This window comes from Nuphar pumila, chromosome 2 (assembly GCF_984573655.1).
Source record: "Nuphar pumila chromosome 2, dmNupPumi1.hap1.1, whole genome shotgun sequence".
In the NCBI taxonomy this organism is placed as follows: Eukaryota; Viridiplantae; Streptophyta; class Magnoliopsida; order Nymphaeales; family Nymphaeaceae; genus Nuphar; species Nuphar pumila.
In genome coordinates, this window is record NC_143250.1 from 56,644,044 (window position 1) to 56,716,132 (window position 72,089).

At 38.1% G+C, this 72,089-nt stretch overlaps 1 protein-coding gene and 1 non-coding gene across 2 annotated transcripts; one reads left to right on the forward strand and one right to left on the reverse strand.

Annotated features, from left to right (window-relative positions):
• Positions 1–27,902: 27,902 nt before the first annotated feature.
• On the reverse strand, positions 27,903–55,854 carry LOC149845510 (uncharacterized). The gene is made up of 3 exons (XM_089988232.1): positions 55,775–55,854; positions 49,623–52,309; positions 27,903–28,037 (listed from the first exon to the last, which is right to left on the reverse strand). Exons 2-3 carry the CDS (start codon positions 51,516–51,518, stop codon positions 27,903–27,905), a joined length of 2,031 nt encoding a protein of 676 aa, XP_089844358.1. The 5' UTR covers positions 51,519–52,309; positions 55,775–55,854.
• On the forward strand, positions 50,923–51,025 carry LOC149845511 (small nucleolar RNA R71). The gene has a single exon (XR_016430706.1). It is a non-coding gene; the product is annotated as a small nucleolar RNA R71 (small nucleolar RNA).
• Positions 55,855–72,089: the final 16,235 nt, after the last annotated feature.

Consider the following 72,089-nt stretch of genomic DNA (forward strand, 5'->3'; position numbering starts at 1 on the left):
TCCTAAAATACTAAAATCGATTAAGACAACATCTATTATACTTAGAACAACTGAAAAATGCAGATGCATCACAGAAATATTTTTGAACACACGCACACACCCAAAAAGACCTAAAAACTCTCAACGTTGGATTGAAACTATTATTTAAATAACCCACACACCTAAACAATCTACATGCTGGTTTATGCATGACAAAAGCTATACTAAGGCTGACGAAAATACAGAAAAACACCCAACACATTACACACGCACATGATAGGTTTTAGCTAGAAGAGAAGATAGAAGAAGACCTACCTCAAGGGCCGATCCGAAGACTGGGGGGATGAAGAGAAGAGCGGTCTTTGCTTGGCTTCGCACCGTTCGGGACCTCGTTGATGTTGGAAATACGCCATGGTACCATGTCCTACAGTTGCAACACGTTGGAAATCCACCGAAGATGAAATGTGAATCGATTCTCGATCGGGGGGCGTAGAAGACCGGATGGAGGTAGGGCCGACCCTTCTCGTTGGAGTGTTTCGCACTTCCACCCGAGAAAAGTGTTTCCCACCTCTGCTGCACCTGCAAAACACAGCAACAATGGAGATTAAACAACATGGAAGATAAAGAAATGAAAAGAATTGAAAGGGAGACAAGGTAGAAGGCTTGGATCTCAAGCTTTTCGCCATGTCTTCAATGGAGATGGAAGGAGGTGGAAGATGAGAAGGGAGCTGCAGTTAGAATCGTGCCCCTAGGGCAAGAAAACCAAAGTAAAGACAGGGCTGGAATGGGCGCACCCCTCCTTTTGACGTTTTGGCTTCTTTTGGCCATTTTACAAAAAGAGTGTTAAAATAAAAATATTTAATGGGCGCCTCATGTAGGAGGGGGTTTTTAGAAAATGTTTTTACAAAACTTAAGTGGGCTGGAGCTGGGTTGATTCCATGTGTTTTGACCCAAATCTAGGATCCAAATGGGTGTCTGGATCCAAATCTCTCAAATCGGATCCGATATTTGACCCGCTACACTATAAATGCCATAATTCCTTCATTTTAACTCCGATTTTGATGAAATTCGAACCAGTGCTCCCTAACATTATTATGCACCTAAGTGTATGCTTTAAACCTATAGATGATGCATTTATGCAGTGAAATTGTATTAATAAAACGTGATATTTATGCATCATCACCTTTAATTAGGAGAACGTCTTTGATAAGAGGTCTATCAATATTACCAATACCAATTATCAAACCTTTGTTGTTATATCCAAATGTGACCGTTCCTCCTTCTTTATGATGAAGAACAACAAAAAGGTCTGGATGTCCTGTCATGTGCTTTGAACATCCACTGTCTAGTATCCATCTGTTCTTCTTCTTTGGAGCCTGCAAAACATTAAGTAAAACTTCTTTTTTGGTACCCAGTCGGGTCCCTTTTTGTTAGATCTTGGAACCCAAATCCATTTTGATTTAGGTTTGTCAACAGCTTTAAAGGAGTTTAAGGAATTAAAATTATAGTACTCCTTTTTAGGTTCAGAAGAACTTTTCACAAAAGTGGTCTTTTGATTCATACAAGAAGGCTTGTTGAAATGAGAGTAGCTGATGTCTTTTTGTAATCGTTGTAATTTTGAAAAGATTTTTAAATGAAAAACATGTGAAAACCAGACATCAAATAATAAAAACCGGTTCTCACTAGTGGATGAGACCGGGTCGAACTCAGGGAACGGGAATATATCGTATTCAAGTACACAAATCTAAACTAATCTTTATTGCCGAATTATTTGAAATGTAAATTATTCAAGAAAAGTAAAAACAACTAACTATTACAACAAATGAATACCCTTCGCAGAGGGCGTAAAGTGCAATATTTACAAACCCACTTAAATTCCTAAATCTAAACTAAAAAGTAAAAAGACTTTATTCTTCGTACTTCGTGTCACGTAATCGCTTCCGCTCCAGTCTGTGCTATCCTGCACAATTCAAATGAACACGAGCAGTGCCAGAGATAGAAGTAGAATTATACTAAAAAAATACTAATTACATGCTAGAAATATGAAAGAAATCTAACTAATTGATTACAGGTACTTAACTAACAGTTTACTTAACAAGAAAAATCAAAACATCAGAATGTAAAAATAACAAGAACTTGAATATGAAAACTAAACTGTATTGAAAAACAAGAGTTGAATTGGTTAAAAACATTAAATGAAAAACATGACATGAATGTTAACAACAGGAAAAACTTAACTGAACAAACCAGAAATTAAAAAGACTACAGAATTAAGCAAACACAAAATACATGAACAAGTAAGTAAAAGAAATGGAAACAAAATAAGAATTTATGCGTGGAATGAAAGCAACACAACATTACTAAATTGAAAACATGAACATTTGTAATTGAAAACAGAAATAGAAAACATTGACAGCAATCAAGAAATAAACTGAAAAACAGATTTATGCTAAAGAAAAAAAAATCAAATCAAAACAACTAATGAATCAAAGTAAAAATAAAAATCAGAAAGGCAAAGATCAAAACATTCAGAATTACTAACTACACACAGAAAATCAGAATTACGAAGTGAAAGAAAATGAAAAGACAAGAAACTAATGAATCCGTAATTCATACACACACAGAAAACAAAAGAAAAAAATAAAAAATAAAATCAGTAATTCAGAAAATCAAAACAGGGAACTAACGAACTATCAAACAGAAAAGATTATAGTAAACAAAATTACAAATGAATCAATCGAATAGACAACTAAAAAAAAATTAGAAACAACAAGGATCGATAGTTTTTTTTTTATTTCTTTCTTTCAGTTTTTTTTTCTTTCTTTTTATATCCGTTTTACAGAAACATCAAGAACGTAAAGAAGAAGCTGCAGAAGAAGAAGAAACTGAAGAAGAAATCAAAATCGGAAGAAGAAAAACAATTGGAAGAAGAAAATGCTGAAGATCGGAGGAAGAAAAAGAAGAAGAAGAAGAAGAGGAAGAGATCGGAAGAAGAAGTGGAAAAAGAAGAAGCTGCAGAAGAAGAAACGGATGAAGAAATAGAAATGAAAAAGAAGAGGAAGTTCTGAAGAAGAAGAAGAAGAAGAAGAAGAAGAAGAAGAAGAAGTAGAAGAAGAAAAGGAAAACTCAGCACTCACCGCACCGTGAACCTGAGGGAAGAAGCTGTTGGCGACCTCCACCACCGCCGCCGTCGCCGGACTGAATATCTCCACCGCCGGATTGAAGAAGAAGATAAGGAGGAAGAAGAAATAGAGGAAGAAGAAGGGGTAAAGGGGAATCCGGCAATGGAGAATTGGGAAGAGAGAAAAAAACAGAGGGGGAAAGGGAAGGTTTGGGCGTGAATGGAGGAGGCGCCTTCCGCTCCCTGTTTTTGGGGTTTTTAAAAGTAACGAACCGGCTGGAACCGGTTTGAAACAAATGCAAACCGGTTCAAGCCGGTTTGTTTATTTATTTATTTTTAAAAGCAAACCGGGTGAACCGGTTTGTGTTTATTTTTGCAATTTTCAAAAATCAAAAACTATATAAAATTTTCAAAGATTTAAAAACAAAACTTATTTATGAAGAACTAAAAAAAAATATTCTAAATTTTTTTTCTCTTTTTTAAAAAAAACAAACACTTAAAATGAAAAAATATTTTTCTATATTATTATTTTTTTATTTCATTTTTAATTGCAAACTAAAACTAAACTACTATGAATATAACAAAAACTAAAATATGTATAAAAATGTAAAAATAAAACTATTTTTCATGCATTTTCTATTTTTAAATCATTTTAGCACATTTACTCAAAAACTAACATAAAATTGGGTTTTTGAAACATTATTTCATAAAATCATGCATATTTAAATGTTAATAAACCCTGAATTATATGCATGATCAAATACCCCCATGCTTATGTTTTGCTAGTCCTCGAGCAAACTAGAAAAATGCAAGAAATCAAACTATCACCTAACTCACTTTCGTAGGAATCACGGTTGCATTTAGCTCATGCAACAAGCCCTTTCAACCCCTGGGTTACCCCAGTGGACGAGTAAGGTCTCGTGAGGGTTTGCAGTGATGCTACCCACAAACATCTCTGTCATGTATGCATAATATTACACATTCTCACAAGCAGTAGATAATCAAAGACTTTATTTTCACAAATATTTCCTATTATTTCAAAATCGAAATATAATTAGTCTTTTATGCACTACCACAGAAAAAGAATTTCTTTCACTTTTCTAAATATCATAATTATTTATGTTTTATTCTTAGAAAATCCAATAAAAACATATTATTATTTACTTATCCTCACTCATATGTTTTCTGCACAGGTTTTCTCAATCACACTTCTAAGCATTGAACTTTTCTTTCTTTTTAAGCTCTTTTCTCGATTTTTTCATTTTTTCACGCTTTTTCTTTTTGCGCACTTATTCTTCTCTTATAGCTTGCGTGTGGTCTGCTTTTATGCCTTGTGCAATGTCAATATCTTCTATACTTTTTCAATACATACCAAAAGATATCAACTAAGACATAAAAGTGACTTCCTTCATTCACCTTTATAACATGAGAGTCAAATATTTCAACTTGTATCTGTTCTCAGTTACTTAGGATCACAAAGTTTTCCACTCTCCTTTTCGAAATGGAATTAAAAGTTTCAACTTACATCTAAGTTCCATCTACTAAGGATTGTGGAATTATCCAAACAACCTAACACATGCTATATTTTTTTTCTTTTGAGCTCATTTTTTCATTTGCTTAGTTTTTCAAAAATAGAACTGTGCATATTCATATTTATGATTCAAAATAAATTCTAACATGTATCTATCATCATTTCTTTGAAATCCACATAAACAACCATAATTTTTAGATCTATGTCAGAAATTTTTTTTTCGTGGGGCTTAAAAAATCCTCTAAAAACATTAGATTTGAAATAACATTCATATAAGTTCAAACTCTTTCTTTAAAAATCTACTTTTCATGAGAAATGTGTAAACATGTGCAAGAACGTAAACAGAAATATCAAGGTGTGCATTCTACACCCTCCCCCATGCTTGAATGACACTGTCCCAGTGGCACTCCCCCATGCTTATATGAAACTAAGTGAATGCACATGAGAGAAATAAATGAGGAAAAAGAGTAGAATGACCTAAGATGAATTAAAAATACATGTTCTATGAATGTAATAAATGCAATGTATACATGCAAAACACAAAACTCATGAATGAAACAAAAAGAACCTGAAAAACTCATGAAAAAGTACAAGCAAAATAAAATCTATAAATTCTAAGCAAATCTAATAATATACAAGATATGGGTTGCCTCCCATAAAGCGCTAAGTTTCACGTCCCCAGCCAGACGGATCCCTAGAAAAATCTTTCATCGTCCATGAGATCAATGGACATGAAGTCAGACTCAACCGGGCTCTATGAAGAAAAGAGTGTCATCTGTGACACTACGCACTGTGTTTCCATCCCGTCTACCTCTAACTGTAGTATCAGAACTCTCTTGACGTGAAGAACGGAGATTAGTCTCATCTGAGAGACTGGTCAAGAATCGAGAGTCTAGGACCGACCGAGTATCAATGAATACTACTTCAGACAAATGGTAAATATGATCTGGCTTGACTTGGTCAAGCACCTTCTGCATCTGTACCTCTTGCTTACTAAAAATTGGTGATCCTAAAGGCTGAGAAAATGGGGCTTTATATGATGAAAATGTATGCTGTGAGTAAGGACCCTTCTGTTGAGGTATCATGGAGATCGACTCGTCAGTAGAAATGATATGGGGTTCATGAGTCGATTCCTGAGTAGGGTGACATGCCTTCCCATACTGAAGAGATGTAACAGATTTGACTTGCTCATGATGTGAAGTAGTGGGTTGCAAGTCAAATAACATGGAATCCTCTCCCTTGGATGTGACAACAGACTGACTATGAAGGTTCCCCTGACTTTGTCTACTCAATGTCTGAGCTAACTGTCCCATTTGAGTTTCTAGCTTGGCTATTGACTGCGTATGGGAACAAAGAGTGGCCTTGATATCAGAAAAGGCTTCTAACATCTTCTCTTGAAATGATGAACTTGGAATGGGCTCCTGAGGAGAAGGTAGACAATACTGAGAATGAACCTGTGGAAATATAGGATGCGAGTAACCTTGTGAAGGGTTACTGGGTCTATACTATGTCTGGGAGGGCTGATGGGATGGGGAAATAGACTGGTTTCGCCAACCTGGGTTATATGATGATGTAAATGAATCAGACATGGGTTTAGCAAAACCTTGGGCAGCATTCACCTGCTCCTGAACGAATTCAGGATATAATGGCGCTGCCGGACAATCCGCAACACAGTGTGCAGGGCTAGCACATATCTCGCACACTCTTTCTATTGGATTTCTCGAAGAATTGGCTAGGAATTGATCTAACTTCCTAGTCAATTGGTCAACCTTGGTACGCAATTCTAACTCGGACCCAAATTCGGAAATCCCAACTTTCCTAGGACCACTAGACAGAGATGTAGTCCTATCGAGCCGTGAAGACAAGGTATGATGCATCGTGTTTTCACTCAAGGTCTCAAATAGAGACCACGCCTCATCTTCACTCTTCAGCATAAAAGTGCCCCCACAAGACGAATCAACCATTTGACGATGCTTTTCAGTAAGCCCGTCATAAAAATACTGCACCAACTGCCAACGAGGCACCTGATGATGGGGACACTTGCGGAGAAGATCTTTCAATCTCTCCCAAGACTCGTGAAATTGTTCTCCCTCAATTTGAGAAAAACTGGTTATAGCTTTACGAAACTGGTTCGTCTTACCAATTGAGAAATATTTTTTTAAAAATTCTCTTTGCAATCCTTCCCAAGTAGTAATACGAACCGTCTCAAGAGATTTTAACCAGTGCTTGGCTTTATCTTTGAGAGAGAACGGAAACAAAGTTAACCTCATAGCGTCATCTCCAAAATTATTGATTCGCACAGTCGAGCAAATCTCAAGGAATTCGTCGAGATGACGATATGGGTCTTCATTGCTAAGGCCATAAAACGAAGGTAACATTTGAATCACACTGACCTTAATCTCAAAATGGCTCGTTCCTACATCAGGTCTTGTGATGAAGGAGGTGGGAGTATACGTATTTGGCATGAAGTACTCCCTCAAAGGACGGATCAATTGATGATCGTCAGCCATTGCGTACACCTTGGAGTAGACCGGTGTAGCACACGTCCTAACTTTGGGTTTTCTACCTAACTAACGCACTAAGCGGCCAAACCACGCAAACCACAAAGCGAGTGAACTAAAAACAACAAAAACTAAACAAACACCACGCAGTTACACATAACAGAGATTATGCATGAGAAATATAAAATCTATGTGTGCGGTACCAATCGTACACAGTCACCTCTAAGGGGGTCCTAGTAGGTGGGCTGTGCGGAAAAATAAGCTCTTCTCTAAGATATGCACATACGTGGTTCTAAACCTAAATGCACACACAAACACTAGGCAATAAAGTGAATACTAATATTACGCCGTTCCCCGGCAACGGCGCCAAAAATTTGATGTCTTTTTGTAATCGTTGTAATTTTGAAAAGATTTTTAAATGAAAAACATGTGAAAACCAGACATCAAATAATAAAAACCGGTTCTCACTAGTGGATGAGACCGGGTCGAACTCAGGGAACGGGAATATATCGTATTCAAGTACACAAATTTAAACTAATCTTTATTGCCGAATTATTTGAAATGTAAAATATTCAAGAAAAGTAAAAACAACTAACTATTACAACAAATGAATACCCTCCGCAGAGGGCGTAAAGTGCAATATTTACAAACCCACTTAAATTCCTAAATCTAAACTAAAAAGTAAAAAGACTTTATTCTTCGTACTTCGTGTCACGTAATCGCTTCCGCTCCAGTCTGTGCTATCCTGCACAATTCAAATGAACACGAGCAGTGCCAGAGATAGAAGTAGAATTATACTAAAAAAATACTAATTACATGCTAGAAATATGAAAGAAATCTAACTAATTGATTACAGGTACTTAACTAACAGTTTACTTAACAAGAAAAATCAAAACATCAGAATGTAAAAATAACAAGAACTTGAATATGAAAACTAAACTGTATTGAAAAACAGGAGTTGAATTGGTTAAAAACATTAAATGAAAAACATGACATGAATGTTAACAACAGGAAAAACTTAACTGAACAAACCAGAAATTAAAAAGACTACAGAATTAAGCAAACACAAAATACATGAACAAGTAAGTAAAAGAAATGGAAACAAAATAAGAATTTATGCGTGGAATGAAAGCAACACAACATTACTAAATTGAAAACATGAACATTTGTAATTGAAAACAGAAATAGAAAACATTGACAGCAATCAAGAAATAAACTGAAAAACAGATTTATGCTAAAGAAAAAAAAATCAAATCAAAACAACTAATGAATCAAAGTAAAAATAAAAATCAGAAAGGCAAAGATCAAAACATTCAGAATTACTAACTACACACAGAAAATCAGAATTACGAAGTGAAAGAAAATGAAAAGACAAGAAACTAATGAATCCGTAATTCATACACACACAGAAAACAAAAGAAAAAAATAAAAAATAAAATCAGTAATTCAGAAAATCAAAACAGGGAACTAACGAACTATCAAACAGAAAAGATTATAGTAAACAAAATTACAAATGAATCAATCGAATAGACAACTAAAAAAAAATTAGAAACAACAAGGATCGATAGTTTTTTTTTTATTTCTTTCTTTCAGTTTTTTTTTCTTTCTTTTTATATCCGTTTTACAGAAACATCAAGAACGTAAAGAAGAAGCTGCAGAAGAAGAAGAAACTGAAGAAGAAATCAAAATCGGAAGAAGAAAAACAATTGGAAGAAGAAAATGCTGAAGATCGGAGGAAGAAAAAGAAGAAGAAGAAGAAGAGGAAGAGATCGGAAGAAGAAGTGGAAAAAGAAGAAGCTGCAGAAGAAGAAACGGATGAAGAAATAGAAATGAAAAAGAAGAGGAAGTTCTGAAGAAGAAGAAGAAGAAGAAGAAGAAGAAGAAGAAGAAGAAGAAGTAGAAGAAGAAAAGGAAAACTCAGCACTCACCGCACCGTGAACCTGAGGGAAGAAGCTGTTGGCGACCTCCACCACCGCCGCCGTCGCCGGACTGAATATCTCCACCGCCGGATTGAAGAAGAAGATAAGGAGGAAGAAGAAATAGAGGAAGAAGAAGGGGTAAAGGGGAATCCGGCAATGGAGAATTGGGAAGAGAGAAAAAAACAGAGGGGGAAAGGGAAGGTTTGGGCGTGAATGGAGGAGGCGCCTTCCGCTCCCTGTTTTTGGGGTTTTTAAAAGTAACGAACCGGCTGGAACCGGTTTGAAACAAATGCAAACCGGTTCAAGCCGGTTTGTTTATTTATTTATTTTTAAAAGCAAACCGGGTGAACCGGTTTGTGTTTATTTTTGCAATTTTCAAAAATCAAAAACTATATAAAATTTTCAAAGATTTAAAAACAAAACTTATTTATGAAGAACTAAAAAAAAATATTCTAAATTTTTTTTCTCTTTTTTAAAAAAAACAAACACTTAAAATGAAAAAATATTTTTCTATATTATTATTTTTTTATTTCATTTTTAATTGCAAACTAAAACTAAACTACTATGAATATAACAAAAACTAAAATATGTATAAAAATGTAAAAATAAAACTATTTTTCATGCATTTTCTATTTTTAAATCATTTTAGCACATTTACTCAAAAACTAACATAAAATTGGGTTTTTGAAACATTATTTCATAAAATCATGCATATTTAAATGTTAATAAACCCTGAATTATATGCATGATCAGTAGCCAATACCATTCTTGTAGAAAGAGACTTTTTGAGAGGCTAGGAGTTTATCCAAGTTCTCTTTTCCTTTAGTAAACTTGAAAACCGTTTTCATAAGGTTCTCAGTTTTACTTTTTAATTCTGAAATTTCTACTTGCAGATTTTTAGTCTTGGAGCTAGTAGAAGAGATTTCAGAAGTAATAAGAAGATTTTTCTTTTGTAACTCAGAATTTTTAATACTGAGTTTTTCATTTTTCAGAATGAGCTCTAGATTCTCAGATTTCAAATGTCTATTTTTGAGAATCGTTTTCCTTGATTCTTCAAAAAGTTCTTGAAAAGCATTTTGAAGTTCTTCAAAGGAGAAATCAAGGGATTCACTTACAGAGCTTTCTGCCATGAAGCACATGTTGGCGGTTTCTGCTTCATCATCATTTGACTCTTCACTTGTGGATGGTTCTGAATCATCCCATTGAGCATGCAGAGCCTTTTTCTTGAAGAACCTTTTCTTTGGTTCCTCAGTCTTGGATTTTCTTTTGAGAAGAGGACAGTCACATCTCAAGTGACCTGGCTTATTACACTGGTAGCACATAGAATCTTCCTTTGGGTCTTTTCTTTATTTGTGCTTATTTGGAAGCTGGTTCCTTCTCATAAAGCGCTGGAATTTTCTGGTGAGTAGCGCAATCTCAGTTTCTTTTTCTGAGTCCTCATCCTCAGATAGGGCTGGGAAGGCTAGAGTTTTCTTTAAAGGTTGTTTCTCTTCCCTTCTTTTCTTCATGTGGACTTCATAGGCCATAAGATTGCCTATTAAATCGTCCAGGGTAAGCTTGGACAAATCTTGAGCTTCTTCAATAGCAATAGTCTTTTTCTCCCAATCAGTTGTGAGAGATCTCAAGATTTTCTTCACCTTTTCTGTCTGAGAGTGGGTTACACCCAGAGATTTCAGATCGTTGGTGATATTGGTGAATCTGGTGAACATCTCTGTGATGGGTTCATCTTTGTTCATTTTGAACAACTTATATTTTCTGACAAGAGATGAGATTTTAGCTTCTTTCACTTTGTTGGTTCCTTCATGAATAACCTCCAAAGAATGCCAAATATCATATGCAGATTCACATATAGATATTCTATTGAATTCATTCTGATCAATGGCACAATATAAGACATTCATAGCCTTTGCATTTAGATTTGCCATTTTCTTTTCTTCATCAGACCATAAGCTATAGTCTGTGGATGGAGATGTGTATGGATGCTCAACAATTTTCCATACAGCAAAATCTATGGACTTGAGAAATATAGCCATTCTGCACTTCCAGTATCCATAGTTGGAGCCATTGAAGAAAGGAGGACGAGATGCGTGTTGACCTTCAATATCACGAGCATAGGAGGTAGATGCCATTTGTGCTGGAAGACTTGTTATGTCGAAACCAACAAACCTGCTTTGATACCAAATGAAATTCCACTAGAGGGGGGGTGAATAGGGAATTACTAAACAGATCGATAAATCAAAAATATGATGCAATAAAGGCACAACACATAAACACAAAATATATACTGGTTCGGTCAAAACCCTGACCTACATCCAGTCCCCAAGCAAACCACTTGAGCTTTCCACTATAACATCTGAGTCACAGGATAAATAGTACAACACCCTCTTCCTCAGAGGTCTTCTTCTCTCAACAGAGAAGGGGCACACCCTCTTCCACAGAGGTCTTCTTCTCTCAACAGAGAAGGACAACACCCTCTTTCACAGAGGTCTTCTTCTCTCAACAGAGAAGGGCAACACCCTCTTTCTCAGAGGCCTACTTCTTTCAACAAAGAAGGAATACAGTGAATAACAGAAAGTTACAATACTTCCTATAAAACCTTCAGAATGATATGAATGCACGAATGAAGGATTCTCAGAATGTTCTGTTCTTTTCACTCAGAAGATACTCTTTGTCAAAGAGCTATTCTTGACTTTTTCAAAAACGGGTCCCTCTTATTTGGGGCGATTTTCCTTTTTCTCTCTCTCTCTCCTCTCAAGCTTCCTCACTCCAGCCGTGTGCTTCCTCTTGGCGTGAAGAGCTGCAGCACCTTCCTCATTAGCTAAGGTGAAGACTCACCTCACTTGTTATGGTTTCATTATGAAGAGGAAACCGTTGGAAACTTTGCACCTTGGCATGCAAAAATCCAAACGGTGGATTAGGTGATATAGCTATTGTTCCGATCTTAAATCACCATGGATTAGCAGGATTTCTTGCCGCATGTATTTGAAAGCTTTTCTCTTTTTGTTTTCGTTCAATCACCGTTTTATTTGAAATCATTTCCTTGCATGTTGTTGTTTACCATATTAGTTTAACACTGTCTTAGTTGTTATGTGATTCTTCTATGCTGAAGTTCATGGCTTTCTCCACCTTCTTCTTTCTATTTTCTATTTTTTTTTTCTTTTTGGTATGGTGGGCCGAGCTGGGCTCGTCCAACACACACCCAGGCCGGTTAGCTGTCCCTTGTATTTGGGAACACTAGGCGGCGTGTTCCAGACATCAGCATTTATATTTTTTTCTGTGTGGTTATTGTTATTCTTGTTCTGTGTTTTTCTCTTGCGGTGCTGGGCTTAGACCAGTCCCAAAATGCTGGGACTGCAGCCATGTTGTCGAGCGTTGGTCACAGTGTGACCAGCTCATTTTCGGCGTAGGAAGGTCAGGCGGTTGTGTTAGCCTCTTGTATGTCTTTTCCTTTTTCTTTGTTCGGTCTTCTTTGGAACCAGGACTGGAGCAGCTGGGGCGGTTTTGGTGTGCCCAGCACACCCTCCTTGTTGCTGTGAACCGAGCCCTTGAGCTCTGGTTCACGCTGACAAGGGTGGCTCGGTCTGGTCCAGCGGACCAGACCCCCATGGTCTATCCTTTTGCTCCATGAATGGATCTGGCGCCACTTGGGTGGCCCGCGCATGCAAGTAGGGATTTGGCCTCTAGCTTCTTCTTCCCTCAGCGTTATCGTTCCGCCTAAACCCTTCGGTTCAGGTCTGAACCAAGGTTTAGACCTGATGGTTTGTCAGCCTGGGCGTGGCACAAGGTGCCAGCCGTCCAACCCCTTTCGTGGGAGCCGGATGGAGCCTAGTGGTGCCGAGCACCCAGTCCCTTTTCATTCGGCCATTTTGGGTTGCATGTATGTCCGAACCGAATGGTTCAGACCTGTGCATGTATGGGGAACCAGGCCGGCACCGGGTGCTAGCCATGGTTCTGTTTTTGGACAGGTCGAGTGCCAGCCGCATGGTGCTGGGCACCTGGGTCCCTCGTGCTGATCCCCTTCGGGTCCGGGTCTGAACCAGAGAGAGAAGGGTTCAGACCCACTGCTGGCCAACCACAGCCCGGTCTCATAGACCAGACCGACTGGGCCCAGTTTTTGGGCTCAACCCGCAGGCTTAGCCACGGTTGTCTTTGCCGGGGCTGGAAACAGCCCAACCAAAACCCTTGACAGGTAGGGTCCGGTTCCTGAGTCGGTCCAGACCTCGATGGTAGGTCCGACAGTCTGGTCTGTAGGACCAGACCACCCTTAGCTAGAGCTTGTTAGCACAAGTGCGGGTGGACTTTCGTTTCGCCACACTCGCGGCCCCGCTACACCATTATTTATGGCTGATAGCAGGTTACCCTATCAACACTAGCTCGCACCTACTTCGAGTCGAACCCGATTAGGTTCAAACCAGCCTTTGTATTGCCCTGCACCCTCCTCGCACTTCGGTTAGGTTCGGCATGAGTGCATGCCTTGGGATGCACCGGGTTCGAGTAAGCTTTTCATATATATATATATGTAAATGGGATTGTATATATATATGTATATACGTATACATATAGGTATGTGCCTCGCCGAGTATGTTTGAAAGGGTTGATATATATATGTACACATGAATATATGTAAGGGTATTAAAACTTATGACTCTCGTGTCCTGTTCAAGCATTTTCTCAGATGATTCCATACTCCGAGCTCAGTATGAATTCCATAGCATTATCCTACGTTCGTTTTGGACAAACGGTTTGTTTAGGGTCCGCGGGCGCGGCACCCCGAACCGTGGTAATGCCAATGTTATTCCCATTAGATGGGTTAAATTCAGAAATCATCTTCGACACGTAAGTGTGTCGTACTGCGTAAGGAAAATCCTTATACCTTGATTTATGTGCAACTACTTAGTTAAGTATACAGACGAACACTATTGCAAATCCACATACTTGGAAACTACGTTGAATTACAAGCATTGTTTCATTGTCTTTGTTTCGGGTCCGCAGGCGCGGCACCCCACACCGTGGGAATAGCTAATGTTGTTCCCATAAGTCGGGTATATCCCAGATTTTCACCATAAACATGTAAGTGTGTCAACCACGTATGACAGCATAGTGAATGCAATATTCACACTGAAGTATGCAAGTTAATCATTTCATATTATGCAACTGCATCTGTTGTTTATGCTTGTGCAAAAGATAGAAACATACACTTCGCACTTGGCACATCCTGACACTATTATTGAGTAGTGCGTACCTTGAAAAGGTACATTGCTTGAGGCATTAGTAAGTGCACCACGTGCACTTACTACAAGAAAGAAAAGAATAAAGATAGGGTATGAATAATGAAATGACTTGTTATGGGCTCAGTTGGAGTCCTTGGGCAATGACCCTTGCTTAAAAAGATGGACTCTTGTGTGATATACCCAAAACATAAATAAATCAATAAGGTATTTCGACTGCTTTCACGAGCAGTGTGCTCCGTTGGCCGCGTGAGGCTGAGCACGTGAATGGGCAAGCCAAGTCCTCATTTTGCGTACCCTGCGGGGACCACGAGGCAAATTCCTCGTGAGAGGTGTGTTGAACATGAGCCTTAAGAAAGATAAACCTGCTTCGCCCCATTCACAAAATGGTTCACCTCGGGAGAGGGTGGATGGTACAACCCTGAGTGACTTGTCGTTACTACGACACGTGTTTGACAGGAGCTGTAGCGCCCTTTGGCCTCCAGTCACTCAGAGTCAGGGAGGTCGAGGTTGCCTTTTTAGGACCTCACTACTGCAGTAGTATGGATTGTAATCCTTGCCTATGCGAGTGTTTTCTCCTAGCTGTGTGCTGCTCGCATAAGGTCGACTCGGTCTGTAGCTTCCCCGGTTACCACACTAGAATTTAAATAACAGACGCCGGGTGCATGTCTCATAGAATGCGAGGTTCCTTTGCGTACCCGAAGGAGTAATCAGAAGAACTTAAGAACTAACCAAACAACTGACTTAAAGTAATTGTTGCTTTACTTGTGTTGTAGACTTACTTTAGTTGTTACAGTCATTTCAGTTTGTTACCTTAGTTACTTGCTGCTCAGTTCGCTTATACTTCAGTTCGTTGCTTCAGATACTTGTTTTCCTGTTGACTAGTACTTGTCACTTCACACTTACCAGACACAGGCACTTACACTTGTCAGCTTGTTTCCTGCTTTCCTGTGTACTTGATATATATACACATTGCTTGTGGTTGTTTCTTCACCACCTTGAAAAAGGATTGACCCCATTTTATGGGGATGTAGGTGACGAACAGGCTTAGTGCGGATGCAATGATACACGATGGAGGCTCTGAGGACCCACACACTTGACCTGCAGATCTTGTACCTGGTGGTTTTGGGGTTTTCGGTTGTTGTTGGGATGTATCCCCTATTTTGTACCTTTTGTACTTATAAGTTGTAAACTCTTTAAAACTGTTGGGGTGTTTCCCCCTTTTTACTTCATAGTTACACTTTTGGTTGCACTTATTTGTGGCGGCCGCCCAGACTTGCGGCTTTGTTGTTTTCCCACGTTTTCTTCCGCTAGTTTCCTACTTAAACCTTTCAAAAAAAAAAAATTCCATAGAAATCCCAAGTTTTTCCAAGGTCGAGGTTTGGAGCGCCACAGCGATTGGTATCAGAGCAATGTTTAAGTGTGTGGTCAGAGCTTCATCATGCATCATCCATCGCACTGTAAGTATAAGATTAGCTTCTTCTTCTTCTTGTTTTCCTTCTTTCCTTCCTTTACTTCCTGCTTTTAGATGGTTTGTGTTGTGGTTCTGTGTATATCATAGATGTCGACGAACCTGACCTACGGCAAGATTTTGGAGGCTCTCCAAAACCTAACTCGAGGCGAAGAGGCCCTGAGTGGAGCTGTGCGACATTTGGCACGTAATGTGCATATGTTGGCACCCCCGTGTGCAAGGTGTTTGGGAGATCATGTGGGACAGATCTGTCCCCGTGAGTTTTCTGAGTGCCCCTACTGTAGCCTTCGTGGACATGTCGAAGAGGAATGCCAGACGAAGCAGAGGGATGAGCTCTGGAAGAGCAATGCGGAAGATATCCAGGATGTTTCTTCAGTCTCTGGACCTTTGGTTCTGGAAGTGAATAGCCAGGACGGAGAAAAGCGAGGAGCGATCAATTCTCCTTAATATTCTCCCGAGTCCTACCCCTATGGTGTTTCTTCGGAGTACGTGCCGCCGATTTTGGGAGAAGTCCAGGAGATCTCTGACACGCCACTGAGGGAAGTTGTTTCTCCTCCACGTGTTAGGCCGAGGCGCTGTGGTAGTCGGAAGGACTACAGGGACTTCTACACCAGCAAGTCGTGATATTGCGATGTAATGATTAGTTGTTAGAAACACTGAGTCAGTGTTTCATTTTTGCTTTTGTCGTGCTTAAATTGTTGGCAGCACTTGTTTAATCCTATCTTAATGAAGGGTGCTTCTGTAATGTTTCGGTTTTCCTTGTTAAGGAAATGGAAATTTTCCTATCTCTGTGTATTTGCTGGTTGCTTATGTATAGAATGTTGCGTATTTAGATGGCGTGGAGCACCAGGTGTGACGACCTGATGGAGACTCTGAACAACCTTACAGAGGTTGTAGGACGACAAGCGGAGACCATGAGTAACATGGGCGAACACATCCAACAGACCGCCCAGGGACAGAGAGCACCTGCCCAGGTTCCTGTTGCGACAGTCCCATATAAGCAATTTATGAGCTTGAACCCTCCCTCGTTTGATGAAAAGTCATCGCCGGAAGCGGCCGAGGATTGGATCAGAGAAATTGAACGTATCTTCCGAGTGTTACAAGTTGGTGATGATCAAAAAGTAGATTTTGGGACATATCGTCTCAGGAAGGACGCGGAAAGGTGGTGGGCAGCTACCTGGGAGATAAAATTCGACAACCAGCCAGTTGATTGGGAGCAATTTGTGGAAGCGTTCTACGCAGCCTATTTTCCAGCTCACGAGAGGAGCCGAAAAATGCAGGAGTTTCTCGACCTCCAACAGGGTAGTTCTTCTCTCTCGGATTATGTCACGCGTTTTCGAAGCCTAGAGAGGTTTTGTCTGCACTTATACACGACAGAAAAGGAGCGAGCTCTTAAATTTGCTCGAGGTCTGAAGCCAGTCTTAAGGACGAAGGTGTACACGCGTGCGCCTATGACGGTCGATGAGGCTCTAGAGACGGCCTCCTTGCTTGAACATGATTGGATAGAATCGCAGAAGACCCCCGCACCACGTCAGCAACAGCAGAATCCTGGCCAAAGGAGTTGGCCAAGGAAAAGACAATTCCAGAGGAATCAAGATGGAAGGAAGTTCCATCCTCAGACAAAGAAGCAGCGTAACAACAACAGCAGCAACACCCGCCAGAATCAGTATCAGAACCGTAGGCCCCAGTACCAACAACGCCAGCAGCCGCAGCAGAAGCAGCTTACCGCAGCTAGTTGTCCAAAATGTATTACAGATCATCCAGGGCGACCCTGCCCGCGAGACACCGGCGGATGCTTATATTGTGGAAAGATGGGTCATTATATCAGGGATTGTAGAAAGAAGCATGCAGACGACCAGCGCAGGAATACGCCGGGTACTTCTCAGTCGACACCGCAACGACAGCCAGCGACGCAGCAGCAGCAACAGCAGTCATATCCACCCAAGACAACAACCCAGAAGGTCATTGTCAGTCGAGCAAGTGACCAAGGCAGAGTTGGTCCAAGGTACGATTTTGATATCCGGACATGAAGCACTTACGTTGTTTGATTGTGGTGCTACTCATTCGTTCATAGCAACTAGATTCGTTCGTACCTTACCTTTGGCAGTCGAGTCTTTGAACTTTCCGTTGGAGGTTCGCACTCCAACTGGAGAGCAATCTTTTTGTGACTCGTATGTTCTGAACATCGAGGTGTCAGTGGCAGGACAGAACTTGTCAGCTGACGTTATCCTGTTAGACATGACAGAGTACGATATCATTCTGGGCATGGATTGGCTTTTTGAGTGTCATGCTCAAGTCTTCTGTCGGGAAGGCAAGATCGTTCTTTCTCAGCCTGATCGTCCTGTTCTGGAGATCAAGCTTCCTCGACCTTTGCGCGATAGTCGCATGATTTCTTCTTTCAAGGCTCAGAAATATCTGCGAAACGGGGGTACTGCATTCTTAGTCAGCATTGCCCCAATTGAACCCGAGATGGTTTTGATCGAAGACTTGGACGTAGTCTGAGATTTTTACGATATGTTTCCGGAGGAACTACCTGTGTTACCTCCGAGGCGTGAGATCGAATTCAGTATCGAGTTGTTGCCTGGAACGACACCAATCTCCAAGGCACCATATCGTATGGCTCCGGCAGAGCTTGAAGAGTTAAAGCGTCAGTTGGAAGAACTCCTTGATCAAGGTTTTATTCGACCTAGTGCTTCACCGTGGGGAGCACTAGTGCTGTTCGTACGGAAGAAGGATGGATCCCTGAGGTTGTGCATCGATTATCGAATGCTCAACCAGGCGACAATTAAGAACAAGTATCCGTTGCCGAGGATCGAAGATCTTTTCGATCAGTTACAGAAGGCGAAGGTCTTCTCAAAGATAGATCTTAGATCGGGTTACCATCAGCTTCGTATCCGAGAGGATGATATTGCGAAAACAGCTTTCCGGACGAGATATGGGTTGTATGAGTTTATGGTGATGCCTTTTGGCCTCACGAATGCTCCAGCAGCATTCATGGATTTGATGAACCGGATTTTTCGTCCATATGTGGACTCGTTCGTGATAGTATTTATCGATGACATCTTGATCTATTCGGAGAGTCTGGAGCAACATCAAGACCATTTGCGGATTGTGTTGAGTACTCTTCGCGAGCATCAGTTGTTCGCCAAATTCTCTAAGTGTGAGTTTTGGCTCGAGCGCGTCATGTTTCTTGGCCATGTGATATCGAGGGACGGAGTATTCGTCGATCCAGCGAAAGTAGAAGCAGTTTTAGGCTGGAAACAACCTAAGAATGTGTCTGAGATTCGTAGCTTTCTTGGATTGGCCGGTTATTATCGACGTTTTATCCAAGACTTTTCAAGGATCGCTTTACCTTTGATGAAGTTGTTGCGTAAAGGTATTAAGTTCGTGTGGAACAGTGCCTGTGAGGACAGTTTCCAGATCCTGAAGTTGATGTTGACTACCTCGCCGGTATTGGCTTTACCCTCAGGCAGAGGTAGCTTTGTGGTGTACACAAACGCCTCTGGTACCGGTTTAGGTTGCGTGCTTATGCAGCATGGCCGAGTTATTGCCTATGCCTCCAGATAGTTGAAGACTCACGAGCGAAATTATCCGACGCACGATTTAGAACTGGCAGCAGTCGTGTTCGCTTTGAAATCATGGCGACACTACCTATATGGGGAATCATTGAGGTCTTTTCCGACCATAAGAGCCTCAAATATATGTTCTCTCAGAAGGAGTTGAATATGAGGCAGCGACGATGGCTTGAGTTCATCAAGGACTATGATTTCACGTTGTTGTATCATCCTGGTAAGGCAAACGTTGTGGCAGATGCGCTTAGCCGCAAAGCGGGTGGCGTTCTGGCTAGTCTTGTGTGGAGCCAGAAGCTTATCGAAGATTTTGTTGCATGGAAACCTTTTTCTGTTGGTGGTGGTTCGATCAGGTTGTCTGGTCTGACCATTCGATCTGCGTTTTTGCCAAAGATCGTAGAGGCTCAGAAGCTTGACGACCAGTATGGTAAGTTTCTAGCCTTGGCTGAGCAAGCAGATTCTCCTTTCAGAGTGTCTAGTGATGACAGCGTGCATATGAGAGATCGCCTTTGGGTTCCGAGCAACCCTGAGGTGAAGAGAGAAATTCTTGACGAAGCTCATATGTCAAGATATACGATTCATCCCGGAGGAACAAAGATGTTCAAGGACTTACAGCGGAAATATTGGTGGAGTGGTATGAAGCGCGAGATAGCGGCTTACGTTGCGAGATGCTTGATGTGTCAGCAAGTTAAAGCGAAACATCAACGTCCCGGTGGTACCTTGCAGAGGATTGAGATTCCTCAGTGGAAATGGGAGAATGTTACAATGGATTTTGTGGTAGGATTGCCACTGTCTAGGCGTAAACACGATGCGATATGGGTAGTCGTGGACAGACTCACCAAGTCTGCCCATTTCCTGCCAATCAGGATCAGTCAGTCTCTTGAGAGCCTAACTGACTTGTACATTAGAGAGATTGTTCGGCTTCATGGTGTGCCGAGGTCTATTATTTCCGATCGTGATCCCCAATTCACGTCGCGACTGTGGGGTCAGTTGCAATCTGCTTTGGGGATGAAATTGAAGTTTAGCACAGCCTTTCATCCTCAGACGGATGGACAGTCCGAGCGAACGATTCAAACGTTGGAAGATATGTTGCGAGCTTGTATGCTTGATTGGAAGGGTAAATGGGATTCACACCTATGTTTAGTAGAGTTTGCGTATAACAACAGTTACCACGCTAGTATCGGGATGGCCCCGTATGAAGCGTTGTATGGTAGACCTTGTCGGTCGCCATCTTATTGGGATGACATCAGCGATAGAGCGAGCGAATCGCCGATTGTTCTTCAGCACTACACGCAGCAAGTGCAGAAGATTCGTGAACGTTTGAAGGCAGCGCAAGATAGACAGAAGAGTTACGCCGATAAGAGACGTCGCGAATTGTCTTTTAATGTTGGAGACATGGTTTTTGTCAGAGTTTCGCCGACTAAGAGCGTATTGCGTTTCGGAAAGAAAGGGAAGTTGAGTCCGAGGTATGTCGGACCATTCGAGATCGTGGCACGGATTGGTGAGGTGGCATATCGTGTCGAGTTGCCTCCACAGTATGCCCACATTCACAATGTTTTTCACGTGTCGATGCTCAGGAAATACATTCCTGACCCATCACATCTCATTTGTTACGAAGATGTAGACGTGCAAGAAGATCTGACTTTACCGGAAAGGCCTATCGAGATTGTTGATCGACGAGATCAAGTTTTGCGTACCAAGACTATTCCGTTAGTTAAGGTACGGTGGCAGCACCATGGCATTGAAGAATGCACATGGGAACCAGAAGCGAACATGAGAGAGTCTTATCCAGAACTTTTTATAACCTCCTAATGGTGATTTCGCGGACGAAATCCTTTTTAGGAGGGAAGGATGTAAGATCTACGATTCTAATTTTGATGTATATTGTGTAATTATATGGAATCGATGAATTTTTATGTTTTGACAATTTTCTAATGATTTGCTTAGTTGAGAATCGGGTAAATCGCGTAATTGTATTGCAAAGAGCGATTTCGGGGAATCTAGAATGAATCTACCTCTGAAACTTTTAGGGTGAGTTTGGAATAGGGTTGTGGTGATACACCCTGAAAATGAGACCCGAGTGACGAAAAAACCTCGTCAGTGCATGCGAATCACGAGTCTTGACCTAATTTTAGACCCAAAACTTAGAACGCTCAATTTTAGCAAACAAGAGGTGATTTCCTTAGGGGGCATTGACCATTCTACGTTAATTACGGTTATGAAGAGAACAGAATGAGTTGTTGGAATTAAATTAGCATTTTAATGTGTTGAATAAGCATTCTTTAAAGAAGTACACTATATGCGATTTTGGATTTGGATCCGGGGCTACTAGGAGATCCAAAACCCTGGGACGACCCTACAGTGGACGTCCATGTCCTTGGTTGACCAGCTGGTCAAGGGCTGACCAGCTGGTCAAGGGCTGACCAGCTGGTCAAGGGCTGACCAGCTGGATGGTATTTTTGAAATAATCTTGCATGGCTTTAAAGAATAGGCCTTCATTGGCCATGTGTCTTTCCAACACCCTCATGATGAAGCCTAGGCTCCATCATGAGGGGCGCCATTTTCAAAAGAGAGCCATGGGGTGGCACCCCATGGCAGATTCGTGATTATTTTCAAAGACATTTGAATCCTTTCAATCCATTGGGCACGATGGGTGGCAGCCAGGAGCGCCCTTTTGTAAAATTTCAAACTTTTAAGGGCATTTAATGATGGCATTTTCGAGATTTTTGCAAAGCCTTTTGGAAGGCTTGACATGCATTGGTTGTTGGGGGGCGTGGAGCTCCCCAACCCTCCATCTTGGAGGGATTTAATCCCAGCCGTTCACCTCTAAGCCTACCTCTATAAAACCTTTACAAAAAAAAACGGGTCCCTCTTATTTGGGGCGATTTTCCTTTTTCTCTCTCTCTCCTCTCAAGCTTCCTCACTCCAGCCGTGTGCTTCCTCTTGGCGTGAAGAGCTGCAACACCTTCCTCATTAGCTAAGGTGAAGACTCACCTCACTTGTTATGGTTTCATTATGAAGAGGAAACCGTTGGAAACTTTGCACCTTGGCATGCAAAAATCCAAACGGTGGATTAGGTGATATAACTATTGTTCCGATCTTAAATCACCATGGATTAGCAGGATTTCTTGCCGCATGTATTTGAAAGCTTTTCTCTTTTTGTTTTCGTTCAATCACCGTTTTATTTGAAATCATTTCCTTGCTTGTTGTTGTTTACCATATTAGTTTAACACTGTCTTAGTTGTTATGTGATTCTTCTATGCTGAAGTTCATGGCTTTCTCCACCTTCTTCTTTCTATTTTCTATTTTTTTTTTCTTTTTGGTATGGTGGGCCGAGCTGGGCTCGTCCAACACACACCCAGGCCGGTTAGCTGTCCCTTGTATTTGGGAACACTAGGCGGCGTGTTCCAGACATCAGCATTTATATTTTTTTCTGTGTGGTTATTGTTATTCTTGTTCTGTGTTTTTCTCTTGCGGTGCTGGGCTTAGACCAGTCCCAAAATGCTGGGACTGGGGGCTGCAGCCATGTTGTCGAGCGTTGGTCACAGTGTGACCAGCTCATTTTCGGCGTAGGAAGGTCAGGCGGTTGTGTTAGCCTCTTGCATGTCTTTTCCTTTTTCTTTGTTCGGTCTTCTTTGGAACCAGAACTGGAGCAGCTGGGGCGGTTTTGGTGTGCCCAGCACACCCTCCTTGTTGCTGTGAACCGAGCCCTTGAGCTCTGGTTCACGCTGACAAGGGTGGCTCGGTCTGGTCCAGCGGACCAGACCCCCATGGTCTATCCTTTTGCTCCATGAATGGATCTGGCGCCACTTGGGTGGCCCGCGCATGCAAGTAGGGATTTGGCCTCTAGCTTCTTCTTCCCTCCGCGTTATCGTTCCGCCTAAACCCTTCGGTTCAGGTCTGAACCAAGGTTTAGACCTGATGGTTTGTCAGCCTGGGCGTGGCACAAGGTGTCAGCCGTCCAACCCCTTTCGTGGGAGCCGGATGGAGCCTAGTGGTGCCGAGCACCCAGTCCCTTTTCATTCGGCCATTTTGGGTTGCATGTATGTCCGAACCGAATGGTTCAGACCTGTGCATGTATGGGGAACCAGGCCGGCACCGGGTGCTAGCCATGGTTCTGTTTTTGGACAGGTCGAGTGTCAGCCGCATGGTGCTGGGCACCCGGGTCCCTCGTGCTGATCCCCTTCGGGTCCGGGTCTGAACCAGAGAGAGAAGGGTTCAGACCCACTGCTGGCCAACCACAGCCCGATCTCATAGACCAGACCGACTGGGCCCAGTTTTTGGGCTCAACCCGCAGGCTTAGCCACGGTTGTCTTTGCCGGGGCTGGAAACAGCCCAACCAAAACCCTTGACAGGTAGGGTCCGGTTCCTGAGTCGGTCCAGACCTCGATGGTAGGTCCGACAGTCTGGTCCATAGGACCAGACCACCCTTAGCTAGAGCTTGTTAGCACAAGTGCGGGTGGACTTTCGTTTCGCCACACTCGCGGCCCTGCTACACCATTATTTATGGCTGATAGTAGGTTACCCTATCAACACTAGCTCGCACCTACTTCGAGTCGAACCCGATTAGGTTCAAACCAGCCTTTGTATTGCCCTGCACCCTCCTCGCACTTCGGTTAGGTTCGGCATGAGTGCATGCCTTGGGATGCACCGGGTTTGAGTAAGCTTTTCATATATATATATATATATATGTAAATGGGATTGTATATATATATGTATATACGTATACTTATAGGTATGTGCCTCGCCGAGTATGTTTGAAAGGGTTGATATATATATGTACACATGAATATATGTAAGGGTATTAAAACTTATGACTCTCGTGTCCCGTTCAAGCATTTTCTCAGATGATTCCATACTCCGAGCTCAGTATGAATTCCATAGCATTATCCTACGTTCGTTTTGGACAAACGGTTTGTTTAGGGTCCGCGGGCGCGGCACCCCGAACCGTGGTAATGCCAATGTTATTCCCATTAGATGGGTTAAGTTCAGAAATCATCTTCGACACGTAAGTGTGTCGTACTGCGTAAGGAAAATCCTTATACCTTGATTTATGTGCAACTACTTAGTTAAGTATACAGACGAACACTATTGCAAATCCACATACTTGGAAACTACGTTGAATTACAAGCATTGTTTCATTGTCTTCGTTTCGGGTCCGCAGGCGCGGCACCCCACACCGTGGGAATAGCTAATGTTGTTCCCATAAGTCGGGTATATCCCAGATTTTCACCATAAACATGTAAGTGTGTCAACCACGTATGACAGCATAGTGAATGCAATATTCACACTGAAGTATGCAAGTTAATCATTTCATATTATGCAACTGCATCTGTTGTTTATGCTTGTGCAAAAGATAGAAACATACACTTCGCACTTGGCACATCCTGACACTGTTATTGAGTAGTGCTTACCTTGAAAAGGTACATTGATTGAGGCATTAGTAAGTGCACCACGTGCACTTACTACAAGAAAGAAAAGAATAAAGATAGGGTATGAATAATGAAATGACTTGTTATGGGCTCAGTTGGAGTCCTTGGGCAATGACCCTTGCTTAAAGAGATGGACTCTTGTGTGATATACCCTAAACAGAAATAAATCAATAAGGTATTTCGACTGCTTTCACGAGCAGTGTGCTCCGTTGGCCGCGTGAGGCTGAGCACGTGAATGGGCAGGCCAAGTCCTCATTTTGCGTACCTTGCGGGGACCACGAGGCAAATTCCTCGTGAGAGGTGTGTTGAACATGAGCCTTAAGAAAGATAAACCTGCTTCGCCCCATTCACAAAATGGTTCACCTCGGGAGAGGGTGGATGGTACAACCCTGAGTGACTTGTCGTTACTACGACACGTGTTTGACAGGAGCTGTAGCGCCCTTTGGCCTCCAGTCACTCAGAGTCAGGGAGGTCGAGGTTGCCTTTTTGTACTTATAAGTTGTAAACTCTTTAAAACTGTTGGGGTGTTTCCCCCTTTTTACTTCATAGTTACACTTTTGGTTGCACTTATCTGTGGCGGCCGCCCAGACTTGCGGCTTTGTTGTTTTCCCACGTTTTCTTCCGCTAGTTTCCTACTTAAACCTTTCAAAAAAAAAATTCCATAGAAATCCCAAGTTTTTCCAAGGTTGGGGTTTGGGGCGCCACATAATCCCTGAGGCGAAGAAGGATCGAAACATCTCCAAGTTGAAGGAGTTTGTGACGTACCCTTCCAAAGAGAGAGAGAGAGAGAGAGAGAGAGAGAGAGAGAAGGAAGAGAAAGAGAGAAAAGTCAGGACATCTTTAAGATAGAGGATGATGTAATAAACTCTCCTGAAACCTAAAAGAGCTCAATAGAGTGCAGAAAGATTATCATGAGAGAAGTATCCCAGGATATCAAACTACTGAATTTGCCAAGAATCTTCTTTGATTTTGTGAGATTCTGTTATCAGTATTCTTTCATCAATTGCTTTCATAATATTAAATTCTCTCTTTTCTATTCATATCAAGGAAATTGATAGCTTCCTTGAAGAAGGTCAATCGCAAGCAATTTGAATTCCAAATCTTGATTCTATGAAGTCAATCCTGTTTGGAGGTAATACTTCAGGTGGAAAAGAAGGAACGTTTTCACAACAATGTGCATCATTTTCAAATACTTTGAATCAACAACAAAATTTTCAACATTTTTGACAATATTTTCTAGCTATCCTGACATGGAGTGAGAGCTTGATGTCCGTTTTTGATACATTGACACCATTTCCAATCCCTCTTTAGGACTTGATTACAGGAGTTTTCAAGTTTCCTTCCCTTCTTTTTTATAATCTGAGTGCACGAGCTCCCAGATTCGCACACTTCCCTGTGTCCCCACTGTCCCACCATAGACAGTTAAATTTCGGTTCGAGGTCGAACCCCCAATCATTTTATTGCAAAAGGCAATTTCAAAAGCTGATTTAGTCTCAGCAATGAGGCGCCCAAGATTAATCCCTTTTCAAGCTTTAGGGACCCCACTTTCCTTCCTTTTGCAAAACCCTTATCGGATTTATGGTGCAAAATTTAAAGGTTTCATCACGGTCTCTTCCTTTGAGGATTCCATTCACTTTTGCCCAATCAGGTTAAGGGCATAAACCTGAACCTCATTTGTTGAGGTATTTCATTCCCCAATCAGGCAAAGGGTTAAACCTGAGCCTCGTCCCATACGAGGCATTTTCTGTCCCATCCAGGTTAAGGGCAAAAACCTGAACTTCACTGCCATAGAGTGAATCTTTTCCTCTTCATATCTACCCTCTTCATCAGGGCTAATATCTTCGTACCCAGTCAGATCCTTCTAACTGAGGCATTTTATTTATGTAGCCCAAATTTGGTGTGTTTTTCTTTGCCACTAAGCTTAGCCACAAGTCGGCTCAATAGCAAAGAGGGGCATCTGTAAACACCCTAAATTTTCACTCACCTCCCTGACACTTCCACCAGTCATTACAATTGGTTCTCCAAGATCACTGGAGGGCAAAATGGTCATTTTCTGAGATTGGACCTGGCAAAAGTCCGAATTTCATCTACAACTCTTAAAGTTTGTCTGTTTTGGCTCAGAATCATCTCTAGTCACAAATTTTTAAAAGCCATATTCTTATCAAAAGATTGAAATCTCCAATTCTCCAAAGCAGCATTGAGCTATCCGAGGCATGTCATTACATATCATCGCATGAGTATTTCATATCACCTTGCAGCATAGCATGTCATCTCGAGATCCAGAACTCTTGATTTTCAAAGCTTTCAATCCATATTCGAGTTTTAACTCTTTCAAAATTGATTTAAAATCCTTGGGTCTTCAAAATTGCCAATTTCTCTCATTTTAACCCTCAGGATCCCAAATTGCAAAAAGTTTTCTCAGGAAAACAATCTAGATAGTTTTTAAACATTGCTTTTAAATTTTGTCGGTTGGATCAACTCTGCCTAAAGAAGGGGACGAAGCTTTAGATTTTACAAAAAAACTCTTTACTTTATCAGCAATTTCAATATCATTTTAGAAAATTTCTTCGAAGAGCAACCCTCTTTAAAAAAAAAATTATAATTGAGTCAATTTGCTAGTTAGTCAAAAGTTTTATGAAAATTCCAAAAAGAAGTTTTGAATTTCATTTTTTCCTTTTTAGTCTTTATTTTGAAAATTCCAAAAGGAAGTCTCAAATTTCATTTTTTAGCCTTTGTTTTGAATTTTTAAACAATAAAAGGTAGATGTGGGTCCCACTCCCTAGAGGGGTGCCACATCCGAGCCCTCCACAAAAAATGGTCACTTTACCTAAACTTTAGGTAAAATGAACCAAAATTTAAAAAAAAAGCTAGGAGTCGTCCCCCTCTCAAAGGGCGAGTTTTCAAAGTTTTTCAAAAATCGGTTTTAAGATTTCAAATCTTTTCAAAATTTAGTTCAAGAGTTTCGAAAAGCTTTGATTTTTTTGTTGGAGAAAGAGGGGTGTCGATCTTTAAAAGGGGGTGTTTCTTTGATCGCAAAGGGGGGAGGATCCGGATTTTCGATCTTTCTTCTCTCCCTATCTCTCGAACTCCCCCAATTTTCCCTGGGCTCTTTCACCTTTCTCGTTCATTCTCCCCTCACAGTTTTCTATTGCTATCCTCCTTCTATCGAAGAATCAAGGAACTCCAGCAAAATAGTAAGGTATACAGAAGAAATGCCCCCTTCCTGTAGTCGGTATTGAGCATTGAGCCTCTTTCTCTCAATAAGCCGGTCTTCAAGAGGTGACATCTGGAAGGCGTACAGTTTAAGAAATCAGGTGAGGAGTCATCTTACGTTTGCAATTTCTGTGAATTGAGCATCACATTCATGTCATATGCATTATAAATTCATCATTTTTATTGATGTGATATATATCCATGGTTGTTTCATGCATTGAGGATCGGTGATGCCTCGCAATGGCATCATCGATCCCTCTGAAGAGCAGGTTTTAGCTGAATTATCACCTTTCCCATAACATTTTTACCTCATTTGTTTCAAAATTATAAGCCTCACAGGGCAATATTTTCTTTTTACTTTAAGTTTTTCAGACTCATATCTCGGTCTTCTCATATTGCATACCATCGATTTCATTAATGTTATTGAAGATTTTCTATTACAAAAAATATCAGTTTTTATTCAACCTCTGTACATGTAGAGACTGAGATTTCATGTGGCATCACCTCCTGTCTTACCATATTCACAAGTCTTCATCTGTTTTTTTATACAGGTTTTTCTATTTAACTATAATGTTGCCTAATTCACCTGTATCTAGCTGTTTTCTGCATACCCATATAGTTTTGAGAAGGGCGTCTGTATGTTATTATATCAAACGATGTCCATGAGGACTGATCGTACAACAAATAAATGCCACTAACCTAGGCACAACATCTTTCTCATTTGCACAATCTCATTCATAGTAGTGATTTGTTAACTCTGAATCCAATCATTTTAATTTTTTTTCTGTGTTTTACTAATTTCCTGCACATCACTTTTCCCATTTTACTTTTGCATCTCACATTTCCCTTAAATATTGTGATCATGATGTCATAATGGTCATTCACGTCCAATACCTTGTATCTCAGTTTCGTTCATTGGCATATCGCTTGTCATATTTCCACTTTAAGCACGCAGTTGCATTCGATCTTCACTATGTGCCATCATATTATTGCCTGCATTTTCAAAATTTAGATGCATAATGTAGAATCATCTCAAATTGCTATAGGATCACCTTGCTTTATCATAAAAAGTGCCAGCAGATGTATGTATGCATGGTAAAGCTTTCAACATGATATGACGTACCTTGATGGTTAACCACCGAAAGCAATTTGCAAGAACTAATCTGTAGCTGGTAACTCATTTGAGCAATACCCACCAGCCATCTGTGCACTCCCCAATAGTCAGCAACTTCATCACTGTATATTATTAGCATGTTGTCATCCTTGCATTTACCTCATTTCTTGTCATTTATGCTCATTTGCATTTGCATCTTATGTTCTTCCCTTGCACACGTCTCATTTTATATGCTTGTTCTCTGCATCTGTTGTATTAGATATGGCATGTAAATATGATACATTATTACTTCATTTACTGTATAGATATGCTTAAAATACATTAAAGAGCATCATTTATGTATAAAACTTGTTGTATTGATCCATTCATCTCAATACCTTATAATCTGTTTTTTATTACCTGTATGTATTCTATTCCCTGTAGCATCATTTTAATATCTGTATTATTGGTATATTTATAGACTATCTGTTTCAGCTATTGGTATCATACACATCTGTATTCAATCACCCTAGCATATGTACCAAATGGATTGAATTCGAGCTTGTTAACAGCTTGGTTCATATACAGTATATTCATTTTCCATCACATTTATCATGGCAGTTTTGTTAATCCTTCCTTATGTTACACATTTCACAGCATCATCTGTAAGTCCTTACAGATTCTCATATTCACTCTATTATACCCTCTATCACATGTATCATTTTAGCCTGTTATTCCTTATAATATTTCATTGTCTCATATATATGCACCCGTATGCTTATTATACAACATTTTCAGTCATGATTTCAGACCCACCAGTACCTTCTGGCATAGCTGCGGCGTCGACAACATAGATGCATTCAGCGTTGTACCTCATATAATACACTCAGCTACCCTTATATTTTGCCTGCCTTATACAATATTCTCTCATCTTAGCCCTACCTGCACTATTCGCTGTAGTCGGTTAACACCCTGAATCGCCAGATTGTTTCAGTTCATCTACATGATAGAATCAAACCAATAATTGGGAATAAAAAAAGAAAGAAAAGAAAAGAGTAACAAACTTTGGTTTTCACTATATTCAACTGTAAGCCTTCATATAGGAGTAAAATGAAATATGCGGTGTCAAAAGTGCTATGTCCTTGATTTAGCCGTGGGGCTTTTTACTGTAAAATATACAGATATTTCCTTGATTTGCCCAATTGATGTCTTTTTTTTGAAATTTGTTGTAGTTTTAAAAGATTTTTAAATGAAGAACATGTGAAAACCAGACATCAAATAATAAAAACCGACTCTCACTAGTGGTAGAGACCGGGTCGAACTCAGGGAACAAAAATATTTCGTATTCAAACAAACAACTAAACTATTCTTTATTGCCGAAATGGAAAATAGATTGAAAAAAGAAATCTAATTAACTACTTATTACAACAAATAAATACCCTACGCAGAGGGCGTAAAATACATTATTTACAAACCCAAAATTAAATTCCTAATTCTAAAAATAAAAGCAAAAATCTTCTACTCTTGTGCTCTCGTGTTACTCGATCACTTCTGCTCCACTCCTGTGCGATCCTGCACAAATCAAACGAACACGAGCAGTACAAGAGATAGAAATAAAAACTATACTAAACTGACTAAATGCTAAAAATATGAAGGAAATTATGCAAGAAATCTAAATGACAAGTTTAAATGAAAATGATTTCTAATTAAATCTAACTAACTAATTACTAATTACAAATGCTAATTATCTTACTTAACTAACAACTAACTAATATCCAATTGACTAATATCTAACAGTAAAATACTAATTATGAAAGCATATGAAATCAAAACAAGGGATTAGAAATTCAAGAATTGAAAAATCATAGAAGATGTAATGAAAATCAAGAACTCAGAATGTAAAAGAAATAGGAAATTAATAAAAAAATCAAAGAGTTGAACAACAGTACTTCAAAGCATGAAAGAAAACATGAAAAGTGTAAAAAAACAAAGATGGAAAAACTGAATGTAAAAGAAAAACAAATCAAAAGATAACTTTGTAAAACAGGAAATAAAAGGTTGAAGGGGACAAGAAATGAAATGATTTAGAGAAAATAGGAAAATGAAAGATAAAAACAAGAAATCGAAAAACATAGAGAAAAGAAACAAAAATTAAAATAGAAATCTACTAATTGACAACTGAAATTTAATGAATGCAAGACATTAAGGCATGAAGAACAAAAAGTTTAATGTAGTGAAACGCAGAAAAACAAATACTAAATGCAAAACAGAAACATGCATTGAAATGAAAACACAGAAAGCATTGAATGAAGAAAATAGGAAAAAGGGTATTAATGAATGAAAATGAAAAACAACAAATTCATGGAATGAAATAAAAGACAAAATACAAAGGAATGACAGGAATGTAAAGTAAACAAAATAGGAAAAACTGAGATGTAATTTAATAAAAAAAATAGGAAATTAGGAAATGAAAACAACAAATGACTCAAAAACACAACAGGAAATCATAAGAGATTGAATTAAAACACGAACTCATGCTGAAATGAAAGTAAACAGGAAATGACTGAATTGACTTACAAAAAAATAAATCGATTAACTACAAAAAAAATAGGAATTGTACACAATACCCACAGGATGTATCAGCTTCAGTCCAAAAATCAGAAAGCAAACCGATCCAGAACTTTAATCCAGAACTCCTGAGTTTAATTGATCAGCATTCAAACACTACTTGCCAGGAATCAACTACAGTTGATCAAGACTCAAACAATCGACCCATATTACGTATAAATCAGATCAGATCGTTGGATTTCAAACAATCAATTGCGAGAAGAATCATATAGGTCAGGCTTCAATAAACAAAAGTCAGATGATACTCGATTGGAGGATCGATTAACATTTACACAGGCCAAAGAGCATAGATCTCAGTTCACAATGCTATCTGATCTCTGATTGGATCCATAAGTGATTACAAACATGGTCTAACTGAACAGAGATCCATATGATCGATCAACTAATTCTGTAGCAGATACAAGGCCATCAAAATTCGATTCTCTCAGACAATGGATTCAATCAGGAATAAGAGGACTTCGATAAAAAACAGACTGATTGCAGCGATGATTAGAGATCCGGTAACTGCTTTCTGGAACTTAATACATTCAATCTAACTTTGAAACTAAAATAGAGCATATAAATTAAAAAACAATCTGGAAAGAAAACTATGCCTATGAACTCAACTCAACTATGATCTATATACAAAATGGAAATCAAATCAACGTGGACAAAAAATTGCTTACCGTGAAATCAAAACGAGATTGCAAGATTCAAGAAACAAGGAACAGGAAACATGCAAAAAAAAAATGGGAATAAAAAGATGATGCAAAAATCAACAACCAAATTAATTTCTTTTTTCGTTTTTCTGTAAACAAACTAAAACAAGAACGATTGAAAAGAAAGAAGAAGAAGAAGATGAAGAAGCTGAAGAGAGACTTACCGTAGCTGGAAGGGTTAGAGGAGAGCAGAGTCCTCCCTCACACCATCGCCGAACTGAGCAATCTCCACCAGATTGAGGAAGAAGAGAAAGAGGGAGAAGGGGAAGACAGGCAAAAGAGAGGGAAGGGGAATCCGATGGTGGAGAAGGGGGGAAAGAGAAGGAAAAGCGGGGAAAGGAGGATGGGTTTGGCGCAAAAGGGGAAGACAAAAATTTTTTTCCCCTTTCATTGAGTTTTAAAGCCACTGAGGTTTGTTTTGGAATTTTGAAAATTCTAACGACTACCCTTTAAAAGAATATTTACAAAAGAACTCATTTTGCTTAAGTTTTGAAAACATATAACTATCTCTATAAAAAAATTATTTTTAAAAACTAAACTACTACAATTATGTCAAAAACTAAAATATGCATTAAAATGTAAAATAACACTATTTTTCATGTATTTTCTATTTTTAAATCATTTTAGCTCATTTACTCAAAACTAGCATAAAATTGGGTTTTTAATTCATTTTCTCATGAAATCATGCATATTTTTATCTGAAATATCCCTAAAATATATGCATGATCAAATACCTCCATGCTTATGTTTTGCTAGTCCTTGAGCAAACTAGAAAAATGCAAGAAATCAAACTATCACTAACTCACTTTTATAGGAATCACGGTTGCATTTAGTACATGCAACAAGCCCTTTCAACCCTTGGGTTACCCTAGTAGACGAGTAACGTCTCGTGAGGGTTTGCAGTGATGCTACCCACAAACATCTCTGTCATGTATGCATAATATTACACATTCTCATAAGTAGTAGGTAATTAAAGAATTTGTTTTCATAAATATTTCCTGTTATTTCAAAATCAAAACACAATTAGAGTCTTTTATATACCACCATAAAAAAAGAATTTCTTTCACTTTTCTAAATATCACAATTATTTATGTTTTATTCTTAGAAAATCCAATAAAAACAAGTTATTATTTACTTATCTTCACTCCTATGTTTTCTGCACAGATTTTCTCAATCACACTTCTAAGCACTGAACTTTTTTTCTTTTTAAGCTCTTTTATCTTTTTTTTCATGCTTTTTCTTTTTGTGCACTTATTTTTCTTTTATAACATGCGTATGGTCTGCTTTTATGCCTTGTGCAATGCTAATATCTTCTATACTTTTTTAATGCTTACAAAAAGATATCAACAAAGACATAAAAGTGACTTGCTTCATTTACCTTTGCAATGTGAGAGTCAAACACTTCAACTTGTGTCTGTTCTCAGCTACTAAGGATCACAAAGTTTTTCACTATCCTTTTCAAAATAGAATTCAAAAGTTTCATCTTACATCTAAATCCCATCTACTAAGGATTGTGAAATTATCCAAACAACCTAACACATGCTCTTTTTCACCTTTTTTTTTTTACGCTTTTGTTCATTTGCTTAGTTTTTCAAAAATAAAACTATGCATATTCATATTTGCGATTCAAAATAAATTCTAACATGTATCTATTATCATTTCTTTGAAATCCGCATAAACAACCATAATTTTTAGATCCATGTCAGAAATTTTTTTTCGTGGGGCTTAAAAATTCTCTAAAAACATTAGATTTGAAATAACATTCATATAAGTTCAAACTCTTTCTTTAAAAACCTATTTTTCATGAGAGATATGTAAACATGTGCAAGAACGTCAACAAAATATCAAGGAGTGCAAACTACACCCTCCCCCATGCTTAAATGACATTGTCCTGTGATCATGCAAAAATTTTTCTCTCATTTCCTTCTTTTCCTTCTCTTTCCCTTTCTAGCCTCTACTCCCTTTTAAAGGAGAATAAAAAGATAGAAAAGGAAAAAAAGAAAAAGAAAAAGAAAGAAGAGAGAGGAACTCTTTTGCAAGGTCTCATTTGACCAAAGAAATGTTTTGAAAATCACTCGCCTCCATTTTGAAAATTTGCGGAAAAATGGAGAGACGAGATTCGCTCGTCGGTACGAGGTTCAACCGTTCCTGGCACCTTTACCAGGGGTAATCGAACCAAGGATCAAATTTATGCCTTTTTGCTTTTCCTAAATATTATCTAAAATTTTATTCTAAGTCTAAATGCACAAAGAATCATGCTTGTGCAATGAAAATACAGAAATGTATGCTTTTGAGAAAGTAATTTTGGGATTTTCCAAGTGATTCTGAAATAAATGTGATAATGGAGTGAAGAAAATGATTCAAAGGGTTGAAAAAGTTAGATTTTGAATCTAACTCAGAATCTAAAATAGATCTGGAAGAAGAGACTTGAAAAATCCAAGTTTTGGAATAATCAGAGACTTTGAAAAGATAAGTTTTCAGATGAAGAGAAAATGAATTTAGAATTTGGAATTTTGAAATAAGAATGAATTTTCAAAGTCAGAATGGACTTTGAATTTGGATCGATTTTAAGAATCAATTTTGAAAAAGGAAATTTTGAATTCATAACATAAGACAGGAATTGAATTTGAATTTAGACTTGATAAATGGATTTGAAGTTTTGAAAATGAGAATTGGAAATAGAACTAGATTTAAAATCTAGAATGAAATTTTGATCTGAAATCTAGCATCCAAGATGGAATTGAACTTGAAATCTGGAATCCTAAATGCAATTGGATCCGAAGTCTGGAATCCAAAAAGATAGAGATTGGATTTTGAAATCTGAATCTAAGGTGGAATTGGATTTTGAAAATCCAAATGGGACTTTGAATATAGATCTGGATTTTGGAAACCCAGATTAAATTTAAAAATGGGCTTTAAACTTAGGAAAAATTGAATTTTGAGATTTAGAATCAATCTCAAGACTTTGATTTTGAATTGAGAATCATGACTCAATCTTTTGGAGTTTTCAAAAAATAAAGAATAAATTTGATATTAAACTTTGAATTTTAAAAATCAGAAGATGAATCTGGGAATTTCAAAGTTAAATTGAACATTTGAAATTTGATCCGAAATGCAAAATTGAATTTGAAATTAAATCCTAGAAATGAAGATGATTTTGAATTTTTGAATTTGAATTAAACTTTGAAACTGGATTTAGATTGAAAATTGAATTTAGAATACAGGAATGAATTTGAAATCTCAAAGTCAAATTGGAGTTTGAAATTTGAATCTTTGAAATAAGATAGAAGGATGAATTTGATTTGAGAAATGAAGAAGATACTCAAAATCACTTGGATTTTGAGAAAGGATTTTGAAAATATGATATAGTTCTATCCTAGATTATGAAATGAATTACAGAATTTGAAATTGTATTTTGGAAAAGCATATTTCATTCTTTAACTGAATTGAAATAAGATTGAAGATATAATACATCTCTGACTATGGTCATTGAATGTATTATATAATAATAATATCTAAATTCAAGTGAAGAATAAAACACATTTTGGTGCCTTTATAGAGTTTAAGATTAAATTAACCCTCAATATATCCTGACTATGACCATTGATATATATCTTGAGTTAATTTTAAATTAAACTCTGATAAAGGAAGAAAAATATTTAAAAATATGATGATTTTGAAAGGAGATCCAGTGTAGATCCAATGTTATTCCATAAAAGATGAAAATCATAAGTTTTGTTCGCACCTTGACTATGGTCATTGATGCAAATCGTCAACTTAGGATTTAATCACCTTTTATTAGAATGGTGCACGTGCCATTCGTGTTTCCATTTGTGAATTTTTGGAAAATAAAAGAGAGAAATGATATGAGACCGATAACTCATGGTATTTACATGCTCATACATTCTAATCTAATAACTGGAAATATAAAGTTCTCAGTGATATCTAGCTATTACAACATTGATTTTGAAATTGAAATTAACATTCCTAAGCTAAGAAGGAAGATAACACTTTCCACATATTTCCTGCAAAAACAGAGTTAGCATGAAGCAAGATACAAAATGGGGAAAGAAGCTAAGATGCTATATTGGGATTAAAAATGCACATGGTAATAAGCAAATACATCTTTGAATGCATATGTAATATTCTAAATTAATGAGGAGATTTAAATGCATGTATATATGCTCCTAAATATAATGCTGGTTTAAAGAAGGGATGCCTATATAATGTCTTGTGTTTACATGGAAATGAGATGAGATATCACAATGTGTATGAACCTGCTTTTATGAAATTCAGAAAAGAATATGCAATCCAAGACCCAAAATACATAATTGTGCCTAAGGTATGGTGTCCATGAATATGATATGCCATGACATATCAAAACTTGAAAAGAAATGAAGCAACATGGAATGGGCTATTATGGAAATGGTGACAGCCAGTGCAAATGGTGTGAAGAGATACGAATACATACCTTTCAGGTTGTTGCGGAAGCGGAAAAACAGCGGATCGATGATGCTTGCTTTTGCTCAACGGATGTGTGCTCTCACTTGGAGAGAACAATGATTCCACGAGTCCAAATGCTAATCACGTTGATTCACCACAAAACGCACTTCCTTCTTCTTCTTACTGTTTCTTTTCTCTGTGCACAAATCTCTCTGTTGAGATTTCTCTCTCTCAAAGACTCAATGCACTGTAACTCACTGTGTATATCAGCGTTCTTTTTTTTTGTTTTCTGGCCTTTCTTCTCTATTTACGCCCAAATGAGAGAGCCACAGTAAATGGGGAGTGGGTGGTTTCCAAAACCGTCCCCTCCTCAAATGGTGGGCCGGGTCCGGATCTCGCCCATCATGGGCGGACCCAGTACCCAACCCAACATTCTCCCACTCGCACATGATGGGAATAGATCTTAGAAGAAGGAACACCAAACGTGCTCATATGGTGAATAACATCATGTATTCATACTGGCAAATGGACCGTGCGACTCGTGAACTTAGGGAGTGGAGGCATATTATGTACCGGTTAGTGTAACATAATAGCCTAAACCTGCAAATAATAAGATAACACAAGGTATACCTGCACAAGCCAAGTAAGAAGCTCACTGTGTCCTAGATCAAATACATTTTTCATATTCTAGCATACTGAATCCCTCTGCACATATTATAGTGCTAAGCTATGCTAGACAAGGCCTTTCATTATGCCACATGTTTCATCATAAACTCAAACATCCCCAGGATGCAGTAAAATAAGCTAGCTTTTAACATGTGCATAATCTGAAAATGTCAAATGATCTTCCTTTCCAACTCTTATTCTTTGAATCAAGATAAGTTGCTTTCCCAGACATGTTCTTTTAGACCGAATCATACATGGTCGTAAGCAACATGCTAAAGTAGCAACATTCATCTTTCTTCTTCAAATAAGGTTAAAAGTCAATAAGGACATCAATATATCTCTCTCTCTCTCTCTATATATATATATATATATTAAGGACTCACACAATGAAGAAGCAGGGATCATTCTTCATTTCCTTTTGTGGTCGACTTATAGTCATGGTGCGACATACGTGGTATGACTCATGTATTACGGCAAGACTTTCTCACTCCAGTGAGTGTATGCATACACCATAAATTCTTTGCCGTACAGATTTTTATTAGTTCAGTTCCTCCCCGAGAAACTAACTTGAGTCCTTCAGGATGCACATTCCCATGCAATGTCTATCCAAGTCCTCAGATCTGGTCAACCAGGTTACCCTTGATATTTAGATATCAAGGTCGGTCTCTCCATATAGTTAAATATACACAAGACCTCATCCTAACCCGGTTAGGGCGATGCATCCCATATACGTATATATGGCGGATATCATAACTCATTGTACTCCCACTCTTTTGAGTTATAATCACATGATATCCCCAAAATCCGACATGCTTCTTAATTCAGCAATCCTGGATTTTGTTACATCTCATCTCAGCCCGCCCACAAGCAGCGTCTGAGGCGATAAATCCGTGTGAGAAGATTTATCTCAAACCTGGTAGCATACTCATATAGATGTGCAACATGCTATACAATGATCATAGAAAGAAAAATATGAATAACATTAGCATATCAAATCTTACAAATACCCATAGATTTTACATGTTTAACATAAGAATCCCTATAGATAGGCTTAGTAAAGGGATCTGCCACCATATCTTGGGTATTAACATATGCCAAGGCAACCTTGCCTTTAGATACAATATCGCGCATATACTTGCATCTCGTATCAATATGTTTGGTTCTATTGTGAAACTTGGGATCCTTAGCAAATGCAATTGCCGCTTGATTATCACAAAATAAAGTCACTGGTAGTTTTGCTTCAGAAGAGAGTCCCAAATGTTTGATGAATCTCCTTAACCAAACACATTCCTGCACTGCGAACGATCCTGCAACAAATTCAGCTTCCATTGTGGACAAGGCTACACACGTCTGCTTCTTGCTACACCAAGATATAGCACCATTGTTCATCAAGAACACATAGCCAGACGTAGACTTACGCTCATCAGGGTCCCCACCCCAATCTGCGTCAGTATAGCCTACCACACGCATGTTATCACCATGGTAACAAAGAACTGAATCCGATGTGCCTTTAAGATATCTCATAATCCTCTTGACAGCCTTCCAATGGGCTTGTCCTGGATTAACTTGATATCTACTCACCAACCCTACTGCATAACATATGTCAGGTCGGGTGCACATCATAAGGTACATAAGGCTGCCTACTGCACTGGAGTAAGGGACTTTGGACATAGCTTCTATTTCTTTAGATTCCTTTGGACACATCTTAAGACTTAAATCATTTCCTTTTGCAACAGGAGTATCTATGGGTTTACTATCTTGCATATGAAATCGTCCCTTTTTTTTTATACAGTAACCAAAACCAGCAAGGGTTTGACAAGGCAAATGCCCCCAAGCTAGTTAAACCAAGTCATCTTATTGATTTGAATCTCCCCCAGTACTTGGAACAAGTCCATCATTCATCATCTCCATGAGTACATTGACAACTGCTTGCATGTTTCCTTCTTTATGGTTTATTTCCACCAGAACTTTAGATATTTCAGCCTCAGGGAGCATAGAACCAATCAATATATCCTAAATGAGCTCACCACTTTCTTTGCTCTTTCCCTTATTGTAAAGGCCCATGATTAGAGCAATAATGTTTCTTATATCGGGAATAAAACCATCACTGGTTAATTCTCTGTATAAATCAAGAGCCTTTTGTATATTGCCTCCTTTGCAGTGACTGGATCAGCACATTGTACGCAGTTTCTGTAGGCTACTGGTTGATATTTTGGAATGCTCTTTTTTTTTTAAAACACTTATTTTCAATAAAACTTTGGAAAATCGTCAACCAAAAATATAAAAACCGACTTTCCACAAAGTGGTAAGTACGGGTCGATCCTCAGGGAACAGGAATTAAACACAATATTTCTATAAAATTCAATTTATTAATGCCAAATGTCAACCTACAATTACAAAGTTAGTACAACTGCAATTAAACACTAAAAGAAAAGTAAACAAGCAATCAGTCTTCTGCTCCACACCAAGGGTATTTCCGTCTTTTCGCCGCTTAAAGAATCTTCTCACTTGGACAATATCCCTGGACACTAAATATGTTTTTCAACCTAAAAATGCAGAAAAATACAAAGTTAGTTTTCTATTCTAATAACGAAAACAATGACTAAGACTAGTTCTAATTTTACGAAAATTGTAAAGCAAATACTATTTATCAAGTAAAAATTAACTAAAATACTAAATTAATGCTAAAATTAACCAATTTAACTCTACTAATGCTGTATGATGATGATGCAACTCCTAAAATGCAGAAACTACGAAAAACAAATCTAAAAGGCCGAAATTAAGAAAATTACGAAACTGCCCCTAACTAGTGTAAAATAGCATTCTGACAGGTTATCGGAAAACCACTGTTTGACAGGGCAAACGAGGTCCGATTTTTCCGAAATTTGTTCTGTTCTGCAACTGACAGATGGAACAAAACGACAGTTTTTACAGAATTGAAAAACAGTATCTGGAACTCCAGATATAAGCGTTTCAAATCTGAGAAAAATCAGGATATCGCCAGTCCTGTAATTTAAAATCCAGAAAAAGCGGTTTTCGCAAAACGCTTAAAAATCAGACCAAATCAACTCCGAATGAGCTGAAATTTGGTCTGCAGTTAAATAACACGTCAATAAAGTGAATAGATGAAAAAAATTTGGAAAACACAGAGTTATGCACAGAAAATAATGCTAGTGTGATAGGGCAAAAATCTGGTTTTTATTTCAATGCACTATTCACTATATGAATCTATTTTAAACACTATGAACGTAATCTAACTATAATGCAGACTTAAATACTTCTATATGACATAATATATGCTGATATTGACTATGATAAAACTAAATGAGATCTAAATGACAAATGATATGCATTTCATGACTTTGCCTTGAATGAGCTAATGATGTAAATGTCCCTAAAATACTAATGCAAGAAAGTAACTATATGCATAAGACATGCAATACACATAAACTAGATACGACTATGCTAACTAAACTATTAATAAGAAAAAGACATTAACAATCACACATTTAATCAACTAATGATAAAATCTAACTAAAATGATTACATAAATAACTAAACTAACTATTCTAAGGACAAGATGACTGAAATACAAAGGAGAAGAGACCACTAACGAACCATGGGGTGCAGCCTTTGGAATGTGACTATGGTTGACTCAACTAGGCTCTATCTTAACTTAGCTAGGTTCGGGTTTGGCTAAGGTTGACTCGATCTTGGGTTGGACTAGGACTCGACTAGGGTTAGGTTTTGACTTGGTTAGGTTACTAAGACTAGGTTGGACTCGGTTGAGGGTTGACTTAGTTAGGTTGAACTTGGATAGGCTCGAGTTAGGTTTGACTCGACTCGGACTAGGGCTAGGTCTAGGTTTTGTTTTGACTTTGACTTAGTCAACTAGGCTCGAGTTGACTTAGGCTCAACTAAGTTGGACCCAGCTTAGGGTTTGACTAGGCTCGAATGGGCTAAGGTAAGCTCGGTTGACTCACTAGGTTTAGACTAAGTTTTTACCCGAGTTAGGTCTTTGACTAGGTTTAACCAAGGTTGGGTTTTGGATTTAGGTCTAGCAAGACTAGGATGAACTCGGTTTAGGTAGGCTTGAACTAAGTTGAATCAACTAGGTTTGACTTAGATAGGGTAGGTAGACTAGGCTGACCTAACTTAGGTTAGGGTTGACTCCACTAAGCTTGACTAAGGTTGGGCTTTGGTCTTAGACTCGACCTAAATGCGGTTTAGGCTTTGACTTGGGCTAGGCTAGGTTTTGACTAGACTCAAAGGGGGTGTAGACTAGGGGTTGACTCGACCTAGGCTCGGTTTGACTAGGTTAGGTCTAGACTAAAGTAGTAACCTCCTAATTAAGCTACAATTAATCCAAAGTTCACGATTTTAATGGAGGAGGTTGGAAAAAGGAATGTAATAATTACCAATATTCAAACTTTGAAATGCTTTGGATTCTCAAAAATCGCCCCATTTAAAGAGGGAGTTACACTCCTTAATTGCCTTTAATACCTTTTTGGAAATCTGAAAAGACCAATCTAGAAATCCACGATTTTTGCTTTTCAAGATGGAATTAAAATGCTTTTAATGCTCTATGGAAATCGTGTAACCTAGAGTGGAATTTTGGTTTAATTGCAAAACACTTTCCAAAGTTAAGGAGTAACTCCTTCTTTAATACACATTCAAAATTCAAATTTTCCTTAAATGCCTCACACGATTTTTGAAGAATATCCTTTTTCCAAAAGCTTTCCAATTTTCAATTACTTTAATTACCTCCCTTCTCCAAAAATCGCCAACTTCAATGGATGCTACTTTCTAAACTAATAGACTTAATTATACCTAGGGAACAAAAGAACTTAAATGGAAAATCGATTTCCTAGGAGTTAATGCTAACCTAATTCCAAAACTTACCTAAATGCAACCCTAAAAACGGCTAGAGAAGAAAGACCTAATACATTGAACCTAGACACCTTCCTAACTCAACTAATGACCATTAAGACTTGCTAAAAAAATCGACCAAGAGCTCCAGGGGAGCTCTAATGGCTGCCGCCCCACCTTGGGGAAGAAGAAGAACCACACGAAAAAAAAAATAAAATAAAATTATAAATTAACAAAAAGCAATAAAACTAAATAACCACTAATTTGATAAAACTAAATTAGAGAATAATACAAAGGACTCCTAATTACACCAATGCTAACAAGAACAGCACTATGCTGGAATTAAAAACATGAAAAAAAAAAAAAACTTGATTTTTATAATTTTCAACAATAGACTCAAAACACAAAAACGAAAAATTGATTAAAACAACTAATTAAATCAATCCTAAAACAATGAAATGACTAACACAACTATATACTGCTGTTAACACCTAAAACACACAGCAACTACACGGTTCACCAACATCAACACAAACATTTAACAAAAATACAAAGATCGGCTAGAATATCTCTAGCCGAATTTTTTTTTTTTCTTTTTCAAAAATACAATCAAAACAAGACAAGCAGCACCCACAATCAAAATGAATTAAAATAAACTTTTTGGAATAGGATTTTCAGCAAAACAACACAATACACATGCTGGACAAAACAAAAATATCAAAACAGAAAAATATTTTTGTAAAAATCAAGAATCGGCTAGAATAAGTCTAGCCGATTTTGGATTTTTTCTTTTTAATTAAAACCAAATACAACCCACACAAAAACCGAATAAAGTAAATCAAAATGAACACTTTTTTTATTGGATTTTCTGTAAAACAATATCAAGAACACTTATGACAAACTTGAAGAATCGGCTAGATGAAGATCTAGCCGATTTTTATAAAAAAGATGAAAAATCAATAAAAACTCGATTCCAATGAATCAATCAAATAAATAAACCTAAGCTAACGTGCTGGCCTATGCACGAATGCTATTCTAAGGTTGAAATAAAAAGAAAAACAAGAAACATACAGAAAATAACAAAACAAAAACCACACACACAAATTGGTTTTATCTAGAAGAGAAGGAAGAAGAAGACCTACCTTTTGGAAGATCCGACGACCGGGGGGATGAAGAAGAGCGGACCGTGGCTGGAGGTAGACGTCTTCTACAGTTCAAGGATGCTGTACTTCACCAAAAACGGCACCTATTGCAGCTGCTACACGTTGGAGATCCACCGGTGATGGAATGTGAGCCGATTCGCGATCGGAGGGTGTAGAAAGCCGGATGGAGGTAGGGCCGGCTCACCTTGGTGGTGTGTTGCGCACTCCCGCCCAAGGTTAATGGTCTCCACCTCTGCTACACCTGCAAAAGTACAGAAAAATGGTGAAAAGACAGCAAGGAATAAGAAAGAAATGAAAAGAAACCAAAGAAAGCTTGAAAATATGCTTGAAAATCAAGCATAGGTCGATCTTCAATGGCTAACACTTGGGGAAGATGGAGAGGAAGGAGCTGCTGCTGTAGAGTCACTGTAGGGGGCGTCCAAACACAGCCAAAGACGCCTAGGGTTCTTGAAAAAAACTATTTATAGTTTTGACATTTTTCAGAAAGAGTGTTAAAAAATAAAATATTGCTAGGCGCCACTTTCTGGGGGGTTTTTAGAAAAACTTTTTGAAATGGGTATGGATAGGTGTGTGGGTTGGGTTTTGGGCTTTCTCAGAGTTGATCCAAGGTCCAATTGACCTAATTGGGTCGGATATGGATCCGATCCACCTCGAAATCCGTGCCCAAACACTGAAATAGCCATAACTCTCTCATTTTAACTCCGATTTTTCTGAAATTCGAACCATAGCCCCTTACTATCAAAACACATCTAAACATGGGTTTAAAACCTTAAACTTGATACAAAACGCATGAAAAACTTGTTTACATGATGTGCATTTCATGCATCATCAAATACCCCCATGCTTGAATGTTTGTTAGTCCCTTAACAAACCCTAATCATGATATGCACTGAAGACAAGAAATGCTAAGCATGAATGCATAATACTACCTCACTTTCGTAGGAATCACGGTTGCATTTAGCGTATGCAACAAGCCCTTTAAACCCCTAGCTTACACTAGTGGACGAGTAAGGTCTCGTGAGGGTTTGCAGCGATGCTACCCACAAACATCAATAAAATGCAAGGATGATCTTTCAAAAATATTAGGCTCTTAAGAATGCAGTTGTAACAAATATTTCATGTAATTGACATTCTCAAAACAAGTTTAAAAATCTCATGCCTCCACAGTAAAAATTCTTTTCCTTCACTTTTCTAATATTGTAGCTAGTTCATGATTTTTCTCCGAAAGTCAAGTATTCTCATGTTTTACTCATTTATTCTCACTTGTATATTTTCTGCACAGTAATGCACATATATACTTAAGCAATGAAAATTTTCTCATTCAGCACATTTTTTTTTTTTCTTTCATTTTCAACTTTTGATCTCTTGCGCATTCTTCTCATAAGAGCACTATTTCGAATAGTCAGTTTTCGTGACCCGTGTAGCGAGCTTTGGGTCAGTGACTCCCAAGTCAGCCGACCTTAGGGCACTAGATACAGAGTATCCCTCGGACTTAATTGCTCGAGTCACTAGACCTTCTATTCTAATAGTTTACGTATAGTCTTCCTCTTGTCATGTGCAATGTCTCTATCTCTTAGGCTTTCTATGTAGTCCATGTAACAAGCTTTCGAACCGGTGGCTCCCAAACCAGCTGGCTTTGGGGCACCAGATGTAAAACACCCTTCAGATTCTACTTACTCGAACTACAAAGGCCACAGATATCGACTTAGACAAGAGATGATCTCCTTCGTTATCCTTTTCATTAAGATACTCAAACACTTCATCTCGTGTCTGAGTTCTACTACTAGGATTCACAAAGACATCAACAACTAAACGTAACTCTATTCTTTTAAACTCATTTTTCAAACCCATCTTTCCATTGCTTATTTCTTTCACAAAACATACTGTGCATACTTATACAAAAGTGATTCGAAATTTTCTAACAATCAAATACTATCTTTTCTTTGAATTATCTCATAAACAACTACTATATTTGATTCAGTTCAGAAAGAAAAAAAAAAATTTTATGGGGCTTAAAAAAAATTTTTAAACTGTTAGATTATGCCAAAAACAATCATATATGCTACACTTTTGTTCTTAAATGCCTACTTTGATTACCAGTCATACAAAAAATTTCTGTGTATTTTTGTGTGCATGCATCTAAACCACCCCCCCATGCTTGAATGACACTGTCTCTAGTGGCATACAAAATGAATAAAAATGTAATGCAAATGCACACTAAAAGACACTAACAAAAATATGGGAGAAAGGATAGATACAACCTGATTTGCTCTGAGCTTTTGAAGTTGATTTTCCTCTGATTCTTGAATTCTTTGAAAACTCTTCTCTGTACCTGGTAATTGATACACTAATTGTTAAGTTCATCCTGCATACATCAAAACACAAATTAGCACATGTGAAATGAAATACTAAATAAATAAAAACTCTGAAATGAAAAATAAATAATGTACATATGATACATCCCTCTGGTCGAATCTTCATGCCTTCGTGAGATGCACTATCTCACACTCACCATCCTGTAAGGCATCTGAAATGAATGGCTTCAGTCTTTGCCCATTTACTTTGAATGTACCTTGGGTCATAGGATCGAATAATGTCACTGCTCCATGGGGAAATACTTCTTTTACAATGTATGGACCTGTCCATCTCGATCTTAACTTCCCTGGGAATAAATGTAAACGAGAATTGTATAGCCACACTTTCTGATCTGGCTCAAACACTTTTCTGACAATATGCTTATCATGAAATGCTTTTGTGCGAGCCTTGTATAATTTGGCATTCTCATATGCATCATTCCTGAGTTCCTCTAATTCTGAGAGCTGCAGTGCTCTCTCTTTGCCAGCCTGGGTGAGGTCAATATTTAATTTCTTGATAGCCCAGTACGCTCTATGTTCTAACTCGACAGGAAGATGACATGCTTTCCCGAATACAAGGCGATACGGGGACATGCCAATGGGAGTCTTAAATGCAGTTCTATATGCCCAAAGTGCATCATCTAAGCGCTGGGACCAATCCTTGCGGTCCGGACGAACTGTCTTTTCTAAAATTCGCTTAATCTCCCTATTGGACACTTCAACCTGTCCACTAGTCTGCGGATGATATGGAGTGGTGAATCTATGATTGACAGAATATCTTCTCAGCAGAGAAGCTATCTGAACATTCCTAAAATGCTTGCCACCATCGCTAATCATCGCACGTGGCACTCCAAAACGACTGAAAATGTTGTGCTTAATGAACTTAAGCACTACTCTGTGATCATTGGTCTTGGTGGCCACAGCCTCGACCCACTTGGACACATAATCAACCGCCACCAGAATATATAAATTTCCGAATGAGGGCGGAAATGGTCCCATGAAATCAATGCCCCAAACATCAAAAATTTCGACTATCAAAATCGGTAGCAAGGGCATCATGTCCCTCTTGGACATGTTTCCAATCTGCTGACATCGCAGGCATCGCCTACAGAACTCATGAGCGTCCCTGTGGAGTGTGGGCCAATAAAATCCTGACTGCAAAACCTTTGCAGCCGTCTTCCTACTACTAAAATGCCCTCCACAGGCTAACGAATGAGAAAAATTCAAAATGGATTGGTATTCCTCCTCCGGAACGCATCTCCTAATGATCTGATCTGCACAGTATTTGAACAACTCCGGTTCATCCCAATAATAGTGCCTCACCTGAGATAGGAACCTCTCACGCTCATTCTTGTTCCAATGCTCAGGTATCTGCCTCGAAACCAGATAGTTCACAATATCTGCAAACCAGAGTAACTGCGATGTACTGACTGACATGATCTGCTCATCGGGGAAAGAATCACTGATCGGTCTCTGATCCTGCGTAGTCTCCACGATCAGTCTGGAAAGATGGTCTGCTACTACATTCTCGCTTCCCTTCTTATCTCGAATCTCGAGATCAAACTCCTGTAGTAGTAGGACCCAACGAATTAATCTCGGTTTGGTGTCTTTCTTATTCAACAAATATTTCAATGCAGAATGATCAGAATAGACAACCACCTTCGAACCGAGTAAATAGGACCTAAATTTATCCAATGCGAAAACTACCGCAAGTAGTTCCTTCTCTGTCGTAGTATAATTCATCTGTGCATCAGACAGAGTTCTACTCGCATAGTAGATCACATAGGGCTTCCTATCAATGCGTTGTCCTAGAATGGCCCCCATAGCATAATCAGAAGCATCGCACATAATCTCAAATGGGAGAGTCCAATCTGGAGGTCTCAAAATAGGTGCAGTAATCAAGGCCTCTTTGAGAATCTCAAAGGCCTTCATACAATCCTCACCGAAAACAAAGGGCTGGTCTTTCTCCAATAACGTGCAAAGCGGTCGAGAGATTTTGCTGAAATCTTTTATGAACCGCCTGTAAAATCCCGCATGCCCTAAAAATGATCGAATCTGCCTCACAGAGGTGGGTGGAGTCAAACGAGAAATGGATTCCACCTTCGCTCTGTCAACCTCAATACCACGCTTGGACACAATGTGTCCAAGTACAATCCCCTCCTGGACCATAAAATGGCTCTTTTCCCAACTCAGGACGAGATTGGTCTCCACACACCTACTCAGTACTCGAGCAAGTTTGTGGAGGCAATCTTCAAAAGAAGAGCCATACACAGAAAAGTCGTCCATAAAAACTTCCATCACATCATCAATCATGTCCGAGAAGATAGCAAGCATGCACCTCTGAAAAGTAGCCGGGGCATTACAAAGCCCAAAAGGCATACGTCTAAATGCGAAGGTGCCATAAGGACATGTAAACGTGGTCTTCTCTTGGTCGTCAGGATGGACAACTACCTGATTGTATCCTGAATATCCGTCTAGAAAGCAGTAGTAGCTCTGTCATGCGAGTCGCTCTAAGATCTGATCAATGAATGGCAATGGGAAATGATCTTTCCTAGTTGCCACATTCAACTTCCTATAATCGATGCAGACTCGCCATCCTGTAGTGGTCCTCATCGGAATTCTCTCACCCTTCTCATTCTCAACCACAGTGAGTCCTGACTTCTTCGGCACAACTTGAATCGGACTGACCCACTGACTATCAGAAATAGGGTAAATGATTCCGGCATCCAACCACTTCACCACCTCTTTCTTCACCACTTCCTTCATGTTGGGATTTAGCCTTCTCTGCATATCCCTAAATGGCTTGATTTCCTCATTACAATGGATCCTATGCATGCAGAATGAAGGATCAATCCCCTTTAGATCCGCTACTCCCCATCCAATCGCTGCCTTGTGCTCTCGAAGAATAGTCAGCAATCTCTGTTCCTGTTCCTCATTGAGCAAGGACGAGATGATCACAGGCAGAGTCTCATCATCTCCGAGGTATGCATACTTGAGTGAATCCGGCAAGGGTTTCAACTCAAGTTTCGGAGGTGACTCGATCGACGATTTGGCGGGGGTCTCCGCAAGTGGTGGAAGAGGTTCCCTGACTGCTCCCCAAGGTGGTCTCTCCGACGACACTCTAGACACATCTACACTATCTAAACCGCTATTCTTCTCTATATGGTACAAATCTAAAGAATCCTCAGTAATGTACAACTCGAGCTGCTCCTCCACTAACTTCTGTGCAATGTCTACATGAAAGCAGTCCATGTCTCCTGCTGGTCCCATCGCGGCATTGAAAATATTCAGTTTTACCTTCTTATTGCCAAATGAGAGATCCATGGCTCCAGTTCTACAATTGATGCACGCATTGGTAGTCGCCAAGAATGGTCTGCCTAAAATAATCGGAGTCTGGTGCTGGCTGTCTACTCCTTCCATATCAAGGATAATGAAATCGACTGGAAAATAAAAGTCATCCACTTTAACTAGCACGTCCTCCAAGACACCTCTCGGTACCTTGACGGAACGATCTGCCAGTTGAAGTGTAATCGGAGTCGATCTCATCTCCCCTAACCCGAAAGAATCAAAGAAATATCCGGGCAGAATGTTCACGCTTGCTCCAAGATCGAGCAATGCGCGTTCTATCCGGATGTTCCCTATAGTACAAGCAATGATAGGTGCTCCAGGGTCCTTGAGCTTGGGTGGTGTCTGATGCTGAAGTACTGAACTCACCTGCTCAGTCAGATGGACCCTGTTAGGAACTCGCTCTCTAGATTTACGCTTCTGCGTACATAGTTCCTTCAGGAATTTGGCATATGCCGGCACCTGCTGAATAGCATCGAGCAAAGGTAGGTTGATCTGCACATGCTTGAAGATATCAAGCATGTCCTGGATCTTCGCACCTTGCTTCCCTCTATAACCAGGAGACTCTAATGCTTTGGGATAGGGTGGTGGGGGAATATACTCTGCTGGCTCCTCCTCTTTGCGAGAAGGTTCACTCCTATCCTTCTTCTTCTCTGAGGATAAAGATGATGAAGGTGATGATGGGGATGGGGATGATTGTTGAGCCGACGTAGGTGAAACAATGGTCTCTGGCTCCTCTATCTTCTCTCTACTCTCTCGCTCTCTGCTCTCGACGTGATACTCACGTCCACTCCTCAAGGCCATAACTGATTTAGCCTGCTGCTGTGTCTCAGTATGAAATAGGCCTCCAGTCATCTGGTCCTTACCCTTCGGGTTCATGACAGCCTGACTCGGCAATGTACCCTCGGGTCTCCTACTAATAGCCTCAGCTAACTGTCCCATTTGCGATTCTAACTTCGCAATGGACTGCGTATGCGAGCTCAAAATCTGGCTACACTTCTCGAAGGCGTTCTGATTAGAGGTTTTCACCTCTTGGAATGCCTGGAGAAGTCTCTCCTCAAAAGATGTCTGCGGGGCAGACTCCTGCTGAATCGGGGAAGGAACTGAAGAAGAAGAAGACTGAGAATAGTTCGGTCTTTGAAATGGCTGAGTAAAAGATGGCTGCCGAACTGGCTGAGAGGAAGAAGGCATCTGTATAGAAGACTGTGGATTCTTCCATGAAAAATTGGGATGGTTACGCCAACCCGGATTATATGTCGATGAAAATGGGTTATTTGGCGGTCTGACGTAACCCTGAGCTGCTTGAACTTGTTCTTGAACAAATTCAGGGTACTGAGCTGCCGAAGGGCACTCAGTGATCTCGTGTGCCGGACTGGCACAAAGAGTACACACCTGCTGTGTAGTGGATGGTCCTGAGAGAAGCTGGTCCAGCTTCTGAGCAATCATATCTACTTTACACTGTAGTGCAGTAGATGGACCAATCTCAAGAACACCAGCTTTCTTTTGAATGCTAGGTGTGGCTCTATCAGAATGAGAGCTCGAAGCATGGTGGAGTGAATTCTCGGCCAATGTATCAAATAGCCTCCATGCTTCGTCCTCGCTCTTCAGCATGAATGTCCCACCACATGAAGAGTCGATCATCTGACGATTCTTGTCAGACAATCCATCATAGAAACTCTGCACCAGTTGCCATTTCGGCACCTGATGATGGGGGCATTTCCTGAGGAGATCCTTCATTCTCTCCCAGGTCTCATGAAAGCGCTCACCATCTAGCTCTGAAAAGCTAGTGATGGCTCTACGATATTGGTTCGTGCGACCAATGGGAAAGTATTTCCGAAGAAACTCCTGTTGCAACTGATCCCAGGACTCTATTTCTACAGAATCTAAGGACTTTAGCCAATACTTGGCTTTGTCCTTCAATGAAAAAGGGAATAGAGTCAACCTCAACGCATCATCATCGAAATTCTGTATCTTAACAGTAGAACAGATTTCGAGGAATTCATCTAAATGTCGGTAGGGATCCTCATGACTAAGGCCATAAAAGGATGGAAGCATTTGAATAATGCTGGCCTTAATCTCATAATGTGGCGCTCCTACATCGGGTCTCCGAATGCAGGATGCCTGAACATAGTCTGTGGGAATGAAGTATTCCCGCAGAGGGCGTGAAAGAACTGGGGGTGGAGGTGGAGGATCCATGTCAGCCATTGTTGCCGAACTTCGATGAGAATGTAAAATTCTCTCTGGGTTGTCAACAAATGGGTGTAATGGGGTTCCTAGACCTCGTCGACCCTGCATACACTGGTACTAAGACCAGATGTAAGCAAACGACCTAACTAAAATAAATAAACTAGCACAGGTACTAAAATGTAAATGAACAAATAACAGTAACTAAAAACAAACAAATATGCTATATAGCTATGTCAGAATTCTATACTAAATAATTAAATAACAAAGTAAACTATTCTAAAATGCTAAAACAAATAAATACAGGAAATCACAAACTATGTTTTTCTAAAACCCACCTGTCTAATCGCTCCTTGCAGAATGATAATTAAGTGAATCCTAAAAATAACAATATGTGAATCCTATATTTACTAACTATGTTAATCCTATATTCACTTACTAATCCTACTAACTAAAAAGAAAACAACTAATTAACTAACTAAAACAAAATAATAATAAATTAAACTCTAAGAAATAAAGTAATTAATTCGCCGTTCCCCGGCAACGGCGCCAAAATTTGGTTGATATTTTGGAATGCTCTTTTTTTTTTAAAACACTTATTTTCAATAAAACTTTGGAAAATCGTCAACCAAAAATATAAAAACCGACTTTCCACAAAGTGGTAAGTACGGGTCGATCCTCAGGGAACAGGAATTAAACACAATATTTCTATAAAATTCAATTTATTAATGCCAAATGTCAACCTACAATTACAAAGTTAGTACAACTGCAATTAAACACTAAAAGAAAAGTAAACAAGCAATCAGTCTTCTGCTCCACACCAAGGGTATTTCCGTCTTTTCGCCACTTAAAGAATCTTCTCACTTGGACAATATCCCTGGACACTAAATATGTTTTTCAACCTAAAAATGCAGAAAAATACAAAGTTAGTTTTCTATTCTAATAACGAAAACAATGACTAAGACTAGTTCTAATTTTACGAAAATTGTAAAGCAAATACTATTTATCAAGTAAAAATTAACTAAAATACTAAATTAATGCTAAAATTAACCAATTTAACTCTACTAATGCTGTATGATGATGATGCAACTCCTAAAATGCAGAAACTACGAAAAACAAATCTAAAAGGCCGAAATTAAGAAAATTACGAAACTGCCCCTAACTAGTGTAAAATAGCATTCTGACAGGTTATCGGAAAACCACTGTTTGACAGGGCAAACGAGGTCCGATTTTTCCGAAATTTGTTCTGTTCTGCAACTGACAGATGGAACAAAACGACAGTTTTTACAGAATTGAAAAACAGTATCTGGAACTCCAGATATAAGCGTTTCAAATCTGAGAAAAATCAGGATATCGCCAGTCCTGTAATTTAAAATCCAGAAAAAGCGGTTTTCGCAAAACGCTTAAAAATCAGACCAAATCAACTCCGAATGAGCTGAAATTTGGTCTGCAGTTAAATAACACGTCAATAAAGTGAATAGATGAAAAAAATTTGGAAAACACAGAGTTATGCACAGAAAATAATGCTAGTGTGATAGGGCAAAAATCTGGTTTTTATTTCAATGCACTATTCACTATATGAATCTATTTTAAACACTATGAACGTAATCTAACTATAATGCAGACTTAAATACTTCTATATGACATAATATATGCTGATATTGACTATGATAAAACTAAATGAGATCTAAATGACAAATGATATGCATTTCATGACTTTGCCTTGAATGAGCTAATGATGTAAATGTCCCTAAAATACTAATGCAAGAAAGTAACTATATGCATAAGACATGCAATACACATAAACTAGATACGACTATGCTAACTAAACTATTAATAAGAAAAAGACATTAACAATCACACATTTAATCAACTAATGATAAAATCTAACTAAAATGATTACATAAATAACTAAACTAACTATTCTAAGGACAAGATGACTGAAATACAAAGGAGAAGAGACCACTAACGAACCATGGGGTGCAGCCTTTGGAATGTGACTATGGTTGACTCAACTAGGCTCTATCTTAACTTAGCTAGGTTCGGGTTTGGCTAAGGTTGACTCGACCTTGGGTTGGACTAGGACTCGACTAGGGTTAGGTTTTGACTTGGTTAGGTTACTAAGACTAGGTTGGACTCGGTTGAGGGTTGACTTAGTTAGGTTGAACTTGGATAGGCTCGAGTTAGGTTTGACTCGACTCGGACTAGGGCTAGGTCTAGGTTTTGTTTTGACTTTGACTTAGTCAACTAGGCTCGAGTTGACTTAGGCTCAACTAAGTTGGACCCAGCTTAGGGTTTGACTAGGCTCGAATGGGCTAAGGTAAGCTCGGTTGACTCACTAGGTTTAGACTAAGTTTTTACCCGAGTTAGGTCTTTGACTAGGTTTAACCAAGGTTGGGTTTTGGATTTAGGTCTAGCAAGACTAGGATGAACTCGGTTTAGGTAGGCTTGAACTAAGTTGAATCAACTAGGTTTGACTTAGATAGGGTAGGTAGACTAGGCTGACCTAACTTAGGTTAGGGTTGACTCCACTAAGCTTGACTAAGGTCGGGCTTTGGTCTTAGACTCGACCTAAATGCGGTTTAGGCTTTGACTTGGGCTAGGCTAGGTTTTGACTAGACTCAAAGGGGGTGTAGACTAGGGGTTGACTCGACCTAGGCTCGGTTTGACTAGGTTAGGTCTAGACTAAAGTAGTAACCTCCTAATTAAGCTACAATTAATCCAAAGTTCACGATTTTAATGGAGGAGGTTGGAAAAAGGAATGTAATAATTACCAATATTCAAACTTTGAAATGCTTTGGATTCTCAAAAATCGCCCCATTTAAAGAGGGAGTTACACTCCTTAATTGCCTTTAATACCTTTTTGGAAATCTGAAAAGACCAATCTAGAAATCCACGATTTTTGCTTTTCAAGATGGAATTAAAATGCTTTTAATGCTCTATGGAAATCGTGTAACCTAGAGTGGAATTTTGGTTTAATTGCAAAACACTTTCCAAAGTTAAGGAGTAACTCCTTCTTTAATACACATTCAAAATTCAAATTTTCCTTAAATGCCTCACACGATTTTTGAAGAATATCCTTTTTCCAAAAGCTTTCCAATTTTCAATTACTTTAATTACCTCCCTTCTCCAAAAATCGCCAACTTCAATGGATGCTACTTTCTAAACTAATAGACTTAATTATACCTAGGGAACAAAAGAACTTAAATGGAAAATCGATTTCCTAGGAGTTAATGCTAACCTAATTCCAAAACTTACCTAAATGCAACCCTAAAAACGGCTAGAGAAGAAAGACCTAATACATTGAACCTAGACACCTTCCTAACTCAACTAATGACCACTAAGACTTGCTAAAAAAATCGACCAAGAGCTCCAGGGGAGCTCTAATGGCTGCCGCCCCACCTTGGGGAAGAAGAAGAACCACACGAAAAAAAAAAAATAAATAAAATTATAAATTAACAAAAAGCAATAAAACTAAATAACCACTAATTTGATAAAACTAAATTAGAGAATAATACAAAGGACTCCTAATTACACCAATGCTAACAAGAACAGCACTATGCTGGAATTAAAAACATGAAAAAAAAAAAAACTTGATTTTTATAATTTTCAACAATAGACTCAAAACACAAAAACGAAAAATTGATTAAAACAACTAATTAAATCAATCCTAAAACAATGAAATGACTAACACAACTATATACTGCTGTTAACACCTAAAACACACAGCAACTACACGGTTCACCAACATCAACACAAACATTTAACAAAAATACAAAGATCGGCTAGAATATCTCTAGCCGAAAATTTTTTTTTTCTTTTTCAAAAATACAATCAAAACAAGACAAGCAGCACCCACAATCAAAATGAATTAAAATAAACTTTTTGGAATAGGATTTTCAGCAAAACAACACAATACACATGCTGGACAAAACAAAAATATCAAAACAGAAAAATATTTTTGTAAAAATCAAGAATCGGCTAGAATAAGTCTAGCCGATTTTGGATTTTTTCTTTTTAATTAAAACCAAATACAACCCACACAAAAACCGAATAAAGTAAATCAAAATGAACACTTTTTTTATTGGATTTTCTGTAAAACAATATCAAGAACACTTATGACAAACTTGAAGAATCGGCTAGATGAAGATCTAGCCGATTTTTATAAAAAAGATGAAAAATCAATAAAAACTCGATTCCAATGAATCAATCAAATAAATAAACCTAAGCTAACGTGCTGGCCTATGCACGAATGCTATTCTAAGGTTGAAATAAAAAGAAAAACAAGAAACATACAGAAAATAACAAAACAAAAACCACACACACAAATCGGTTTTATCTAGAAGAGAAGGAAGAAGAAGACCTACCTTTTGGAAGATCCGACGACCGGGGGGATGAAGAAGAGCGGACCGTGGCTGGAGGTAGACGTCTTCTACAGTTCAAGGATGCTGTACTTCACCAAAAACGGCACCTATTGCAGCTGCTACACGTTGGAGATCCACCGGTGATGGAATGTGAGCCGATTCGCGATCGGAGGGTGTAGAAAGCCGGATGGAGGTAGGGTTGGCTCACCTTGGTGGTGTGTTGCGCACTCCCGCCCAAGGTTAATGGTCTCCACCTCTGCTACACCTGCAAAAGTACAGAAAAATGGTGAAAAGACAGCAAGGAATAAGAAAGAAATGAAAAGAAACCAAAGAAAGCTTGAAAATATGCTTGAAAATCAAGCATAGGTCGATCTTCAATGGCTAACACTTGGGGAAGATGGAGAGGAAGGAGCTGCTGCTGTAGAGTCACTGTAGGGGGCGTCCAAACACAGCCAAAGACGCCTAGGGTTCTTGAAAAAAACTATTTATAGTTTTGACATTTTTCAGAAAGAGTGTTAAAAAATAAAATATTGCTAGGCGCCACTTTCTGGGGGGTTTTTAGAAAAACTTTTTGAAATGGGTATGGATAGGTGTGTGGGTTGGGTTTTGGGCTTTCTCAGAGTTGATCCAAGGTCCAATTGACCTAATTGGGTCGGATATGGATCCGATCCACCTCGAAATCCGTGCCCAAACACTGAAATAGCCATAACTCTCTCATTTTAACTCCGATTTTTCTGAAATTTGAACCATAGCCCCTTACTATCAAAACACATCTAAACATGGGTTTAAAACCTTAAACTTGATACAAAACGCATGAAAAACTTGTTTACATGATGTGCATTTCATGCATCATCAGCTACCATTTTTTTTTTTGAGCATTTTCTTGAAGACGCTGTCAGCCTCTTCGGTTAATCCCTTCATGCAAAATCCTTTGATCAGTTCAACAACATTCTACAGTTCTGCATCAATACAATGGCCAATCAATGCATCATATGTAGCTTCATTCTGAACGGGGACATCATATAACATTTTGAACAGAAGCCTCTTTGCCTCCTTTGTCCTGGCTTGCTTCTTAAGCCCATTGATAATTGGGCTGTAAGTAACAACATCAGGCAGTATTCCTTTCTGAAACATCTCACCATGAAGATATAGAGCACACATTACATCGCCCTCCTTGTAGTAGCCATCAGTTAGCATCGCGAAGATAACATGATCAGAAAACAAATCTTCTCAAAAGGATCATGAGCTTCATTCATTCTCAATTGTTCGCACAAACCCTGCATAAGTGCTGAATATGTGATTGCATCAGGCATGACATCCTTCTCAATAATCTAATTATGCAAGTGAAAAGCTTGTTCCCGATAAAACTTATTCTGCTAATGCTTCACTGACATTTTCTTTTTTCCACATAGACCTCAAGAAATCTCTAAAAAATATATTCATTATAGGTTTGGTAAATCTGAGAGCTGGGAGCCTTGTGAATATCAAAATCGTTCAACCGGCTGATGCATGGTAAGAGGATTGGAGGTGAAAGTGGGTAATAAGTAGGTGACTGTAGACATTGGTCTTGTGGCTATGTGGTACAGCAGGGGCTATAGATACTGTGAAGGGATGGACTGTATACAGATGAGTGTGGCTGTTGGTGATAAAGAATGTATATGGGAAGAATATGATGACAAGTGATGTGTAGGAGAGGATGTAGCAAATGGAAGATGAAGCAAAAGGAAAAAAATGAATGTAGTAATAAAACACAAAACAGAAGATCATGCTTATCAAACTAAATTACAAGAAATGCTAACATATAACAGGAAATCACAGGAATAAATGCAAGAAGTGGGGGTTTGTGGAAAGTGGGAAAATGAGGGCCACTTGGTGATTTAGAGTTCTCTCAGAATTGTTTAGCAATTTAAATTTTAACACCTGATCTCCAGTGGAAAGGCATTCAGTAGCATGTATGACAACAACAAGCTTGTCCTTATGGCCGGAAGTAGTTACCATTGGTCCATCAACACAGAGCACATATTTCTTCAGCAATTTCGCCATCATTTACTCTTGAGAGGTAGGTCTTCGTCTTCCTATTCTTCTAGTTAAAACCCAAATCGAGTGTGCTCATTTTTCTTGTTTTATTTTCTGTTCATGTGCTATGTTTTTATCGTTCCAGCCTTAGTGTAGCTTTCGTGCACAGACCAGCACGGTAGATCTAGGTTGGTTTTCGTTTTGATGTGTTAGAGTGTTAGTTTTTAATCATTTTAGCCCCAAAACATGGAAATCGGTGTGAATACCCCAAATTTTTCAAAGTTTTGTAAAAATGACCTTTTTTGCCCCTGACCCCATCTTCTGAAAAAATCAAAGCTAATTTTCAATTGTTCTTCAGATTTTCTGGATCAAATTCCATTCAAACTCAATTTCGGAGCCGAACCCGGTGTTTAAGGTCCAAATTTGAGCCTCGTTACTCAATTTACAAATCAAAATTATAAAATACCAAAAACATCTTCTGAATGGCTTAAATAGCTCATTCGACACCCATTTGGATCCACTATTTTATATTTTCTCGATTTGAGGTCCAAACCTCGAATATCACCTCAAATTCTGAGTCAAAATTCACTTTCTAAAGAATTTTTCAGAGAAATAGCTTTGAATTCTCAGAAAACTCTTTTTTTGTAAATATTTTGCAAAAAAAAAAAATCAGTTTTAAAAATCTTTATTTCCTCGCAAATCTTAGGATTTTTTTCTAAAAATGCAAAAAAATAAAAAAAATAACACAAAAACCAAAAAAAGAGAAAAAACTACAAGAAAAATAAATGACTTTAAGCTTTTGTAAACTATTTTTACTAAAAACCTCAATTTTAAAACATTTTTTACAAAAATTTTCTTAAAAGGGGAATCCTCTTTTTGGAAAAGAGGAAAAATCCCAACGGTTTGCTCCCGCGCTCCCTCCTCTCCTCACCACCGTCAATCTTCAACAACCTCTTCCTTTTTTACCTTTGATCCTTAACCAACCCATTCTCGAATCATCCGGGGTCTCTTTAAAAAGAGCCACCTCGCCTTCTCCAGATCATCAAGTTTTTCTGCAAAAAAAAGAATCCATTATCTGTCGATCGCCCACCTTCACGCAGAAAGCCCTGGAGGCATCCATTATCCATCAATTTCTCTTCAGAGGCATCCAGTTTTCTCTACCGCACCCCTTTTTCTTCTTCAAATCATCCATCATCTTTTCTTTGTATCTACCATCGAGCATCCGGTCTCCTCCCTCTTCTTCCTCTTCCCTTCAGTCCGATAGTATAATCAGGATCAAAGGAGGCTCAGTCCCAGCAGCGGTAATCGAAGGCTAATCTCTGCTTCGATTCGCAATAGTGGTGCTCCATTACGTTAATATCCATCTGGAAAGGGGAGGACGAGGCATTGCAAAATCTTACAAGGAGCCCGTCAGGGTATTTTCCCCTTTGTATTTTGATTTGTTTTTTTTTTTACTGAAGTCTAATCTTAATGTTTTGATCCTGTTTTTCCATTTCTGTTTTGTCAAAAAGCAGCGCAGGTGAGATTGATTTGCATATAGCAAGATCAATCCACCTGCTGCTACAGTAAAAGGGGGATGACCATATTCCAATATAGTATTGATGAAATCACCACTTCATTCCTCTATTTTTCTGCAAATTTTTTGTTGGAATCTCCTTGATTCAGGGAAATTTTGATACCTGTTTACATTATCTCGATTAGACATTTTCTTTGTAGTTTATCATGAGTTAATCGTTACATTTCCTGTTTTGTCTTATGTTAAATATTTATTGTTTTCTCTCAATTTCATTGGTTTGGTTAGTGTTATCAATCTGCATTATGTCAAAGATTGGGCGTGTGGTTTTATTTCCTGTATAGCTGTATTTCAGCATTCCAGATTTGTTAGTCATTGTACTTATTACCATGCACCTTCATTTTTTTTAGTATTCACAAAAAAAAGGAGCGTTGTATACTTCGTTAAGCATGAGATTATGTCAATCCCAGCATAACGATTACAGTAGCTCTTGATGTTCAGTTCAATCCATGTATATACTAAATTTTCATTTCACTATATGTCTTGCATTTGCCATTTTTACCCAACAGCCATGTATGTCGTCTTCTCTGTCTCACTGCAGTTTTGTGGTTGTGTGCCTAAATTATTTCCCTGTGCAGAATCATAGCGTATACCTCTCTTTATCAGAAACTCAATGCAAGCATGTGTTCATGCTTTACCATAGCAGGAACACAGGCTTTAGTTTCAATATTGGTTTCCCATAATATCGTCATTGCTATGCCACCATCAGCTGGAACAATAAACCCTGTAGTTGGGCTCGTGAATTGGGTAATCGTATGGTTCCCTGTGCTGATAAGAAGTGACGTTCAAAAACTAGAATTTGTTATTAAAAGAGGTGAGAAAATCAAAGGGGCATAAGGGACCAAGATGCCATGAAATGATAAATATTGCTGGTTGAGAACAGAGGAGGATGAAAACGTGAATGAGCCTGCGATAATCCATCTTTGGTATCTCCTGATTGCATCGGTGAATCCTATATTCTGTGGTGTAGGATGTATTGTTTCAAAAGTAAATCAATGGCATACAAGATGTATTTGACCTCAAAAGTTAAAACATTATCTCAAGATCTGCGTCTATTACAAAGTGATGTTTCCATAAGCACAATTATGCTGGCAGCTAAACAATTTTTTTTTTAGGCCTGGGTTATAGCAAGATGACCCTTGTGGGTTATATTTTAGCCATGATTTATACATCTAGTAAGTATGATTAGTGCATCAATATCATTTGTTAGAACTGCATACTTTTCAGGACCATAAAGAGAGGATAAACCACTGCTTATTTTTGTCTTGTCCATTGCTTCAGTTCTTGTCTTTATAGGAATTTCTTTGAGCAAATATTTCCATAGTTACATGTTGCTTACATCTGGTTCTACTGGGTTGGTATTTGCCGCTCTTTGCTTAATGCTCTTTGAGGGTCATTATGACAAGCATTATTGGATTTCAGTTTGTTTACACTCTCCTGTTACTTAAGGTCTGGATCTTGTTTCTTCATAATGTGTGTGTGATTGTTGATTACATATGAAATTGGCTCTTTATATTTTCTCAACATCTGAGCCCAACTCTCTATGGAAATACGTGTTCTGTATTTATTTCCTATTGCTATTTTAAGAGCTGAAGCTAGAGCAGATGGCAGACATGGCCTATGTTTGTTGTAAAGGAAGTTTTCTAGTTTTGCCGATTATTTTTCCTTCATCATACCTTTGCACAACCCCCACCTCATTGTTCTTATCGTTTGCATTTTCATTCCCTGTAAACCCACATTTCTACACCTGTGCATCTATTCCAGCTCCAGCAGTATCACCTCCCTATACGATTTCACTACCTTCCACCCACCAGAAAGTTGAAAACCACATTCAAGGTTTCAAGGCCTAACTCGTTTATGCAGGTCGACCACTTAGATCTTCTAGATTCAAAAAAAAAATCTCTCTTAACTAGATTGTTAAAGGTTTTTGTAAAGCTTTTGTTTGAACTTAGTCGTTGTGAGCTGAGTAAAGCACCTGTGAGAATTGTCCTGCTGGTGAATTTTGAATTCAGATTCATCTTGTTCTGATTTGTAGTCTCTGAGAGCTGAAAGAACCAAGCATCTTGTCCCAGAAATTAGTTTTTTTTCTGTTGCACTGTTTGACATTATTAATGCTCCTAAAAGTTTCACAACATTATGAGTTACTAGTTCACAAAACCTATGTGTGTCTCTTGATTCATAAGCAGCAATACTGTCTATATCTATAGTCCATCTGTATCTACTTGTACTGTCTTCAAACTCTCCATGTAGAAGTCATATTCTTCAGAGGTATTTTCACAATTCCAACTCCCATCCAGGACAATGAATTGTGGATATCGGTTATCCTGTCAGGAGTTGGCACGATTACTTGCAATAGAATTCTGATTCCCGTTATCTCGAGGTGTTCTGCCAAGCAGAGCACCCTCTTAAGGCTCTCAAGGATTCACCGAGTTCATATATTCAGTGGCCTGCACGCACAACAATTATTCAGTGTCCATAGCCTCTAAGCACGAGGCTCCTCTCACCTACATACCCTTGCGGCCTAGCCACCAGTTAGGATTCTCCTACTGTTATGTCTGCTGCAGATTTATTATCGTTGCACTTCCCCATAACATCCATGCACCTCCCTGCACATTATTCCTGCACCATTCGCTCCCTGTTGATATCCATTTCATGTATTCCCCTGTATACAAATCCCTTCACTGTATTTGTCTGCTGCCATAACTTACACCCTTGCATATACTGTCATAAGGATTTCTCCATGACCTTAATCGTTAAAGCTGCTCCCTTTTAGTTGCAATGATGATTTCTAATTTGCTAATGGAGTTGAGATTATTCTTCACAATGATGTAAAGTATGCTGGAGAGTTTTGATCCTACATGCAGAATTTTGTAAGGAATGCTACAATTCCAGATTTAGGAAATTTTAGGTGTTTTAGCTGCAAGGTTTTCATATATCTCATACTTATTACCATATACAAGTATATACATATATATGTAGGCATATTTGTATATATGTCATTTTCTTTCTTTCCATCATAAACATCTTGGTATATGAGCATTTCTACCATTGATATTCATATGATATGTGCAACTTTCTTCTATTTTCATGCTAACCAAGTGTTTTGCAGGGAATATGTAGGGAATGTCATTATTTGGAGTTGTAAATTCAATTTGATATTGTAATAGTTAGATCTTAATGAGAATTTACATTTCTTGTTTTAGATAGAATGAATGAGCATTATAAATATCATAAATTGCTTATTTTCATGCTTTTTTTTTACTTTTATTTTCCAAAATCTCACAAATGGGAACACGAATGGCACATGCACCATTTCGTAAGAGGTAATTAATCCTAAGTTGATGATTTACATCAATGGCCATAGTCAGGATGTAAACAAAACTTAGGACTTTTATCTTTTATAAAATAACACTGGATCCACACTAGATCCTTTTAACAAATCATCATATTTTCTTTAAATATTTTCCTTTTTTATCAGAATTTAATTTAAAATTATTTCAATATATATACCAATGGCCATAGTCAGGGTATATTGAGAGTTAATTTCATTTTAAATTCTATAAAAGCACCAAAAATATATTTTATTCTTCACTTGAATTTAAATGTGGTTATTATATAATACATTGAATGACCATAGTCAGGGATGTATTATATCTTCAATCTCATTTTTAATTCATTTAAAGAATGAAATATGATCTTCAAGTTCAATTCCAAAATCATTTGAATTCATTCAACATTTAGGATAGAATTGCATCATATTTTCAAAATTTCCTTTTTCAAAAAAATTCCAAGTGATTCTTTTCTCAGATCAAATCTTATTTATAGATTCAAATTCAATTCTATCTCATTTCAAGATTCAAAAACTCAATTTCAAAGTCCAATTTGACTGTGGAATTTCAACATCATTTTATATTCAAACTCCAAAATTCCAATTCAAATTCAAAATTCCATTTTAAAGTTCAATTTAACTTTGAAGTTTCTGATTCATTCTCAAAATCAAAATCAAGTTCATCTTATTATCTTCAAAATTCAAAAATCACAGTTCGAGATTGATCTTGAATCTCAAAACTTGACTCTTCTTAAATTTTAAATTCAATATGGGTTTTCAAAACCCAGATCCATCTTTAAAGGTCCTATTTGGACTTTCCAGAACCTAAATCCAAAGTTAGATCCTAATCCCAACTTGGATCCAGATTTCCAAACATGATCTCCACTTTTGGATCTTAGATTTTAGATCCAGAATCCATTCTAGGATCCAGAACCCAACTTCATCTTGGATCTCAGACTTCAGATCCAAAATTCATTTTTTTAAGATCCAGAATCCAACTTCAACTTGGATCTTAGACTTCAGATCCAAAATCCATCCTAGGATCCAGATTTCCAAGTACAATATCCACTTTCGGATATCAGATTTTAGATCCAAAATTCTATTTAGGATCCAGAATCCAACTTCATCTTGGATCTTAGACTTCAGATCCAAAATCCATTTTAGGATCCAGAACCTAATTCCATATTGGATCTCAAATTTCAAATCCAATTCCCATTTTCGGATTCTAAATCCAGAATTCAATTTTGATCTCAAATTAGAATCCAGATTTTGTATTCAAATCCCATCTCGAATTCCAACTTTCAACTCAATCCCATTTCTCAATTCTATTTAGATTTCTCAAATCTCATCTGATTTCAAACTTCAAAGTTAGAATTTAATTCCATTTTATCTCTATTCTGATTCAAAGTCCATTTATGACTTTGAAATTTCCTTTATTCACCTTTTATCTCAACTTCAAAATCATTTTTCTCAAGATCTAGACTTATTTTCCAAAAACTTCTGATTATTTCTGAAACTTAGAACTTTAAAAATCTTAAGTTCTAAGTTAGCAGTCATTTCTTCACTCTATTATCAGATTCATCTAAAAAATACTTGAGAATTTTCCAAAATCATTTTTGAAAGAGCATACATCCTTGCATTTGCACAAGCATGATTCTTTGTGCATTTAGACTTGGAATAAATTCTTAGATAATTTCTTAGCAAAGCAAAAAGGCATGAATTCGACCCTTGGTTCGAAAGGCACCAGGAACGGTCGAACCTCATACCGACGAGCGAATCCCATCTCCCAGTTTTCCCGCAAATATTTCAAAACGGAGGCGAGTTATTTTCTTAAATATCTTCAAAATTAAGGTCAAGTGAGACCCCGCAAAAGAGTTCCTCTTTCTCTTCTTTTCTTTTCTCTTCTCTTTTTTTTTTCTGTCTTTTATTTTCTCTCGTCAAAAAGGAGGAAAATAGAGGTTGGAAAGAAAAAAGAGAAGAAAGAGAGAGAATATTACGAGAGAAATTTTTTTGCGATGATCACAGTTTTGGCGACTGAGATGGGACTACGTCTTCGTCTGGTTGAATCTATGCCTTTGCTTTGCTTTGATATTTTCTAAGTCTTTATTCTACAAATGTCAGCTTCATTTCCATGCAAACCTTAGGAGCCTAGACTATGTCCTAAGCTGACATCAATTGCATATAGGATTTAAGTATGGTTTGGTAGGACCATATTGAGGAAATTATTCCATACTCACATTAGACTTAGGTCTGAAATACAACTCTCCTCAATTCTAGGGATTGAATGCAAACAATGTATGCAAGTGTATGCTTCTCTTCATTTTAAATCTATCTCTTTTAGGACTTGCAGGCTGTCTCACTGAACCATAGTTCGAGAGAGAGCCTCACAACTGGACCACTTATTTGGGTTCGCGCCCCCCTACCATGTACCTAAGGGCCATAGTCCGAGGTATATCGGTAGGTGCTCAAGGATGTTGAAAAGCCATTACCTTAGAACTGGAGAAATATTTCTATGCCACGTACTTCGAGCTTCAGCTTGGGTATATCGACATATCTTGATTGGAATCAGATGATTTAAAGCCCTAGAGTTAGGATTAAGTCCTACAAGCCATTTCAAATATTGCATGTAGAATCAGCCTTTAGGGAGTGTTGTGTGCACATCCTTGCTTGTGCAGCTTTGGTTGTGTGATATTTCTTTTATTTTCTCATATATATGTATCAAACTCTTTCAAAAACCGTGGGTGTATTATTTAAAATTTTCCCTTACTTTCAAAAAACCCCAGGTGTATATTTTCCTGTACCTATATTTCTTTTCTCTTTTTTTAGATTAAATTTTCTTCAAAAATCCTGGAAAATTCCTTTAAAATTTCCTCAATCTTTCAAAATTTTCAGGTTTGATTCTTCAAGTGTCTATCCGTAAGTCCTACATTCTATCTGATTCTTCTCATTTCTTCTCTTGCCCCAGTATCATTTTGATGGCATCCAATTCTCTCGATGCTATCTTTTCCAGAGATCATGTCTTCTATCAGATTCAAAGTGGATCCCCGGATCATCGAGTCATCCAGTCTCGCCCCTTCTTCCCTCGGTGGTATTATTCTTGGTTCACCACCTTCTCACGTATGTTCCTAGACCATTTGGATGACTGTGGGTTGGAGATGACATCGGCGGTAGGCAAGGGGACTATCAATGGAGCTCTGATTCAGGCTATGGCAGAACGGTGGAATCCACGTACCTGCACATTCTGGTTTTCATGGGGAGAGATGACTCTACTAATGGACGAATTCAATGATATCATGGGATTGCCCGAACCAGCTGGTCAGCCAGATGATCCTGTCGAGCACCAGTTCCTAATCAATGTCAAAGGGGTGGATGTTCAAGAAGCCTTGGCCAGAGCAACAGGAAGCAGATCCTGGCCTCTCACTGAGATTGGTGGGAATCAATTCAGCGACTGTGAACACCCCAAATTTTTCAAAATGTTGTAAATATCCCCTTTTTGCCCTTTTCCCCCATCTTTTGGGTAATTGAGTCGGTTTCAAATCTAAATTCCATTTGTATTTCTCAATTTTTTTTGAAATTAAATTCATTTTACATATCTGGCTCAATTTTGGATCCGGATCTACATCAAAATCCAAATCTGCGCTTCATTATCCAATTTTAAATCAAATTCTCAAAATTACCAAAAATAACTTTTTGAAAAGCTCAGACACTCCGTCCGGTATCCGTTTGGATCCACCGTATTATAGTCCTCAAATTGAGGTTTAAAACTTGAATGTTTTCTCAAAACTTGGATCCAAACCCATTCTTCTTAAGAAATTTTCCTGAAATAATCTGAAGTTCTCAGGAAAATACTTTTGTAAATATTCTTTTTTAGAAAAATACAAAAAATTAGGGTTTAGTCTTTGTTTTCTCAGTTTTTCATTCCAAAATACAAAAAAAAAATAAAAATACTCAGAAAAGAACAAAAAAAAATAAAAAACGAATGAAGAAAATTGCAAAATGGTTTTTAGAAACCCGTTTTTGAAAATCTTTTTATAAGAAAACCTCTTTTGGAAAATACAAAGCTAAATAGTCGAGTTAGGGTTTTCTCAAGTTTCTCGAGTTTGTTTCTCTCCTTCAGCCGCTCTCGTCCGAACCCCCCATGTGCAACCGGTTGCCGGATCTTTCCTCCATCTTCCACCATGCGATTGATCCACCCTTCATCTCTAACAGAAGAGGCTTCTGGAGCTTCTCCTCTTGCTTTAAAAAGAGAACCACTCCTTACACTGAGGGGAAAAAAAAAAAAGCATCAATCGATCGCCATCCTGCAGTTCCTCTCATCCGGTCTCCACTCATCCATTTGACGATTTCCTCTGATTTGCTCTCATCCCCAACCTTCTTCTTCCCTCAAGGTTTCCCTAGAAGAAGAAAAGTCCCATTTCTACTTCGGCAACGCGTCTGTAAGCACTCCTCTTCCTTTGTTATTTTCCCTGAATTTCCTGTTAGTTTTTTTTTTCTTTTTTGGTTTCTTCCATTAAACGCACCATCGGGCTGTGATCGGGGCTGCTTATAGCACCATCGATCCCTCTCCTGTGCAATAATAAACGGAATTTCTTAATTCCGACATTTCTTTAGCGTTACCATCTCTATTTTCTTTGTTTGATTCTGCAATGTATCTTTGTTCAGTTCATGATATCGGACTTAATGAATCTCTCCGATTCATCTGAATCAACCCGATTTTCTTGCATCATCCGTTATTTATCTTTCCTTTCCTCTGTGGTTTTGTTCTTTGATTTTTCTATCCTTGCCCTGCTCACGCATCCAACATAGCATTGATTTGCCTATAGCATTATCAATCTACGTGTTTGCAAAACCAATGGAATATTATGTTCTGGCGATTTGTTCTTCATTTTGCAACTTATTATTGAATGTTTGGATTTAGAGATGTTTGAATTAAGTGGATGCTCCTTCCGTCGTTCTGCTCTCTCTCCTCTTTCATCTCATATTTAGCTTTCAGTCTTTCACTATAGTTTTAGGCATTTTCTTTTCTTTTCTTTTCTCCTTTAGTTCTGATACTGATATGCATCATGATTCTGTCGCTGTTTGACCACTGATCAGTTATTCACGGTTCCTTTATTGAATGAAAAACAAACATAGATTGAGTGAATATCTAAAATTGATCAGAAATATGAATTTAATCAGAAATCTGGATCAGATCTTCAAAGTAAAATCCAGATTTATAAAGGGCGTCGGATTCCTGCTGAGTCTTTGAAAGTTTGTCTGCCGAATTGACGGAATGATAAAAGACTAAAAGTCTTAATGATCAAATCCAAATTTCAGAATGTCTGCAAGTATACTCCTCTTAATTTCTGAATACTTGAGAGCTTTAATGATTGAAAATCTATTGAGTAGAATGTTTGATAATGATATGCATGATTTTGATTCACGTTTGATCCTTGAAATCGTGTGAAATTATTAAAGGTTACTGCAAAGTCCAGCAATTACTGAATGTTGTTGATATTGGAATCAATCATCTGGATCAGTAAAGGGATACCGGGCCATGTTTCAAAACTTTGGATACACAATCACATTCCAACCTTAATCAGGGGACAGGACCATTCCAGTCGCAGTAATTCTCAGCGATTGTTTTGCTCGTCAGTGACCCATTTTCTTCATGATGCTTCTCGTTAGCCCTTTTTTTTCTGTCTTTTTTTTTTTTTCAATTGCCATTTATATGCGTAACATGTATTTTACTGCCCACCATTTATCATACCTACACATTCATTGCCATCTGATCCTTTACTACCCCCCCCCCCGTTTTTTATTAGTGTCTTTATCATTGTTCTGCCTCATTGGATAATGTCAACATCATGTGTATAAATTGTTTCATTCATACCCAAACATCATTCCATGTTAGTGCTTTTTTTTTTGAGATGGTTCCCCAATGTAACCAAGGAAGCTTTCAAAGTGAGAACAGTAAGTTCAATCCAAAACCTTAGGTTGTAGAGCATCTAGGAGATCTCTTAAAATCTGTATATGAATGTGACATAAAGGTTTCTAATTTGTTGGGCATGCCTGTTTTGAGGGATAACTCAATCAGATCAAAAGAGTTTGGCATCCTTATTAATGGAATTGCATGTTTCAGGAGGCTCTCTAACCCATTCCTTTATAGTTTTCTTCAGAGAGCAAGTAGAGAACTCACTTAATTCTAGAGGTGGTAAGTCACGAGATTCTCCATCTTCCCAGAAGGTTAAGGTAAGCAATGCGACTTAGCAGAGTTTTTTTTTTTTTAGATTGACATGCTTACTGTCATATCCCTGTTAACTTCATCAAAGAGATTGTGAAAAAAAAAAAAAACTTTTCTAGTTAACCTTAGTGGGGATTTTTGGCCAGGATGTGATGTGTGAGGCATCTGTTGAAAGCCTTTCTAGAGATTTAGTATGTACACAGGACTAATATTACATCCATAAAAAAAAAAAAAAAACATTTTGATATTAGAGGTGCTAGTATTGCAAATCACAGATGTTTGTAAAATCGAAGTGTTGAGGGAATTGTCTCTGCTATATATTCTAAAAGATCAGTGTCAAAGAGTAGCAAAATGTGATCTCACTGAACAATGTAGGGTTTGTGGCAATAGGTTATCCCAACTGGTGGGATCCTCTGTCAAATCATGTATTCAATCCCATGAAGAATCTGAGGATTTCTTCTTGGAAGTCAATTGTCAAGATGAAGCCTGTTGGGTAACTGGTTATTGCTACACTTGGCTTGGAGATCCTGAAACACCCATATTTTGCAGAATTCCGTTAGTTTATTTCAGAATTTAAAAGAAGGCCTATTCATTGACATCAATGGGCCATTCAATTTTGGCATAGCATGTTCTCATGGATCACGAAACCTATTATTCTAAAAAAAAAAATCTACCAGACATGGAGGTGTAGAATCCAATTCTATTGTGAGAGACTTAGCAGCTGCGAGTTTTATTGGTCCACAGAGGTGGATTAAAAACCCAAATTTCTTGATAGAAAAAAAATAGATATGTCTCTGTGGCTTATCTGAAAGGTAGGGTCACCTCTTGCATGCCTATGCCTTGCCATCACATTACCGACATCCACATTTTTTTTTCTCTTTCGCCTAGGTCATTTCTTTCACCTGTATTACTGATGCTTTTGCTCTAATGGATATCCTCATGTATATAATTGTTGATCTTGTAACCAGATTCCACTATGGAAATTTCTGATTTTTTTTTATCTTCTGTACCTATACATTCGGCAAGCATCTTCATTTTTTTTTTACATTCATGCTGTCATCTGTCATTAATAGCTTTTGCCTTTTTTTTTTTGGTGTGACCTTCACAGGCTTACAACAGTGCTTGTTGTAGCTTTCACCTTAGCATTTATAGCAGTAACAAGCACTGCTATTGCCCTCGGTTGCTTGTAGCAGTGCCCAGCCTTGTTGTGGCTGTTCTTTCAGGGTATCTACAACAGTGCTCGGCACTGTTGTGATTCTCATGTATCCACAACCATGCCAATACCGATGTGGCTTCCATTTTGGCGCCCTTAGTAGTTTTTGACCCTGTTGTGACTCTCTTGTGTATACAATAGTGCAAAACACTAAACCAATAGTCACCATTTACTGCACTATATCCCACCACTACCCACGGTTGTTTTTTTTGCCAGCCTTCATATTTGACATTTGTTAGATATCTTCACCATATATATATCTATCATTTTACATAGACTTCCTTACTAGCTGCATGGCACTTAGAAATTTCCTGTGCATTTCCCCACTAGGCTATACATTATATAGTTGAATTTTTCTCACTAATTCAGCATGAGAGTAGTAATTTGCATGTGCATTTTCTAGTGGAGTAGGTATAGACTTATGCACTTGTACTTTGATATGACATCTTCCATTTACCTTGTGCTAACCTTTTTTTCCTTTTTTTCAGAAAGTTGATGAAAAATGCTATTTCTCTTGATTAGATTAAGAAAATTTGTAAAAATTCCAAGTTGTAATACCTAGATACTAATGAGAATCTTTATATTTCCAGCTTTTAGATAGAATGAATGAGCATTGTAAAGCATCATAAATTGCTGGTTTTCATGCATTTTTTTTTTTTTGCCTTTATTTCTCAAATTCTCACGAATGGTGAAACACGAATGGCACGTGCACCATCTTGTAAGAGGTAAATTAATCCTAAGTTGATGATCCATATCAATGGCCATAGTCAGGGTGTGGACAAAACTTAGTATTTTTATCTTCTACAAAATAACACTGGATCCACACTGGATCCATTTTCAAAATTCATCATATTTCCTTAAATATTTTTCTCCTTTTATTAGAATTTAACTTAAAATTAACTCAAAATATATACCAATGGCCATAGTCAGGGTATATTGAGAGTTAATTTCATTTTAAATCCTATAAAAGCACCAAATGTGTTTCATTCTTCATCTGAACTTAAATATAGATTATTATATAATACATTCAATGACCATAGTCAATGATGTATTATATCTTCAATCTTATTTTAATTCATTTAAAGAATGGAATAGCTTTTCAAAAATTCAAAATAAAAAATTTAAATTCATTCATTATATAAGATAGAATTGCATCATATTTTCAAAATGTCTTTTTCAAAAACTCCAAAGTAATGTAAATACCTTCCTCAATCCATCTTCAATCCTTCTCAAATCCAATTCATTCTTTCAATTTCCAAAATTCTATTTCATTTTCAAAATCTCAAAGTTTAATCTAACTTTGAGATTTCAAACTCATTTTATATTCAAATCAGATTTCAAAGTTCAATTTAACTTTGAAATTCCAAATTCATTTATATTCAAAAAATCCAAATCAAATCCAAAGTTCAAATTAACTTTGAGATTCCTTCCATCTTCATTTCAAATTCCAAATTAAAAAATTCAAGGTCTAAATTGACTTTGAAATTCGTTTGTATATTCAAATTCTAAATTTCAAAGTTCAAATTTTAAAAGTTCTTGATTCCTCTTCTGAATTTAAATCCAAAATCCATTTTAGGATCCAGGATTCAAATACTCATATTGGATCTCAGACTTCAGATCCAATTCCTCTTTAGGATCCAGACTCCAAATTCACTTTGGATCTAAGACTTCAGATCCAAAACCATCTTAGGATCCAGAATCCAACTTTCACTTTGGATCTTAGACTTCAGATCCAATTCTTCTTTAGGATCCATACTCCAATTTCACTTTGGATCTTAGACTTCAGATCCAATTCCTCTTTAGGATCAAGAACCCCATTCTACATTTGGATCTCAGACTTCGGATCCAAATCCATCTTAGGATCCAGAACCCAATTTTACATTAGATCTCAGATCCCGGATCTTAAGTCCATTTTGAGATCCAATTCAATTTCAAAATCTAGGTTTCAAATCCAAGTCAATTTCC

Excerpts from the sequence above, each read along its gene's own strand:
- LOC149845510 (XM_089988232.1), bottom strand. The coding sequence starts at position 51,518 with ATGCAGGGTCGACGAGGTCTAGGAACCCCATTACACCCATTTGTTGAC. Across the intron at positions 28,038-49,622 it reads AGCGTAAATCTAGAGAGCGA|ATGTCACCTCTTGAAGACCG; the intron begins GTTCCTAACAGG and ends TACGCCTTCCAG.